Genomic DNA, 72,089 nt, shown 5'->3' on the forward strand with positions numbered 1-72,089 from the left:
TCTTCAGTTGGAGGGCATCTAGGTTGCTTCCAGGTTCTGGCTATTACAAACAATGCTTCTATGAACGGGATTGGACATGTGTCCTTGTTGTATGAATGTGCATTATGTGGGTATATACCCAAGAGAGGAATTGCTGGATCTTGAGGTAGACTGTTTCCCATTTTTCTGAGCAACCGTCATACTGATTTCCAGAGTGGTCTTACAAGTTCTCACTCCCACTAGCAATAGAGTAGTGTTCCTTTTTCTCCACCTCCTCTCCAGCATAGATTGTCCTTGATGTTTTTGATTTTAGCCATTCTGACAGGTGTGAGGTGGTATCTCAGAGTTGTTTTGAGTTTCATTTCTCTGATGGCCAAGGATTTTGAGCCCTTTCTTAAGTGTCTTTCAGCCATTTCAGATTCCTCTGTTGAGAATTTCTATTTAGTTCTGCACCCCACTTTTTAATTTAATTGTTTGGTGTGTTAGTGGCTAGCTTCTTGAGTTCATTGTATATTCATTGTTTCAATTTTGGTAATCAAAATATTATACAGTTTCATAACTTCATATATCAACATATGTGTCTTGAACAGTGATCAAATCTGAAGCAAATGTATAATTAGCAATGATTAAATATATAACTCCATACCATAAAATATAGTATATATAAAAATGAAAAATATGTACTCAGAAGTCTTCATTTTACCATGTTTTAATTATTTTAATAAGTCTACTTACTTTTTAATTGCTTCATATAAGTACTGTATTTACCTCATCTTCCCTTCTCTCTCCCATCATGATCTCCTGGGTACCTTCAGGTTTTGTCAATTCATAGCCTCTATTTCTTAACACACTTACACACACACACACACACACACACACCACACACACACACACACACATATATATAATATATATATATAAAATATATTAATATAAATATATATCATATTAAGACATAAACATATCACATATATATGACGTATAGGTGTGTGTGTGTGTGTGTGTGTGTGTGTGTGTGTGTGTGTGTATTTAAAAATAAGGGCTGCTGTGTCCCCTCAGAGTTGCTGATATTACATATGTGATTTCCGATTACCACTTAAAAATGCATAGCCTACTAGTGATATCATCTATGGATATGATCAATTGAGAAGATTAATTTTCCTCTCTCAGCAGTGACTAGTTTCTGTAGGTCTTCATATAGGGGTGGAGCCTTGCAAATATTTCCTTTATTCATGTTGGCACATCAAAGGTCATTAATAATAATGTATATCAAAACACAAAAAAGTTAAAAGTAAAAATTCCCCAACATATAATTCAATAATATTATGTTTAAAATATAAAATGGAATTTTTTCTGAAGCAAAAAGCAAAGTTGTTCAAGATAATCCCTTAAGCCTTTAAAGATGACCCACTTCTAATGGTCATCTATGAGTTTTTAATCACTATAGCCACAGAAGTCCCTAATCAATGTTATCCAATCTTGTGGTTCACTTATGAGTGGGTGTTGTTAAATTTTGGGTATACATCTCTCATTTGGTCTGGTTGTTACATGAAATTTCACACCACTAATTAAAATAATTGTCTGATCTCAAGCTATATCATAAAACTGTACTTCTAAGTGACAAGAATGGACAATATTCTAGTAGAGAATCTGGGTAGATAATACCTTAGTCAAAAGATGGAATCTACTTCTTGAGTTATGAACAAGGGGGAAACTTGTACCTCCCAACATAATGCACTGAAATGTAATGATTTGTATTGGTTTGTGATTTCTGGTACAAGGGTACAAGACCTGAGCATAATTTTAAGCAAATATTAGAAAAATCAAAGTTGGCAAGCAATTATTGCAGGCATATACATTTGGACAGACATGCATGCGTACCCCTTGGAACAAATTTTTCAAAATTATTCAACCTCAGATTTGGAGATACAGTTCAGCATTCAAGAACAAACACTGAACAATCCTGAGTGCCTATGGTTTGATGTCAGCACCTCCATCAGAGTGCTCTCAAAATCTAGCTCCAAGGGCTGCATGCCCTGTCCTGGCATCTGTGAATACACTCACAAAGAAACATAAACACAAAAATGGGCATACTCATATAAATAAAATAAGATATTATAAGGACTTTGGAGATGTCTCAGCAGTTAAGAGCCAATATTATTTTTGTGTAGGAAGATGGGTAAGTTTCTAGTACCTATGACTTTGTATTCATGCAGCCTTTGTGTCCATCTCTGTTACCTCTACAGGCACTGAAATCATTTAAACACACACACACACACACACACACACACACACACACACACACACACACACATTCACACACACACACACACACACACACACACACACACACACACACACAGAGAGAGAGAGAGAGAGAGAGAGAGAGAGAGAGAGAGAGAATTAAAACAGTAACAATCTTTAAAGTGTATGAATTTTTTGAAAAACAAGGACACACAGAATAGTATTTACAAATACTATTTTTAGAGTCTGTGAACTCTGAACTTGGCATCTACAGGCAGATTGAATGGGCCCTGAGGACCAAGTGACCCTAAATCTCATGAGATTGTTGGCCTGCTCCTGCTGCCAAGTGGAGCAGAGACAGATCTACTCCACACCTGAAGACCAAGCAACCAAGAGTCTGCTGACATCACTGTGCTTGTCTCACTCTCACCCACCTGGAGAGCAAGTGCCTAAAACCTGCCTTCACCCACCTTGAGACCCAAAGAGTACTGGAGCCAATTGCACCCACAAGAATATAATCTTGGACCCATACACACCAGGAAAGGTAGTTACACCACCTGCACCCACTGGAAGAAGAGATGGGAAGATGACAATATACAAACACACCCAACAAAAGGAAAACCAATATGATACCACCAGAGTCTAGGGACTCTTTACCAGCAAGACCTGAACATCCGAACACAGATGAAGCAGAAGAGAGCAATTTCATGCAGATGATAGAGACTCTAAGAGAGGAAAAGAGAAAATCCTTCAGAGAAATGTAAGAAAAGAAAAACCAAAAGATGCAAGAAATCAAGGAAATCCAAGGAAATACAATAAACAGCTGAAGTTTCCTTCAGTTCAGGATGTGAAAATTGAAATAGAGACAATTAAAAAAAAAACCACAAACTGAGGGAACGCTGGAAGTGGAAAAGCTGAGTAAACAATCAGGAACCACAGATGCAAGCATAACCAACAGAATACAAGAAATGGAAGACAGAATCTCAGATGCTAAAGATAAACTAGAGGAAATAATTTCATCAGCAAAGAAAATCTTAAGTTCAACAAATCCTTAACAAAAATATCCAGGAAAATCCATGAAAAGACTAAAACCAAGGGTAATAATTATAGAAGATGGTGAAGAAACACAACTCAAAAGTGCATAAAACATAAGCAAAATCATAGAAGAAAACTTTACCAACCTAAAGAAAGACATGCCAAAGAAAGTAGAAGAAGCCTACAGAACACTAAATAGAGTGGACTGCAAAAGAAAGTCTTATCTTCACTTAATAATTAATATAGCAAACATACAGAATAAAGAAAGAATATTAAGAGCAGCAAAGAAAAGAGGCAAACCTATCAGAATTACAACAGACTTCTCTATGGAAACCCTGAAAGTCAGAAGGACTTGGATAGATATTCTACCAACTCTAAGATGCCAGGCTAGACTACTATGCACAGCAAAGCTTTCAAGTACTATAAGTTGAGAAAACAAGATATTTCACAGTAAAAAACCAGATTTAAACAATATGTAACCACTAAATCCAGTCCAACAGAAAGTACTGGGAGGAAAACTCCAAACTAAGGAAATTAACTACACTTACAGAAACATAGGTAATAGATAATCCCATTTTACCAAAACCCAAAAGAAAAAGAAGGGTAAATTCACATACAATACCACTACCAACAACAAATCAAAAACAAACAAGAATAAGCACTCAATGATCCTTTATTTCCCTCAATATTAATGGTCTTAACTCTCCTATACAATGAAACAGGCTAACAGAGCAGATACAAAGATGGAATCCATCCTTCTGATGCATACAAAAAAACACACCTCAACTTCAAAGACAGACATTACCTCAGAGTAAAGGGTTGGGATAAAGTATTCAAATCAAATGGACCCAAGAAAAAAGCTGGGGTAGCTATACTAGTATATAACAAATTAGACTTCAAACTTAAAATCAATCAATATAGATGAAGAATGTCATTTCATATTCATTAAGGAAAAATCCGTCAGGAAGAAGTCTCAATTCCAAACATGTATGCCCCAAATAAAGGGCAAAAATGTTTGTAAAAGAAAAAATATTAAAACTCAAATCACAAATCACAAATAAGACCTCACACAGTTATAGTGGGAGACTTCAACACCCCACCCTCACCACTGGACAGGACCACCAGATAGAAACTTAACAAAGAGACAAATGAACTAACAGAAGTAATGATCCATTTGGGATTAACAGACATCTATAGAACATTCTATCCAAACAGAAAAGAATATACCTTCTTTTCATCATCACAGGAACCCTTCTCTAAAATCGAACACATACTCAGCAATATAGCAAAACTCAACAGGTAAAAAAAAAAATTGGAATAACCCCCTGTGTCTTATCAGACCACCATGCTTTAAAGTTAGAACTCAAAAACAACACAAATTGCAGAAAACCTACCAACTCATGGAAATTGATAAACACACAATTTCACCATTCCTGGGTCAAGGAAGATATAAAGAAAGAAGTTAATGGCTATCTTGAATTCAAAGAAAATGAAGGCACACCATACCCAAATTTATGGGTTATTTGAAAGCAATACTAAGAGGAAAGTTCATAGCTCTAAGTGCTCACATGAAGAAACTAGAGAATAGTCACAGCAGAGAGTTGACATCACAGCTGAAAGCTCTAAAACAAATGGAAGCAAATTGACCCCGGGGAGTAGATGGCAGGAAATAATTGAAGAGATGGCAGAAATAAATAAAGTGGAAACAAAGAAAACAATTCAAAGAATCAATGGAACAAGGAGTTGGTTCTTCAAGAAAATCAACAAGATAGACAAAACTATATCAAAACTTACCAAATAGCAGAGAGGGAACATGTAAATTAACAAAATCAGAAATGAAAAGGGAAACATAACAATGGACACTGAAGAAATTCAGAGAATCTTCAGGTCATACTTTGAAAACCTGTTCTCTACAAAATTGGAAAATTTAAAGGAAATGGACAATTTTCTGGACATATGTCACTTACCAAAATTGAATCAAGAACAGATAAGCAACTTAAACAGACCTATAACCTCTAAGGAAATAGAAGCAGACACAAAAGTCTCCCAACCAATAAAAGCCCAGGGCCAGATGGCTTCAGTGCACAATTCTACCAGAAATTTAAAAAAGAGCTAATACTAATACTCCTCAAATTGTTCAACACAATAGAAGCAGAAGGTTCATTGCCAAACTCCTTTTACACGGGTACAATTACCTTGGTAAACAAACCACACAAGACACAACTAAGAAAGAGAACTACAGACCAATATCCCTCAGGAACATTGGTGGAAAAACACTCAATAAAAAACTGGCAAATCTAATACAAGAACACATCAGTAAAATCATCCACCATGACAAATTGGTTTCATCCCTGGGATGCAGGGTGGGTCCAACATTCGAAAATCTATCAATGTAATCCACCATATAAACCAACCAAAGAAGAAAAGCCACATGATCATCTCACTAGATGCTGAAAAAGCCTTTGACAAAATCCAACATCTCTTCATGAAAAAGTTCTTGCAGAAGACAGGAATAACAGGAACATATCTAAACAAGATAAAAGAAATATACACCTAACCAACAGCCAACATCAAATTAAATGGTGAGAAACTATTCCTCTAAGATCAGGAAAAAGACAAGGCTGTTCACTCTTTCCATATCTCTTCAATACTGTCCTTGAAGTTCTAGCTAGAACAATGAGACAACAAAAGGAGATCAAGGGTATACAATTCTGAAAGGAAGAAGTCAAGCATTCACTGTTTACAGATTATTGATAGTCTATATATAAGCTAACTGAAAAACTCTACCAGGGAAATCCTACAGCTGATAAACACCTTTAGCAAAGTGGCAGGATACAAGATTAACTCAAAAAAATCAGTAGCCCTACTATATATGGGTGATAAATATGCTGAGAAAGAAATCAGAGAAACATCACCCTTTACAATTGCCACAAACAACATAAAATACCTTGGGGTAACGCTAACCAAAAAAGTGAAAGACCTTCCTCATAAGAATTTTGAGTCTTTAAAGTAAGAAATTATAGAAGATACTAGAAAATGGAAGCATCTCCCATGTTCTTGGATAGTTAGGATCAACATAGTAAAAATGACAATCTTGCCAAAAGCAATCTACAGATACAATGCAATCCCCATCAAAATAACAGCACAATTCTTCACAGACCTTGCAAAAACAATTCTCAACATTATATGGAAAAGCAAAAGATCCAGGATAGCCAAACCAATCCTGTACAATATTAGAACTTCCAGAGGAATCACCATCCCTGATTTCAAGCTCTATTATAGAGCTGTAGTCCTGAAAACAGCTTGATATTGGCACAAAAATAGACAGGTAGACCAATGGAATCGAGTTGAAAACCCTGATATTAACCCACACACTTATGAATGCCTGATTTTTGACAAAGAAGTCAAAGCTATACAATGGAATAAACACAGCATCTTCAACAAATGGTGTTGGCATAACTGGATGCTGGAATATAGAAGACTAAAAATAGATCCATGACTATCGCCATGCACAAAACTTAAGTCCAACTGGATCAAAGGCCTCAACATAAACCCAGCCACACTGAACTTATTAGAATAGAAAGTAGGAAATACCCTTGAAAGAATTGGTACAGTAGACTGCTTCCTGTACATAACACCAGTAGCACAGACACTGATATCAACCATTAAAAAATGGGACCTCCTGAAACTGAGAAGCTTCTATAAGGCAAAGGACACAGTCAACAAGACAAAAAGACAGCCCACAGATTGGGAAAAGACATTCACCAACCCCACATCCATGATAGGGCTGATCTCCAAAATTTGCAAATAACTCAAGAAGCTAGTCTCCAAAACACCAAATAATCCATTTAATAAATGATGTACAGAACTAAATAGACAATTCTCAATAGAGGAATCTAAAATGGTTGAAAATCACCTAAGAAAGTGTTCAACATCCTTAGCCATCAGCAAAATGCAAATCAAAATAACTCTGAGATACCATCTTACACCTGTCAGAATGGCTAAAATCAAAACACCAATTAGAGTTTCTGCTGGAGAGGATGTGGAGAAAGGGTAACACTCCTCCACTGCTTGTGGAAGTGCCAACTCTTACAGCCACTTTGGAAATTAGTATGATGATTCCTGAGGAAAATGGGAGTCTACCACAAGATCCAGCAATTCCAGTCTTAGGCATAAACCCAAAAGAAGCACATTCATGCAAGAAGGACATCTGGTTCAATGGTGTTCATCACAGTATTATTTGTAATAGCCAGAACCTGGAAACAACCTACATGCCCCTCAACTGGAGAATGGATACAGAAAATGTGTTACATTTACACAATGGAGTACTACTCGGGGGAAGAAACGATGGAATCATGAAATTTGCAGACAAATGGATGGAAATAGAAGAATCCATTCTGAGCGAGGTAACCCAGTCACAGAAAGACAAACATGGCATATACTCACTCATATGTGGGTTTTTAACATAGAGTAAAGGATTACCGGTTAAGGATTATTACAATCCACACTGCCAGAGAAGCTAGTAAACAAGGAGGAGTAGGGAAAAGGGACAATATCTCCTGAGCAAATGTGAGCGTGGGGTGAGGGAAGAGGGGACTAGGAGAATTAGAAGGGGAGAAGAGGAGGAGTGAGGAAGACCATCAAGGGGCAGGGAGGTTGAGTTGGGGGTAGAACAGAAGAGAGCAAGATAAGAGATACAATAATAGAAGGAGACATGATAAATTTAAAGAGAAGTCCGCCACTAGGGAAATGTCTGGAGACCTACAAAGATGACACCAACTAACAATCTAAGCAACAGAGGAGAGGCTACCTTAAGTGCTGTCTCCTGATCCTGAGATTGATGACTAATCCATATGCCATCATATAGCATTCATCCATTAGCTGGTGGAAGTAGAAGCAGACATTCACAGATAAACCTTGAACTGAACAGAAATCCAGTTGCAGAGAAGGAGGACAGAGAAACATAGGGGTCCATTCCAGGCTGGTGAAACACACAGAAATAGCTGACTTGAACAAGGGAGAGCTCTTGGTCCCCAGACTGTTAGCTGGGAAACCAGGATGGGACTGATTCAGACCCTTGAATGTGGGTGTCAGTGATGAGACCTTGGGAATCTATGGGGTCCCTTGTAGTGGATCAGTACTTATCACTAGCATAGGAATGGATTCTAGGAGCCTATCTCACATGGAGGGATATTCCCTGAGCCTAGACACAAGAGGGTTAGCCTAGGCCCTATTCCAAATTATATGACAGACTTTGAAGACCCCCTATAGCAGGCCTCAACCTCCTTCGGGAGCAGAAAGGGTATGGGATAGGTAGGGTATTAGTTGGGGGGCTAGGGGGGAGGGGAGTGGGAGGCATCTGGGATTAGCATGTAAAATAATCTTTCTAATTAAAATTAAAAACAATTGGAAAAAACAAATACTATTTTAATACAGTATCTGTAGACATTATAATTAACATTAAGAAGACATGATACTTAGAAGCAACATTTGGCTTTGAATATAAACCTTGTATTAAAACAGGAAGAACAAGAGAGTTGTGGTTGGGAGCTTTAATGAGTGAAAGAATGCTGCATAAAACCCAATTGTGAAAACTATCAGAAATGATAATTCTTTGAAATTACAACATTTCAAACTCTGAGTAAAATATATGGGAAAAATTGCTTCAATTTTAAGACTTTTCTGTAAATGGAATTACTTCAAAATACTTTAAACTCACACAGCATAAAAATACATATTGTTAATCCTTTAAATATGTATCTATATAAATGTCTTTTCCTTTTGAGTTCAAGGTGCTAATATTGCTAATTAACTTTGATTTCTGTAACTGTGGCAGAATAGCCTCCACAAAAATCTTTTAAATGAAGGATACTTTCATTTTAATGAAAGAGGTTTCTGTGAAAATTGCTTTCCATATTGTCTTTTGAGCTTGAAGTGAAGTAGTTTATCATAATAGACTTGAATATATAGGCTACTTACAACCTAGTGTCTTTGAAACAAAGAAGAAGAGGAAAAGAAACTAAAAGAACAACAGAATAACAAGAAGAAGGATACCACTATACCGATAAGATAATATTACAGTAAAGATCTAATTTTCATATTACTCTAAAATCCAGACCAAATATTATGAGTGTTCTAGTACCATTTAACACAAGTGGCCTTTAGCCTAATAATCCACTACAATGTCTGTAGTTTCACTTTAGACTTTCAACCTGGAAAAGACATTGGGGATTATATTACTAACCATACAGGCCTTTTACCACATTATTTTGTATGCCAAATTTAAAAATATAATTTGGGAAAATCTCAGAAGTATTGAGAAATTGGAGATTCTTGAGACAGACTAATTATAATTTTGTTAAGTGGTTATCACTGGCCATTGGGATTTTGGAGGAATAAAAGTAGGAATATTAGAAATATCTCCATAAATTTTATGTGTTAAAGGTCTGGTTCCAAAGCAATTTTAAGATTGATCCCTAAGGATATTTTGCCAGTAAGTAATTAAAGCATTAAAAGAATAACAATTAAGATACTTTACTTGGATATAGTCAAAAATAGGAGAGGAGATGGCACATAGTTAAAACTCATCCTCAGAAACATACCCTGAAGGATGTTGCTGTCTCCAGCACATTCCCTCAACTCTTGATCACAGGGATATGAGCATCTATGTTCAATTACATCATCTTCCCCATGGCTTCCCACCACAGGCCAAGAGATGATAAACTGAGACCATGAGGGAAAAATAAATCTTCTTGTAGTAAGCTGGTTTATAGTTCTATGCATTTTATAAGAGCAATGGATATCAGACCTTCATGATTTCCAAGTGAAAGACATCTAAACCTACAAAGATAAAGAGATGAAATAATTATATCATTACCAAATATATATAAAAGTCAATATATATTAATATATGTATATTATAGGTTTTAGGACACATTTTAAAGATTATTATAAAGAATGCATTGAGGTAATATATTCTTGTATTTCTGTTATCTGATATTCAGTATATTATCTCAGTAGACATTAAATTCATAAAAGTTCCTCAAAGTTCTATTTGACTTCATATTCATTTAGACAACCAAAATCTTTGGAGGTGTTCTTTTTACCCAAGACCTCTTGTTTTGGAATTCAGACATTGCTTGTGCCCTTGATAAAGATTCTTATATAAGTCAAGATTTAAAATGGTTGATAAGAGTGTATCAGATTCAAATGTAATCTTTAAGTTTACTATTTAATATAAATAATATATTATGTGCAGTTTTGGAAAGCTTTAGTAGGTGGAATGTAGAGAAAGGAAGTGAGTTTAGGGTCTCATCCCTGGAAGAGGTATCTATCACTCTGGTATCATAATTTTTCTTATTTGTATTATGGGTTTACTATGTTACTCGTGATATACCCAACCATCTCAAAAACACAGAACAAATCAGTTTTACACTGTGCAACACAACTGTCTTCAAAATGTACAAACATTTGTTTCTTTGTAATTAGTTTAAATTTAGGACTGCAACAGTGAAAATTTAAATTTTCAAGTAATTTTGTTTTATAACTCATTATATGAATTTAATTCAGATATTAAAATGTTTCTTTTTATTGCAAATTTATTTATTTATATTTAATATTCATAAGTGTTTTACCTACATGCATGTATTATAGTCTGTGTGATGTCTGGTACTCTTGGGGATAAGGACAGGTATCAGGTGCCCAGATGGAGTTATACCTGGTCATCAGCCATCAAGTGGTTCCTGGGTTTTGAACTTGGGCTCTCTGCAAAAGCAAAACCTTCTCTTAACACTGACTGATGTCTCCTAACCCAATTTTTATTTTAAAATATTTATTTGTTTTTATTGGGTGCATGGACATGCATGCTTGTATTAATATGCATCATGGGTCTGCTATGCCTATTAAGTTTTAAAGAGGATTTTGATCCCTTATATTCTGTAATGACCCAACCTATTAAGTATACTAAGAAAGAAACTTATTTCCTCTGAAGAGTAGTGTATACTCTTGAACACTACATTGTCTTCCCACACTTCCTTAGACTATTTCTTTTTTTTTTCTTTTTGGAGGGGGGCAGGGGGACTAATGAAGAAATAACTTTATTGTCATCAACTTCTTAGAAGAGAAAGCAAAGACAGGGTGGGTGACTTAAAACTCAGTAAGGTTACTTTGGGGAGAAGGAGATCTGTGGCTTAAGCTGTAGACATGTAAAAGGTGAGCTGTCACTCTATAAGAGCAAGGAGCAAAGAAAAACTTAAAAACACTATCTTCATTTTGCAAGCCAGCTCAGGAATGAGTCACCGATTGCTTTACAGGCACAATCCAAATAGGAAACCATAAAGTAAGGCAAGAAGTTCTTAAACTCAAACACAGTGTAGTACTACTATCCTGGGTTTATTGAAGGTCTCAGATGGTAGCATGAATATTAGATGGATCTGGCCTTAGACTATTTCTCATAGTGCATTTGCATATAAAATGGCAACTGATAATTGGGAGAAAAAATTCTGATGAACTTAAACATACGAAAGAACATAACCACATCACCACAAATTGCCTGTCTTTTTCAACCAACTCAATAGCTCTTTTGTTTTTCACAACACAAGCATAAAGAATGTAAACACAGATATGCATAGTCAAATGATAGCATGAATATTATTTGAGACCACTGATATTTGTATTGTTGAAAAATGCCAATATATTTGGATACAAGATTAAAAGATGTAAGGCTGATAATTTCTCAGTTTTAGAAACTAAACTAACAATACTCAATTATAATGATAAATTTAATATCAGAAATTTTAGTGATTTAAACATTAGTAAAAATGTTTATGGAAAGATGAAATAGTAGCAATGGGTTAAAAAATACTTATAAACTACTATCCTGAGCTAAGTATGTGTCACAAAGACAGCACAAATAGGGTAAAGATTTAATCTCTCATTGTTCTTATGCCTTCTTTATTCTGGGAGAGCAGAGAAAATACTATGAAAACATTGGAGGAAGACATAACTACTATACTATTTTCTCTCTTTCAACCAGAGAAAAAGTAAACACTTCATGGCACACATTTCTTAACATAGTGACCCTGTGGTAGTCTTCCATCAGAGGTTACTTGGGTAAAGAGAATGCCGTCTAGGTATTGTTTACAAGGAAACTTCATAATCTTTTGAGTACAGTCTATTTGTGTTTAAAAGTGACAGTCAAATATCCAGAATGGTTAGCAGAAAGAAATAAAAAGCCTATGTTTATATTTTTCCTTTACAAAGAGCAAAATAGCAATTCCATCTATGCCTCCCACCACAGTGCTCCTAGGTGCTCTAATGTCATCAGGATAAAGATCACAATTCTTGATTCAAACCCTGTTTTTTAAAATAAACAAAACAATAATAATTTAAGCTGTAAATAATAACTCAGTACTCTGGTTATAATAAAATTCCACATTTTGTATTTTCACTATTATTTTTGTTTCCTCAAGGCTAAATTGGAATAAAGACATACTTTTGCACTAAATTGTTCCAATCAAACCATCTGTACTTTCTAAATTAAGAACAACCTACTAAGAGAAAGAATCCATCACTATAGATTGCTCCTAATTACTTTAGATTCCCATTGGAATTGTTCTAGATATTACTATAATGCCTAATTTCTTGGATGCTTTATAGCTACTTTCTGCTGTCTTAGATGTAAACTGATGAGTACAAATGATAAGATTATACTTTGATTAGTTATTTAAACATAGTCATATGATTGGGTGATGTAAATATTCTGAAACTAAATTTCATATGATCATGTGAAGGGATTAATATATTATGCAAAATCATCCTCTTCATCTTCTTTCTCTTTCCCACACACCTTCTTTCTCAACACATTTCCACTATATATCAGACTTTACAATGTTGACAATGTAAGAACTCAGTGAATGAGGATCTTGTATTTAGATTTGTATAATTAGCAATGAGAAAATGAGCATCCTTCAAAAGTCATCTACATGGTCATTGCAATCCTTATCAACATTCAATAAATTATCCAGAGAAATTAAAAGAATATTGAAATATCCACAAAAGTAAAAGTTGCCCTAAAATCACCACCCCAAAATAAAAGATAAAATTAAACCTGGAAGTTTTGCATCCTAGATAGATTTCAAGTTTTACCACAGGTCTATAATAACAAAAGAAGCATGACACTGGTTTAAGCAGAAACATTAAACAATAGAATATAAGTGAGAGTTCAAATGAAAACCCACTCCCATACTCCACCTCTAATTTCTGACAGAGGCCAAGAATACAAGAATGAGAGAAAGACAGTGTCTTCAATAAATGTCTTGGGTTGACATGGATAGCCACTGTAGAAGAAGGAGAATATACCCCCATTTTTTACTCTACACAAAGCTAAACTCCAAATAGATCCCAAACTTCAACACAAGACCTCATACCCAGAGTTTGAATGGGGGGGGATGTATAGAATGTTCCTACAGGAAAAGGGTTTCTGATCAGGTTACTAATAGCACAGACATTTAGATCAATACTTGATAAATAGGACCTCATAAGATTGAAAAGTTTTATATAACAAATGAGACACTCAACTGAAGAGGCATCCTACAGAATGAGAAATTATATATATATATATATATATATATATATATATATATATCACAATATACAAGAAATTCAAATATCTAAATAACATTTGGTAAAAAAGAGAATGCTTATCTACTGATAAATGAAGTGCAAATTGTGATGCAATTATGGAAATCAGTGTGGATGTACCTCCAAACAAAAATCAACTATAGAAACATTGTCCCTGGAGAAGGGGAAAGGGTCACGATACCCTGAGCAAATTGAGAACATGGGAAGAGGGGAGAGGGAGCTACAAGAATGAGAAGGGAAGAAGAGGAAGGATGCAGAGGTCATGAGGGAGCAGAAAGGTTGAGTCAGGTGAAGAATAGAAGAAAGGGTATGTGATAGGTAGGGTTTTCATTGGGGGTGGTAGGGAAGGAAGGGAGGGAGAAGGGAACTGGGATTGTCATGTAAATCAATCTTGTTTCTAATTCAAATAAAAAAAAGATAAAAAAGAAATAGACCTTTGATAAGTTTTTGCTGTATCGCTTTTGATGATAAATATAAATGCCTCATACCATGGGGATACTTTCTCATGACTTCTCATTGTTACTCTGTTCCAAGTAGCCAATAAATATAAACAGCCTAGATTTCCATCAACTGATGAATGGATACTAAAATATGCTGGTGGTATAATTGCAGAATCCAACAATAATCAGCTTTTAAGAAAACCAAAATTCACAGGTAAACGTGTGAATCTGGAAGCTATCATTACTGATGAGGTAATTCAGACTCAGAAAAACAAACAATAATGAATTCATTAATTTTAATTTTAGATTTGAATCTATAAACGTGCATTTGTCATTAGTAATGCTTGCAGAGGTCTGACCATTACTAAGTGATAGGGGATTCTAGCAAGGGTAAAAGGAAATAAGATAGTGAAACAGAGATGATTAATGAGGGTGGGGATAGGAAGGCAGGGTACAAAAGGGAGAATGAGAAATGTAACTAACATTAAAGTGCTTTTGAAAAAATTTAAAGAAACTCAATACTGAAGAAATGTGTGTGTGTGTGTGTGTGTGTGTGTGTGTGTGTGTGTGTGTGTGTGTGAGTGTTTCTCAGTGGACTTACACTATCAATAGTGTGAAAGTGCTTTTTTTGGTGTTCTATTATTTATTTATTTAGATTAGAAACAGTCTTATTTTACACAGCAATCCTAGTTCTCTCTCCTATTCTCCCATGCCCCCCACTGAACTCCCATCCCACCCTCTATCTACTCCCTAAGGAAGTTGAGGCCTTCCATGAGGGTTCATTATAGTCTGTCATGATTTTGGTGAGGGCCTAGGCCTCCTCCATGTATCTGGGCTGAGAGAGTATCCCTCCATGGGGATTGGGCTCCCGAAGTCCATTTGTGCACTAGGGATAAATACTGGTTCCATGGTTAGAGGTCTCATATACAGGCCAGACCATGTTAGAAAGTGCTCTTGAATGTGTTCAGTTCCCAAAGGTCTCTCTGAATTCAATATATGAGGTACAGGATGAAAATGATAAACAAATTGGATATGGTAACATTAAGTACAGATTAGTTTCCCTTAAAACCAAATATAATAAGAAAGACTAAAATTAGAGCAAAAGTTACAGGGATACAGAGATCAGAAATAAATGCCAAATTATCATGAAAGAAGTTGTAAGGTATATAGGTAATTATTAATAGGAGCATAGATAAAAGAAAACATATATGAGAAGATGTCTTTCTAAACCAATTGCACTAAGAAAAAAGAACATATCAATTAAAAGATTTGGGTAAGTGCCTTTTCTTTTCATTGATAACTACAACAGTATAGGGAGCTTGAAAACTATGCAAATTTTAATTAGTTAAAGAATATGAATATTTGACACAGGCATGGAGACACACACCCCTAATGAACTGATGAATAGATTCAGGACTATCTGTTGATGTCTGGAGTTCAAGGTCAGTCTGCTGTGACAACATAAAATCTCTAGAGAAAAACATATTCTCAGGAACAAATAGCTCTACACACAAAGCTCATGACATGCCGAGGGATTGTTTCCTTATGAACATGAGGAACAGATTTGTAGCACTTCAGGATTCATTCAATACATAATCCATATGTACACCCAAAGGAATGTGTTTAAGAATTTATTCTACAAAAAATATGTCTGTGCAAGAGCAAAGAGATGTGTGAGAGACTGAGGAGGAACAAGTGTGCAGAACACTCAGTGTCACACCAAAGGACAAACATATAAAAATGTGAAAGAGCCATTTCACAGCCAAGATGTCACCAATACCTATAACGTAAATGATTTTATCAAATAAGGGTGAAGTGTAGTAAGAGAAAAGTGGAGAAAATATTCTGTGCTTAATTTTATTGAGATGAGAGACAAGAATAGAAGTAAGCCTCTGGCCATGAAAAATAAATGGGGTTTATATTTATATAAAATTACAAATGTGCTGAAATTAACTATGAAAAATAAATTAATTGAGTCAGAATAAAGCCTCATTCCTTTTTGAGGAATTTATTTAAAGATTATTTGACCTGTGTTCTCAGTCTCAAAAGTTTCTTTCTTGAATTTATCCCTGACATATCTATCACTGAAAATCTACCAGACATGGTCTCCATCAGGTCTGTGCATAGTATCATGTTAACTATATAGGATGAGAGCTAATGTATTCTGAGAAAGCAGAGATGGATAAAATGTGAGGTTACCATGAGCATAATTCTTATGTCATTTTAAAGGTGTAAAGCAGATTAGATAGAGGCCCATTATTTAGGAGTACTTGATGTACAACCATGAAAGTTAGCATTCAGATTCCAGCATCCACACAAAAAGGTAGGCATCTTACAGAGCTCTGTAACTCCAGGCCCCATTATTGGGGTCACTGGAGGATTGCAGGGGCTGCTAACTTCCAGCCTGTCCTAAAAAACTAGTTCCTAAGTTCAAAACAGTCTTGCATCAGAACAGATTTGTATGAAGAGTGATAAAAGGGGATACCTGGTGACTTTTTGTGACCTTTGTGCTTACACAAGGTATGCACATTCATACACATGTATGCATATAAAGACACATACATACAGGTATATACAAATATCTCAAAAAATTGAAAACTATGCATGGAAAACTTTAGAATTTGATTTCTATTGATATGTTAATATATCCTAACCAGAATTATGTGATGGATACTAAAAGTGGTTGCTCCAAAATGTCATGTGGTGGTACTACTTTTCTCTTCTGGTAGCATGTAGAGAAACATACAGCTTGTCGGTAGGCATGAAGCATCTACTTAACCATGAGCTTGATCTTTGTGTGTTTGAAGACATAAGTATACAATGGATTCAGCAACAGAGTTTTACCTGAAGATTGTGGGATAAACAATAGCCTTGACAATAGCCTGTAATTTTTACAGGATGTCTATGGCATTCCCTTTGCCAACAACTTCAAGCCAAACATAATCTCATCACAGAGAAGAAGTGGGCATAAATTTCAACCATGAGTCAAAAAGTGATTTGCAATTGAGGACAACTGGGAGGAAAATAAGTTTTCTTTGATGGAATGAAACTGAGTATTTCAACCACATTCTGAGACAAGCCACATTCCCAGGAATAGTTGTCTAAAACAAAATAGACCACAAGTTTTGTTCTAGTAAATTAAATTTATTGATTTGTGTGCATTTGTTTGTTTGTTTGTTTTGTTGTTGTTTCAAGAGCAAGAAAGTACATGTAGTTGGGGTAGATCAGAAAATAGGAGTTTGAGAAGTGAATGACTATAAAAATATTGTATCAAATTGCAAAATAATATTTAAAGAGTCATGCAATGTTATTTTCTCCCCAAATTCATAATGAAGGACCCAACAAAGAATTTTTCACCTACCAGTGATATTAAGGAAATTCATAATGGTTATACAAAATGATTATATAGAAAGAAGATCATTTTTAAAACAGGATATAAAACTATATTAACTATGCCTAGATGGTGATTCTTGGGTTACTCAAGAACAGAGAAGCAACAGAAATGATAAGAATAAAGAGGAGTAAAAGACAGAGGTGCTAGTCCTAGAAACTTTTTTATAGAATCTGCCATCTTTGAAAGCATTTGTATCTCAAGTATTGTATAAAGGGCTGTTCTGAACTCATTCTAGTACATCCCTAAGTTTTTCCTCTAGGATTATCTGCCTTTTTGTTACAAATAGAGCTCTGTTTATTCCTTGGGAGTCTCTTAACAAATTATCACACAATGCTACATCAAAAAAAACTTACTTTCACTAGTCTTTGGAAGACTAAAAATCCTAAGTCACACAGTCAGCAGGATGTCATTGTCACATGAGTGAGTGCTTCATGTGAAAAGAAAAGATTCTTTTCTCTTGCTTTTACCAGCTTTAGGGAGAACCAAATGATGATTGATACTGCATAGAGTGAAAGTAGATTGTTGCTCTCTCTTGTTCTCTCATAGCCTTCTCCCTAGATGTCTGTAACTGAGTTTGTAGAACAGATAATGTTAAGGCTAATCTTCTCAAATTGGTGGCATTTAAAATAATGGAAACAAACATAGGCACACACCTTTAAGGGGGATTCTATATTGGGTTGATGGAGTGTGGAGTACTCACATAAATGCAAGGGTAAACATTCCAGGGGAAGAAAGTGGCCTAAGACCAGGCATTTGTCTCTCCCCAGGTTCTGACAAGAGACACAGGTAAACATCCATCTCTTGCTGCTCCTACCATGACATCTCCTCCATGAAGGACAGTACCATGGAAGTGTGTGGTAAATAAACCAATCATCCTCTAAAGTTCATTTCAACAGATGTTTTGATATAGCAACAAGAGAAGTACTTCAGATGTATATTTAGAAGTGAATGGGGCAGTTATTGAATTTACTATGTGATGTAAGAGAGCTCAATAAATCTTTATTATACAGCAGAAATTTGCTTTTAAGCAGTAACCTCTAATAACAGAATAAATGTTTTTACTGATAAAATGATTTGAAATATCAGCATTTACAGGACTACCTTATAGGGGAAAAATGGACAAAGGGACTATGTATGCTGTTCAAAAAATATCATTTATGTCCATGTCCTCCATAACTGTTCCTTGTTAAGGTTAGACATATGTCCTCAGGCCACCCTCTTAATCAAATAACACAGGGAGCAGCCACATCAGAGAAGCCACAATGGCCTCATGAATAATTGTCTGACCTCATGGTTTGGAAGACTTTAAGCAGACTTGGAAGTTTGTAAGTAGTTTTTAGGTGTCAAAAAATGATTGTACTTTCACAGTACATTTTATCAGATCACAGAGGGTTGTTCCATTATCAATTGGATTTACAATTCCTCTGGGAAGCAAAAGGGAATGAAATTATTACCCTTACAATAGTATCAATTGAGAAGCAAAGCCTCTTTTTTAGCCCATGGCCACAAAGAGTATGCTTTCAAAGATAGGCTTAAAGATCACTAAGCCTATGGAAGATGAGTGATGGTTTAGGGTCTATGTACCACCTTAAAAACAGAATCCAAAGTGCAACAATAAAAATCTTGGCACAAATTGCTAGCTGTCAGGTTTAAGTCAGTACTCTTCCAACACCTGGACAGAGGCAGGGAGAGTATAATGCTCCACATTTTCAAAATGAGTGTTGCAGTTTAAAACTAAATTAAGAAAAATGCAAAAGATTAATATGAGAAAGAAGGAAATGTAGGAGGATTGCTGCAGTCTGGGACAGAATGAGTTAGTTTTGGCAGGGAGATTGTTCCAAAACCCTAGTGACAGTGACTGCTAACAAATGCTCTGACCTTCTTGTTGAAATAAAGGCTTGTTTCATTGGTGCATTTGAAGTGGGATCTGAAATTGTTCCAGTTGGCTAGATGTTTAACAAGCCTCTCTTTGGGAGTTCTACATCTGTCAGGTGAATCGTAACAAGGGTTCTACTTACATTAAGCAGGAAAAAAATTATGTCTAATGAGCTGCTAACACCAAGTGTCTGTGAAGTTCTCCAAAGTATGTTCAAATCAGACAGAAGTTAAAAGGTCAAGCTTTTGATGATCTGAGAATACTATTCACAGAGAGAAATGATCTTGAAAGTTTTATAAACAAAATCATTGTGAGAGAAATATTATCTGACAGTTAACAACAAACTATCATTCTCTATTATTAGTTTTGGTGAATCACAAGTACACTAGTCTGAGTACATTTGTCCTACTTTGCAAATAACAAGAAATATTTGGAAAGTCATTGCCCACAAATCCAACTGTGGGTACCCTGTAGAATTAAATAATAATGTATTTTAAAATATGACCATTGTTTTTTCTAGTTATTCTCCAGAAAGGATACAGCTTATAAAATGTCTATCATCTTCCTCCTTCTTTACAAACAAGGACATTGAAAACAAGGAAGTTATGTTATTGCAAGATCTCACAATGGAAATTAGACAAGATAGCTCAGTGAGGAAAAGCCACCAAGCATGAGTGCTTGAAATAGATCCCCAGAAACAACATGGTAGAAGCAAACAACTGAAGTTGTCCTCTGGTCAACACACACACACACACACACACACACACACACACACACACACACACACACACACACCAATTAAACAAAATTCAGAAGCACCAGACATGCATGAAAGTTTTCTGACATTGTCAGTGAAACCATGCAACCTTTGAGTTATTGATTAAATATAGAACATACATATGAAGTTAAGTGTTCAGAAGCAAAATAGGAACAGAGTAGATAATAAGCTTTTATGTGACAGTTCATTTCAAGCCACACCAAGACTAACATCTTGTTTTACCTTCTGTTTGTTGTAGGATGTGTGCTGTTTAGTTTCTCAATGCTAATTTTGAATTGGCTTAAAACTATTTGCTATTTATTGTGCAGAGTTGACCTAATCAAAATTGCCATTGTCAGACATTATAGAGAATTTTAAAACTTCACTTTATTATGTCTATTCCCCATTTCTGTGATCATCCCTTTTCATGGACTCTGGCTTCTTTCCCATGTATTCTTAGCTAATGTCGTATAATACATTTTCTCTTTTGTATTTTGGCTTTTAACCCACATAAAATGTTTACAGAAAATTGATAATCCCTGTTACTTTTATTCACTAAACATATACTTACAAGAAAATTAAGTCATACAATAGAGTTATCAGTACTTTCTGGGAGTGTTCATATTCCCATTACTTTAATTCAACCACTGAGATTTATTATCCATCTACTTATTTCTCCACAAGTGTGTGCATCTAAAATGTATTGGCTTTATTTCATGTCAAAATAAGTGTGTCTAAATGTATCATTACCTAGAGCTTAAAATTTATTTATAACTTCTATTTTGAGAAAAACAGAACTCCAAGAAAAATTAGAATTAGTTTTAGATTTTATTTTCTAGTTGTTGAGAAATTAAGAAGTTTGTAAAAATTCAAAACCATATCAAGATGCAAATCATCAAATTTACAAACCTCTCTTTCTCCTAGGCAGTATTTAGCAATTTCTACCACACTTAAAGACTGTTTCTGTCTCTTTGAAAAGAAGAGATCTGTAGAGCAGGCTCTGGCACTTCATGCTTCTTCAGAGGAGACAGCTTCTGCTCTTCCTGTTGAAGCATATTTTATAGTTTTTGCTATTGTTTCGTGGTTTACTCTTTTTTAGTTTTATTTCAGGTTGGATAATTCTTTGTATGTGTCTTTACTTTCACAGATTCTGTTCTCTGACATGTCTGTTCTGCTATTAGGCTACATGGGAAATTTAAAATTCCTCATAACACACTAATTTAGTTCTTTACATTTTCAGAAGGAAGAAAACCATAATGGCATACAAAGGGTAATACTGATATAAGAGTATTTGGGAAAGAAAGGGAGAGGGATATAAGAGAGAGAGTGGAGATAGAGAATAAGCATCACCCCAAATGGAACATGTTCTTGGTTAGATAATTTAAATAATAATTAAAAATTATAAATAAAGCATAAAATGTGCATTGTGTTTTTAAAATTTGTACTTATCTGCTGGCTTATTTAGCTTCTTAATAATATAAAATAATATTTATATAATATATTGATTGGAGTGAAAGCAAACAGTTGAATGGATGCCCTAGCTGCAAGTTTGAGCATTGTTATTCATCTTCTTAGGCCATATTGGAATTTCTCATTTGCCCAGTGGCTTGGATTGTTTCATGGACATCAGGAGTGTTTTGTAGTGGAAAGTCCCAAATCTGGTATCATCTGATGAACACATTCCTGCTCACACTATGCAGCCAGACAAGCATCAGCAAATCATCTTGTTGGTTTCATGCTTTGTGGCACCATGTGTGTTTCCCAACCCTCCAAGTCTGAATTCACAGATATTATGCCTTCCTCAAGTCTCCCCTAGCTCTTCAGTTTTGTGGTTTGTGGTTCTGATATTGACATCCTTGGCTTCTACAGTCCAGTAAAACTGGAGATTTTCTATCAATAGTTGCTAACAAGAGACTAAACTTTGGGCTTCATCTATGCTAAAGGCTAGAGAAACAGAGTAGAGCCAGTTCCAGAACTTTCTTTCAAATCAGAACCCATTTCACATTGTCATGCTTTTGTTTATGTGCTAGGTTCCCTAGATTGTTGCTCATAATCTATATATCTTCCTTATTCTATGTATGTAAATCACCTGTTGCATTGAATTGTTTGTCTAAGGTATTCAAAAGTTTTGTGATTCTTTTCCCTTAGCAACAAACAGGCATCTAAAAAATTAAAAATAATTAAATTAGAAACAAACCACAATAGAGCAAAAACAATTAAACAGAGAAAGAGACAAAGAAAAAAAGCTCAAGAAAGAAATATAGACACAGAAGCCATAATATATTAGTCAGGATTCTCTAGAGTCACAGATCTTATGGAATGAGTCTCTCTCTCTCTCTTTTTCCCTTTCTCCCTCCCTTTCTCCCTCTCTCTCTCCCCCTCTCTCTCTCTCTCTATATATATATATATATATTCTAGTATATATAATCTAGCATATATAATCCATTATATAATATATATGATATAAATATATGTATATACATTTACACACACACACACACACACACACACACACACACACACACACACACACACACACACGATTCTTGGAGTTTCCAATATTGAAATGACTCAAACATTCCCCAAAATACAGTTGATTTGTATTCTGAAACAATGTTCCTACAAGTAGGTAAAAATGTTGCATTCCAGCTACTTGGAAGGTTGATAACTTTTCCTCTAATATTTTAATTCCTCTGAGAATCAGGATGAGGCATTACATTTCCCTAAGACTCATGTTCATTTTCTTAAAAACTGGAAACAATGAAAGATGATGTTTAATTTCTTTTCATAATTATAATAAGTTACATTGTATTTGTTTCTTTAACTGTAATTGTGGATTTTTGACACCTAAAATTCAATTCAAATAGCCACCATATATAAAGTAATAACTAATTAAATGAATATAGGAAACATTGAATAATTTTCATAAGTTTGGCCCTTGATTTGATTGGAGTTTTAAAACTTTTTCTTAATTATGAATGTATTTTTAAAATATTTTTCTTTAACTGTTAGCGTGCAAAGTGATGGATTTCATGACATTTTTGTTGAAACATTTTGGTGGTTTGAATGAAAACAACTCCCATAAACACAGGCATTTGTACATTTTTCCAAATCAGTGGGGTATTTGGGGAGGTTTATTTCAATGTGCCTGTGTTGTAGAAAATGCATTACTGGGAGAGGGTTTTGAGAATTTAAAGCTTCACTTCATTGATACTTCTCTCTCTGCATTAGGAACGCATGAAGCATTAGTAACCAATCAAAAATGTACTACACACATGTGCCCAGATCTATTTGGTAGGTGAATTTTCTAACATTAAGGTTTGTTCTTCCAAAACTACCCTAACTTGTTTCAATTTAACATAAAACAATCTAATACACATACTATATAGTACTAGAATTGTTTTTCTCTGAATTGAGCAGTGTTATTTTGTGATGTAAATAATTACCCCAAACTAGTTAACTGAAAACAAAATAAATTTATTCATTTACATTTGAGGGACTATAGTCTATAATTTCTATCATTTTCCACACTTAAATTATAGATGTGATCAGGATGACCCAGAAGTGTCTGGGAGGGGACACGTGTATTGTCTTTTCATCATCTAGTAACCACTGATATTATTTGTCTTGTTGTCATATTATTGAATTCATTAAGGCATCTTCAAATATTTCTCTCCTCTACCTATATATCTTTGTTTTCTGTACATATGAAATCATGTATTTATACATGATAGTTTCATCCATTTTTACATGAAAATATTAGGATAGCATTTAGGGTTCATTTTTTAGGTTGTTGTGTCAAAATACCAGAAAAGGACAACTAACAGAAAGAAAGAATTGTTTTGGTTCCTGATTTTAATCTTTTATGGTGAGGAATACATAAAAATGTGTGGTGCAGTGACCATACCATATAATTGCACAAACCAGAGAGACTATGTATAGCCTTAAAAGATAGCACTTGGCTACCTACACCCTTAAGCTAGTTCTCCTTTTGGAAATACCCAGGCCTCAAAACTATCACCATTAAATGGAGAACCAAGTATCCAGAACATGTGGCTGTAGAGGAAGCCTATACTTACAATATAATATAATATAATATAATATAATATAATATAATATAATATAATACCAAATTCAAGATCCTTATACATTTCTCAATGCCGTTGTCATATAGTTTTTTGCTTATAGATACCATAAGTTGGAATTGATATCTTTAGGAGATATTATTCAGTCTGTGACAATAATTTGTAATTTATATGATTTCTTTCCAGGACTAGCTAAAAACACTTCAAAGGGCAAAACTTTTAAGTTTTCAGTATGTCTTGGCATTTAGTTTAGAATGTCATTTTCCTTGGTTATAACATGTATGTATGAATACACATTTTTTACAAGAAAGTCTTTTGCATTTGTAGCAATAATGTTAGTTGATATTTATAATCTGTATTTTGTGTTTCCAATTATCAATTAAGATTAATTCTCTATTTACTTGAGGCTTAATTTTCACCATTTCAAGTACTATATTCATTGATTTTGTTCCTTGTCTATAATTTGTAAGTACAAGTATAAAATTCGACTATATGCATAGGTCTGAACGGCTTTTCTTTTGTGCCTATGCTAAGTAATGTATCATTTCTCCAGAGAATAGTGTCATAGCATGCAATTACTAATGCCTTTAGTTTATTTATTTTTATATCAATGTAGTCATTTAGATATGTTTTGTTATATACCCAGACTGAGCACAAATGCTCCATGCTTTCCCTTTATTCTCCTCATGGCTCGGGTTGCTATATTCCTCACTACTTGCTAATTTGTTTTTTAATGGAGAAAGCAACTGCATCAAACATCTGATAAACAAAATGCTGTACTTATTTATAAATACAGTAAATAAAAGTGTAATATAAAATATTGACTAATACTATTACAAAGTGACATTTACTTTCCAATCCTTCTGACCTTGTTAAATAATATTCTGTCTACAAATTATAGACACATTAATGATTATTTGGAAAATTATATATTAATTATAATCCAACTATAATAGCTAGTCAGATTTGATTTGCTTGCTGACTTGTTCTTCTATAGTTTTGTTTGGGGTACATGTTGTGAAGTTTTATAACCCTATGTGACTGTACAGGACTATTTTGTACTTAAGAAATGTAATTGTTGTCATGCTGGTCAGTAACTAACCAGAATCAGACAATTTTCATATATGAATACTAAGAAACAGCAATGCGTGACCTTACTTTGTGGACATTCAGTGAGAAACAACAGCACATGAAGAGACCTATCACAAGCCACACTTATAAGTGGCAACTATCATCCTGCATAGTATTAAGAAATAAAACCCTATCTTTTAATCCAGATTTTCTGTGGGTGGTATTATATCAAGACAGCCCAAGTAAGAGAATACACTTTGTATTCAATACAAGAAGTTTAAATATGTAACTACACTTTTGTCCTTCATAAGAAAGCTTGGTAAACTTTTGACCTAATATAAATAAATAACAATTGTCAGCATAAATTTTATAACTTCAACTATTTATGAATTTATTCATTTATTAAGGCACATTGCACTGCTCACACTATGCTTCTGTCTTCAAATGGACAGCTAGCTATACATTTAAATATTATCTTCTTCCTTTTAAGGTTTCATCATTTAACTGAGAGTCTGGAATGAAAGCAAGTTTGTAACTCAATAAAATAGGAGTACAAGAATAAAAATATACAATAACTATAAATGAAACACCCTGCATTTCCTTCCTGTATAAGACTCACTCATGCAGCCTCTTTATTTCTAATTTTTGTCTGATTTTTGCCTTCACTACTCAGTTTTTTTTCTAACCTTCTGATAGTCAATTCATAATGTATTACTTGGCTGTTCTATAAATGAAAAAGACATTCTTGGATATGAAGAAGAAAACTAGTTTATTTCATTAAATGAAGAAAGTTTCATTTGGGGAAAAAGTAACTATGTTCTAAATATAATGTATTTAAAACTGTATAAAGAAGGGGCTTAAATGCTATATTGAATAAGAATGAGCATCCTTCTTTCTCTTCCAGATTTTAGGTGAAATATTATTTTTCACACTGAGACGTGTTCTGTCTATCAGTAATTTTGTCTAGAGTATAATCACAAAGGTATGTTGAATGTAGTAAAATGCTTCTCTGCATTTATAGAAAAAATGTTTCCAGGATTTTAGAGCACATTACATTTTTAGGAAAAAATAACTTACCCACATCTGTAAAAGTTTGCTTACTTTAGGCATTTTCCTAATGTTCTTTAGTCTGATGAAATATTTTCTACTCAAAAATCATAGCTTTCAATGTTTTCCCTCACTTCTTTAATAAAGTCTACTGTCACCTTCTCTACTGTGGTGTTATTGCATTGAAAACAGCAGTTCAGCACAGTAGTATCATTTACCTTTAAGTTGGACTGTCAGATTCAAGGAGTTTCAAATCATGAAATCTGATTTTGTAACTATATTTAAGTGTCAATCAGATGAAAAAGACATGGAAGTAGAACAATGTACTGAGTAAATGCCTCAGTGGGTGACATTTTCTTTATGAGCAAAATTTCTCTTCAGGCTCAAGAAAACTGAAATGATAACAAGGGAATTCTTAGGAATTTCCTTTTGTTGATAAGAGTATTAAGAGTCTAAGAGATGAGTTCTTTGATAAAACATAAATTATGATCCTGGATTATTAACTAGGTTTAATTTAGTTCTGCCAATTATACATCAAGGATAATAGAGGGTACCCTTAATTCTCTCAGGTCTTTTGCCATCTGACTACTGAGGTGGTGTATTTTATAGTGGTTGTATGTTACATTTTGATAAATAAAAATTGAAAAAAGTCTTTGTATTTCCATGAAAAGTAGAGTTTTAATATGGAAAATTAAAGGCTTAAGAAACTGCTGGCAAATAACAAGATAGAAGGAACAGAGGAGGGCCGCTAGCATTTCAGATGTAATGGAGTTCAGAAATCTCTGATATCTAAGGCCTCAGCCTCAACTACTTCACATTTCAATGGGTAAAATCTTGCCTCATGTAAAGCCCTGTAGCCTCCTCAGCAAAGTCAGAGTAAGCCACACATCCCAATCCTTTCATTCTGGAACAAGAGTTTTCCATCCAATATGCCAGTCATTTGGCTCAGGGATCTCTGAGTTTCCTGGCTTCTAGATCTTTTTAAAATCAGGTCAGAATAGAAGGAAGAGTTGAGATGTGTGTGAGATTCCAATAAGAAATTTATAAAAACAGAATCCCACAGAGACTTTTATCAATCTAATCCAAATACCCATTAGTTTTTTTCTTCTTCATCTATAAAATATAGATTAATTCCATTCGCTTTATTTTCAATACACTTATGAAAGTATGCTGAAGATAATATTGTTTTCATCACACATATTTTTATAATTATCCTATTTCCCCCTATTGCTTCTAAAAACAAGAATACTAAGAATATTTCCTGGAACACTCTTTGATCTCTTTATAAATCCTGATACTTTATAGAGAATGACACAAAACACAAATCACTACGTATCAGAGCATATGGCATTAATTTCAATCTCCTTGTTACTCATTGGTTTTATCAGTGTATTATTCATAGTGTTTGGTTGTTTTATAAATTAAATTATCTTGTGTATCCCATTGATTTCAGCGGTGAAGAAAAATCATACTAAGGTGATTTGCAGTTTGTCTCACACAGATTTGTGTGGGCACTACTGTGTATGGTAGTTTAGTATGTGAATAATAAACTTGAATTTTGTAGAAGTTTGAAATACTCAGTATCTGTCACTTTCACATAAGGGAAGGGAATTACTAGAGCTTTGCTTAGGGATTTATTTTAACTAAGCCTATGTGCATCAGTGAAGGGTCTCCATTTAAGTATAAGAAATATGATAAATGGAATATTTGGATCTAACTACAGTTTATGTCATACATCACACAATAAGATTTCTACATTTAAACCAGTATGGTATGCATAATATAAAATCTATTCAGCTTAAAGTGTTTAACAATACAAATTTGCATTTAATAAAACAGCAACTTCTGGATATAGCCTATTAGTGCCAATAAGTTGTGAAACATATTTTCCTCTAAATTTTACATCTTGATTCAGACATAGTAGAAAGTGGAACATGTCTATAATTCCAGCACATCAGATGTAGAGGTTGGAGAATCAATGATTCTATTTTCCTTGACATCATAGAGAATTTGAGGTCAGTTTGGATTGCATAAAACTCTGTCTTAAAAATATAATTAATTAATCAATAAAATTATCTGTATCTTGCTTTTTATCATTCTGCTGTGCCTTATTATAGTCCATGATATTGCTTTCTATCAATATGTCAAACTAATTCCAGTGTAAGGACTTTCTCCTACTGTCCCTCTGACTAAAGATTTTTTTCAACACAATGTTTTTAGAACTAGTTTCTTCTTTTTCTTCAGTGCTATTAGACACTTGCTCAAAGCTGTATGCTGTAGTGTGATGACTTTGTATCATTATTTCATAGTTTAAACTTTCCCAATACTATTTTTGTCTATAAGTACTTTAGATAATCACCATGGAGACAAGGATATTTTTATTTTATATATTTCAGTATGACCAATGGTTAGTATTTAATTAATTACTAATTCATGTTATGGGAAATTAAAATAAACAAACTATAGCAAACACTATTGATAAAATTAATGGTAAAATATTTACAAAGAGTAATATGATATAGACATGAATTATACTGATACTTTATCCTCATTTGTATTTGTTTAAGTTAGGTGAAAATAAAGTCCCTAGCTATTTTTTTCAGTCATCCAGAATTGTTATGTGATGATAAATTTTGTCTTTCCATGTGTATATCTCAAATATCACATTTGTTCAAGTATAGTTAAGAATAGTTAAAAATAGTCATACAAAAATCTTAAATGTGCTAATTCAAACAGTTCATGGTTTAAAAATCTAATTAATAAATTTATAATTTGTCTATTGTGTGTTGGAAAAACTAATACTTGTTTTGACATTAAAGGATTCTAGATAAATTTACTTTTCTCTTTTATAAGCTTACTTTCCTTGGCACTTCACTCAACCTTTAAGTGGATTGTGAAGGAAACTTATAGATAATTGTAACATGTGGCATGTTCTTGAGATTCCTAGTACTAGTCATCCTTTGCATTTTATTCAAGAAACTAGGACTTTTGGTATGTAAGTATGAGGACTTACAAGGAATCAGAGGAGTTTGCATCTTCACAAACAATTTAGCACATTTAGAGCAATGAAAGTAACAGTATCACTGACAAGTTCCTTGGAAACCTCAGATTTTCTGTACATGCTATTTCAAATATTAAGAGACAGTCTTCATTTATACCATATTCATAATACCTGTTTTCCAGTACTATGATTAAAAATGCCAGAAAAACTCAATTTATGAGAAAGAAATATGTTTTTTGCATAGAGATTCATTGTCTACAGTCAATGGGTCTGCTGTTTTTATGAGTGGGGCTATGTTTCAAAGGAGAGCTATTTGCTTCTTGAAAGGTTGGAAGCATATGGAGAGAAATAAAAGATGCCTGACCATGCACATTTCACTCCAAGGGCATGCTCCAGTGCCTACATTTTCCTTAATCTCCATCTCTTATAGTACTACTGCCTCCCATTAGTAACACAAGTAAGTGAAGAGTCCTTGAGTATTTGAATGACATTTAAGACATCAACCTGTGCCTGACAATACCGGTTCTCTATTAATTTCATACAATATGAAAAGAAAATTATTTATAAAACAGCATATTATTAATTCTTAGAGAACTAAAAATACATCAAAACTATAATTCTTCCAAGTACTTCAGTGAGCTATATCCTCTGCCATCTACAAGTATTTGGGAGATTATTGTTTGGAACAAATGTGAATTATAAGTGAAAAGCTAGAAACCCTAAATTAGAAAAAAAAGAGAGAATGGTTCTACTCAGCATGGAGTAAATGAAATTCAGGGCAATCATGGGGACACCCTAGGAAACAAGAAAAAAGCAAAGAAAGTATCACTAAGAGATGTAAGCTAAAACTCCATATCTACAGAGGAGGCTAAACTTGTGATACAAAGCATCAGTTCTTATTAATAAGCTTTGAGAAAAACCTTAAAGGATTTGTTATATAAATATGTGTGCGTGTGTATGTATCATATATATGTATAGAAATGTATGATATTTATGTTATATAATGCAAATGTAAAGTAACTAAAATGAAATTAATTTGCATGTTGATAAGCAAGATGTAAGTTTAACATTTTAGTAACCATTAGTAAGTACAGCATCCACCAAAGTACTGGGGTGGTGATCTTAGTGGTTTGGGACACCTGCCATTTCCAGAACACCCAGGTATCACCTCTTGTAGGCACCATGAAAATCTCAATTGCCTCTAACTCTTTCTCCAGGGTAATTGATGCCATGTTTTGTCCCCCACACTTACACATGTGATACATTCTCCTTGATTCTCTAACTCTCTTTTCCAATACCTATGTCATGATAAATCTTTCTACCACCTGATTGAGTTCTGCTTTCTGCCTTAGGGCCCCAAATAATATACAGAGACTTCTATTAGGTACAAAGGCTACTTGGCCAATGGCTAGGATTTCTCACCTGTTAGCTCAGTCTTAACTATCATAAATCTGTATATTTTATAAGACTTACCTTATTTAGGATGCCTTCTTTTGGCATCCCGGGATCACATGGTGACTCTGGAGGAAGAGAGAAGGGTCCACTCCCTTCTTGCCCTTGTTTATATATGAGTCTCCCTGCTATGTCACTTCCTGTGGATCACTACTTCTTTACTACATTTCCCAGAATCCTCCTTGACTCCTAGTCCCTCCTAACTTGCTGCTTCATTGGCCAAACAGTACTTAATTTATCATCCAATAAGACAGACACATACACAGAAGCACTTCCCCAATCACACATAAATAAGAATAAAATCAATCTTAAAATTTAACTGGGGAAAATCTAAAATGTACATAAATTTAGAAATTATGAAGACACAGAAATAATTTTAATAGTTATATCACTATATGTTTATGAGATATTTAAAAAGAAATGCATTACAAAGTTCTGCCCAATTAATTAGTTTGCCAATAATTGGTTAAAAGATGGAGCTAATTCAAATAACATGAAAATGAAAGATGAAATTAAGTATATGAGAAAAATTCAGTGACACATAAATTAATTTACCAAAAAATAATGCCAAAAAATGTCAATATAGATGAAATATTTGTTACTTATTCCTATCTGACCTTGACTCATGGTAATTTAGCAAATAAAATATGCTTAGTGAAAATTCCATGCATTGTGGTGTGTTTGGTAGAGTTTAGTTATTTTTCTCTAAACTTTCAGTTACAGACTAAGATATTTTTTACCTCCAAAACAACAGAAATGCAGAAAAGATGGCTGAGCAGGTAGGAACACCTGGTGTTGTTTCAGTAGTATCTCCAAAACCATGAGACCTGATGTCCTCTTTGTGTATGCCAGCATACACATGGCATATATTTACACACAGAGACATGCACACAGTCACACACACACAAGGAAATATTAAACTGTAGGATAACAAGAAAGCTTTTATTACATCCTTGATCAGATTTAGTAGCAGAGAGACTTTTACCTCTGAAAAATGATACAATTTTCAAAGTGCAGCATTATCTAAACTTATTTTCCATAAATAGCCTACATTGTGTAAAAATATAAATATGAAACAAGCATCATTCAATAACTTACAGCATATATGCAACAGAGAAATTCATTGCTGTAGTTGCAAGTATAATATACATATAATATGAAATACTTTTTTCTTCAAGGATTATTAATAAATAAAGAGATGAAAAAATCCTCTTGGCTATTTCAAACCATTTTTTAGAATACTGACAATTGTAAGCTGAATGGATAGAAAATGTTTTCCAATACTTTACAGAAATCATCTAATACATTTGAGCTTAGAAACAGGTAAAGAAATCATACTAAAATTATTTCAAAATACTAATTTTAATGTAAAAATCTTCTTTATTGTATTATAATTTAAAATTTAATTAAAACATCACCCTATAAAATTACATGTGCACACATTTTAATTATTGTGTCAACGATTTTTTTATATTCTCACATAGGCTGTTGCACATTTAGAGACAATAAGGGTCACTGAATAAAAAAAGAAATGAAAACACAATTTTTTTTCACATGAAGGCTACTATTTGAGAAGATTTGTATGGTCCATTGGTTGCTGTCTTCCTAAATCCACTGTGTCAGAGTTGGAATTCTTAATCTTCTGCTGTAAACAAGACTCAAGATGCTGGTCTCATGAGACTTAGTAATATACCTATAAATAGCATTTCTTTAAGTCTTTCTTCATGATTCCATAGTACCTGACAGTCTATTGGAATACACCTTTGTTTAAATAATAGCCATCATAGTAACACAGCAAAAAGTTTAACATCTGTGTGTTTGGGTGTGAAGTTTCAAAGGTATCTGATGTGATTTCCTTCTTAAAGATGGGAGCTCAAAACAAGGCCTATGTCCTGTTTACGAAAGTAACATTTGGAGTAAAGCAGAGTAAAGAGAGTTCAGTTAGAACATTTCAGAATTAGGACATGTGGAGGAAGAATGAAAGAAGAGGAGGGTTGGAGAGGATTAGGGAGTGCACATGGAGACAGAGAGGGTCAGAGAGGGATAGGGAAGAAAAGACTGGAGGTAGGGAGGGGTCATGAGAAAGGAAGGGTGAGTAAGGGAGGAGGCACTAAAGAGTCCATTTGAGAATCAGAGTCTGATGGGGATGTCCTTCTATATGTATGTTTCTCTTATTGGTTGATTGAGTAAAACTTTGATTGGCCAGCAGATGGGCAGGTAGTATAGATGGGGCTACTAGAGGATGAGAATCTGGAGGAGAGGAAAGCAGACAGAGAGAAGCAACCAGAGAGACACTGAGCTACCAGGAAGATAGGATGTGCTGGGCATTCGCTGGTAAGATATGGCCATGTAGAAATACACAGATTGATAGTTATGGTTTAATAATTAAGAAAGAGCTAGCTAGTAAGAAGCCTAAGACATCAGCCAAATAATTTATAATTAATATAATTGTTCATGTGTTTATTTCGGGCTAATCAGCTGTTGGAACAGGTGGGACAGAAACTCTATCTACAAGAGAAATAAAGATTTTCTTATGTTAGTGCTCCAGTGAGTAGGGGGAATCTCCAGCAAGTGTCATCAAGAGCAGGCCCACAGAATGAGGGACTATTAGACTGCAAGCCTTGAACACTGACTCCATGGGAGGGGGCAACCGGAAAAAAAAAGCCAATCTCTACTAGAATTCTCATGCAATTGAAGGTTGAACAAAATAGCTCAGCATGACTGTATCTGACTCTGTTCATAAGAAAGCCATAGCATTTACTTAAAGAAAAAGAGCTATGCTACTTTATTTATATATTGAGTTTCTGGAATACTTTACGAGATCAAGTAAAAGTGTAATCAGTAGAAGGAGTATTACCCATATAAACTTTGAAGCATTTTAATCACTTTCCAGAGGCAACAATGAAGGCTTAAAAACATCAAGTGGTTAACTTACCTCTACAGTAACAAAGGGGATTAGTGTTCTTCCTATATTCAAGAGATGGCTCAACAATTACAATAAAAAAAATAAACCCCTACTGCAGAGGAAAGGGATACATGGATGAGGTAAACTTGATAGATTTGTAACTGTGTCACCAAAACTGAACAACTAAATTGTCATCATAATGGATGGAGATATGGCCCCCCAGTTAGAACTTCTTGCTTCTATTTCAGAGCACCAGTGTTTAACTGAAATTAAATTCAGTGCTCCTACTCACTATCACTCCAGCACCAGTGCATCCCTTGCTGTTGTCTATCCTCCATAGTATATACATGTATGTGTGTTTTCTCACACAACACACATGCAGAAACATGTATAAAAATGAAATATTACCTTTACAAGTTAGTTGGAATCCAGTTCACATCCCATTTATAAATGCACATTTATATCACCAAAAGTATATATTCTTAAATGAAACTTACATTTGTAACAGGTCTGTAGATTCACTGGATATCTCCAAACTGAAAATAACAGCAGCTATTAGGTAAATTATTAATAGTTTTCATTAAAAGGGATTTTTCTTGGCTTGAGGTAAATATTCACTACAGACTTCTAGATAAAACCTCATCAGAGTTTTTATAATTTTTGTTGCATAATGATCCAGTTTTCATATTTTATTTACATGCTGCTTCTACCAGTTAAAAAAACTGACCATCATTTGAGCTTACTTATAAGTCTGTATAGTAAGACAGGGGCCCTTTCAAGTCCTGATTCCCTTTGCATAAGCTCTACTGCTCAACATATTTCAGAATTCTTCACCAGACATATTTCTTTACTTTTTCTAATCATTATAAAACTTCTAGAACACATTTAATGAATATTAATGAACCAAAGGAGGGATATTTTAAGTTATTATCCATTTAATTATCTATGAGAAGCCAATGAGTCTCATGCAATAAATATTACCCATTTTATTTTAAAGTTAAATGTGTAAAAGTACAAGTTTAAAAGCAAGCATAATAATTTAAAGAATGGAAAGCATGTATTTTTCTTTATGAAGAGTTACTTTATGATCACAGAGTTATAATTAAATTAAATATTCAACAATCTTCATTCCATCCAAAGGCAGGTTAAAATATTTACAAGGCTTCCTGAATATGTGTTTCATTTACTTCAGACTTCTGCTTTTTGGATTGTTACTGTCTCTGAAGGCAGAATCTTAAAGAATGGAAATTGCTGCCAGTTTAAAAAAAAAGAGTTTACACAGCTTTGACCTAACATGATGGACTGAAGGGATGGCGATGAAAACTGTAATCTTAATAAATCTCCCACAGCTAGAGGTTTAAAACTCATACTGTTTCAAATTAGTGAGGACAGCAATATTTATTTGCTGCTGAATTCCAGTCAGCATGGCATTTCAGCAGGAAGCACTTTATAAGACTTAAACTTATGAGTAGCAAAGTTGAAAACTCATGTTGAGGTAGAGGAACAGAAATTAAGCACAGTCAGTGACACATTTTAAATAAAAAAGCAACAAAGCAAACCTTATCATTTCCATTTCTTCATCTTTCCTCACTACCCCTGGCTTTTCATAGAAAATTAGTGTGAAACCCTAGCTTTGACAATGAGGTTTATACATATCCCAAGATCTTTCTAATGTATCATCTCATTGGAATTCCTTAAGACTAGTTATAAAAATGTTATTGTGCACTGAGGAAGAAGGAGATAAAGTAGAATTACCAGTTGTTCAATATCTTATGTTCATGTTAGTATTGATAAGATGTTATCAGATAAATTTATTAGAAGACTTGGACCAGGTTAGAAATTCAATTTGGCATAGCTCAGAGAGTCTACCACAAGTTTTCACAGCCATGGAAACTCTGTAATAAGAAGGGAAATGTCGGAAACGTAAGGGAGGATAGAAACTATTAAGAAAGTGTCATTCAGTAGACTCTTCTACTTTCACCTACATTTGCTCATTTATTTCCTTGGGAAACAGAAAACCATCTCTAGGATTCCTGCACTCTCAATGGACTCTTGTTTCAGACACTTATACGTCATTTTTTTCCACATAAAGATCCCCTAGAATCATACTTCCAGTGTTTTTCCAACTAGACTCAAGTCTGTTTGACATCGGATAATCCTATGGATTTTCACAGGATGCCTATGCATACAGCCTTCACATTTATATATCCATCTTCATCTTTCTCTTCAATTCTAGATTTATATTGCACTACAAATCTGCTATGTATCTCAAACTTAACCTGTCAACACTGAACTCTGTTTTCTCTAGCAAAACATGATTGACCCAATGCCATAAATATCATTGTCATTCACTGAGTGCATTAGTGAACTTTCCCAAGTAACAAATACCTGACATAAATCTACTTATCATAAGAAAAAAGTTTATTTTGCCCTAGAGCTTTGGCAATCTCATTCAAGAGATGACAAAAGAATGTATTATAGAAACAAACATGGTATATACTCACTCATATGGATTTTAGACATAGAGCAAAGGATTATCTGCCTACAATCCACACTGCCAGAGAAGCTAGGAAACAAGGAGGGCCCTAAGGAGACATACATGGTTCCCCAGAGAAGAGGACAGGGACACGTTCTCCTGAGCTAATTGGGAGCATGGGAGAGGGAGTTAGAAGAAAAGAGAAGGAGAGGAGTCAAGAGGAGGACATGATGGAGCAGGAAGTTTGATCAGGGGAATAATAGAGGAGAGCAAGAAAAGAGATACCATAATAGAAGGAGTCATTATAGATTTAAAGAGAAATCAGGCAATAGGGAAATGTCCAGATCTGCAAGGATGATCCCAACTAAAAATGAAGCAATAGTGGAAAGGCTACCTTAAATGCCCTCTCTTAATAATGAGATTGATGACTACCTTATATGCCATCCTGGAACCAGTGGCTGATGGAAGCAGAAGCAGATACCAAAAGCTAAACACTGAGCAGAACTCCTGGAATCTAGTTGCAGAGGGAAGAGTGATGAGCAAAGGGGTCAAGATCAGGCTGGAGAAACCCACAGAAACAGATGGCCTAAAGAAGGGGTAGCTCATGGACCACAGACTGATAGATGGGAAACAGCATAGGACTGATACAGATCCCCCACAACATGGGATGCCTGGGAAAGCTATGTGGCCCCTGATAGTGGATCAGTATTTATCCCATGTATAAGAGTGGACTTTGGGAGCCCATTCCACATCGGGGAATACTTTCTCAGCGTAGATATATGAGGCATGGTCTAGTCCCTGCTCCAAATGATATGACAGATTTGAATATCCCCCCATGGAAGGAGTTACCCTCCCTGAGGAGCAGAAAGGATATGGGATGGGGCTCAGTCAGGGACATGGGAGGATGGGAGGAAGAGGGAACTGGGATTGATATGTAAAACAAGCTTGTTTCTAATTTTAATAAATAATAAAAAGAATGTCTTTTAGCCCCCTGATGATGGCAGCACATCTTGGGAAGGCATCTAACATAACAAAGTCATTCACTTAGTGGCTACTATTTGAAAGAAAACAGAAGGAATATGCCCCCATTCCTTTCGATAGCATATTGCCACTGCTGGAAAGATACCAACCAGAACCCAACTGTTAAAATGTCTACTGCTCAATGAGCTGACCAAGTAGGATGAAAATGTTTCCAAAAGTAGGCAAAAGAGTCATAGACAGCCCCTGCTCCAAGTGTTAGGAGTCACACAAGAACACAAAGCTACACAACCACAACATATATGCAGAGAACCTATGAAAGACTCATGCAGGCTCCCTGCTTGCTCTTTCAGTCTCTCTGAGGCCCTATGAGCCATGTGGAGATGTGTCTCGTATTATTGAAACTTGATATACTATGTTTGGTTGATACAGCTGTGAGGCCTACTATTTTCTGAAGGGCAACTGAGGAGGAATGGATCTTGGAGATAGGGGAAGTAGTGAGGAATGCATGGGAAGAGAGGAGACGGGAAACTCTGGTATATCAGAGAGGAAATTTTAAAAAATGTCTACTGCTTCCTAATGTCTACAATATAGAGAATATATTTTTCAACTCCTGGGTCTTTAGTAAGCATTTCAAATATAATTATAGAACCATGTTTCTTAGGCCCATTTAAAATTGACATTCCTTTTTTTTTTCTTTTTCATTCCCAGCCCTTCTGCCTTCCTACCTTCTTTTCTGTCAGCATTCAATTGGAAACATTTTTAAACAGAAGGAAAGAAAGGAAAAATTCCCATTCTAATAGAAATTACATTTCAAAGGACACATATAAATGAATAAAATACATATAACTGTGAGAATGAATTAACATATTCCAAAAAATTAGAAAGGAAGTACAAATATCCTGAGTCAGAAATGTGCTTGACAAGTTGAAAATTTCCAAATGAATAAGTGGAGAGTTTGTTGGAAATGACACAAATGATATATATTATAGATGAGGCCAGGATCTGTGTATTTTACTAGACTTATTCAAAATAAAAGGTTTGTGTAGAAGAATGCCTTAATAGGATATACATTTGAGAAGGTTGGCTCTACAAACTATGTGGGTAATCCCATTTTGTTAGATCAAAGAACATAAAAAAAATAAAAAATAAACTTAAAGAATATTAGGAAGATGAAGAAAAGTGAAAGAATAGGAAAAATGGAGACTTTATATTAAACATTTGCACAAAGTTTTTTATGAGTTAATGTGATTAATTTCTGCTCTAGAAAACATAAATCAAAGCCCAAATGTCCAGGCCGTGCACATAATTATACCTGTCAATCAGACTGAAACATTATTTTAGTCTAGCATATGCTTGAATAACTAGTTTGTTCTATTTTAAGAAAGACAAGACCTTTGGATATATTGACCAGAAAGAAAGAAATGAGGAAAGTAAAGTGCCTTCTACAGTATTTAAAATGCATAGGAAGATCTTATCTCAAAATGGCATCTATAATATAAATTAGTATAATTCATCTATTATTTAAAATATTGAATGCTGTATTGTATTTGGTGAGATAGTACATTGGTAGAAGATCTGATTTGAAGGGCACCAGTACCATGAAGAGAAATTCATTATGGATTTATTGAAGTGAGGGCTTCTGAAGTATTTTAATACGAGTAAGGAGAATCTCAAAAATAGAATATTCTCAGCAGACCGACGCAGGAACTAGGTGAGTGAGCCTCTGTCCTTACCCAACTCCCGCGCAAAACATCACTCACCCCGACCATCCCAGGCCTGCGCCCGCCTGCTTGGGGTAGACACGCACAGACAAGGAGGAGCTCCCTGAAACTGGAAACACCCCACTCTTCCATCTCCTTCTGCCAACCAATCCACAACGAGTGAGGAGACTACCAGGAGAGGCAAGACCATCCAGAGTTGTGGACATTGAATTCCTAGCCCCCACACACCACTGGGTCACAAGAGAAGATAGAGAGACCCCACCTGCACCCACTAAAAGAAGATATGGGAAGAAGACAGAATAAGATTTCACTCAACAACAGAAAGTCCAATATGACACCACCAGAATCTAGGGACTCCACTCCAGCAAGATCTGAAAAGCTCAACACAGTGCATAAAGATGAGACGGACCTCAAAAATTATCTCAGCAAGATGATAGAGTCCTTTAAAGAGGAAACAAGAAAATCCCTTAAAGAAATAGAAGAAAAAGCAAACAAAAAATTACACGAAATGGAGGAAAAGACAAACCAAAAAATTCAAGAAATAAATCTCTTAAAGAATCTAAAGAAACCCAAGAAAAAACATCCCAACAAGTGAAGGAAGTTCTTGAAACAATTCAAAGCATGAAAGCTGAAATAGACACAAAAAAGAAAACACAGAATGAGGAAATGGAAAGGCTGGATAAATGATCAGGAACTAAAGATGTGAGTATAACCAATAGAATTCAAGAGATGGAAGAGAGAATCTCAGCTATTGAAGACTCACTAGAGGATATACATTCATCAACCAAAGAAAACTTCAAGTCCAACAAATCCTTAACACAAAATATCCAGGAAATATGGGACACCATTAAAAGACCAAACCTAAGAATAATAGGTGTAGAAGAAAGTGAAGAAACACTACTGAAAGGTACAGAAAACATATTCAATAAAATCATAGAAGAAAACTTCCCGAACTTACGTAAGGATATGCCTATGAAAGTACAAGAAGCTTACAGGACACAAAACAGACTGGACCACAAAAAGAAGTCCCCCCAACACATAATAACCAAAACACCAAATCTACGGAATAAAGAGAAAATATTAAGAGCAGCAAAGGCAAAAGGCCAAGTAACATATAAAGTCAAACCAATCAGAATCAGAAAACTCTGAAAGCCAGAAGATCTTGGAGAGATACAATACAAGCACTAAGGGAGCATGGATGTCAACCCAGACTACTGTACCCAGCAAAACTTTCAATCACTATAGATGGAGAAAACAAGATATTCCATGACAAAAACAGATTTAAACAATAATTATCCACAAATCCAGCACTACAGAAGGTTCTGGAAGGAAAACTCCCACACAACGATCATAACTACACTCAAAAAACACTGGCAATAGATGATCTAATTTGACCAAACACAAAAAGAAACAGGAGGGTGAAATCCACACACAATGACACCACCAACAATAAATCCAAAACAAAAAAGAACCAATGAACAATGGACATTAATATCCCTAAATGTCAATGATCTTAACTTACCCATAAAAAGATATAGGCTAACAGAATGGATATGAAGACAGTATCCATCCTTCTGCTGTTTACAAGAAACACACCTCAATTTCAAAGACAGACAATACCTCAGAGTAAAAGGATGGGAAAAAAATTTCCAATCAAATGGGCTCAAGAAACAAGCTGGTGTAGCAATCCTAATACCTAACAAATTAGACTTCAAACTAAAATCTATCAAAAGAGATGAAGAAGGGCATTTCATACTCATCACAGGAAAAGTCCATCAAGGTGAAGTCTCAATCCTGAACATCTATGTCCCAAATACGAAAGCACCCACATTTGTAAAAGAAACATTACTAAGGCTCAAACCACACATAAAACCACACACACATATAGTAGGAGACTTCAACACCCCCCTTACACCACTAGACAGGACCACCAGACAGAAACTTAACAAAGAAACAAAGGATCTGACAGAAGTTATGACCCAACTGGTGTTAATGGATATCTATAGAACATTCCATCCAAACAAAAAGAATATACCTTCTTCTCAGCGCCACATGGAACCTACTCAAAAATTGACCACATAGTTGGCAGCAAAGCAAACCTCCACAGTTACAAAAAAAATTGAAATAATCCCCTGTATCTTAACAGATCACCATGCATTAAAGCTAGAATTCAACAGCAATACGAATTGCAGAAAATCTACATTCACATGGAAAAAGAATAAGACCCAATTGCACCATTCCTGGGTTGAGAAAGAAATAAAAAAAGAAATTAAAGACTTCCTAGAATTTAATGAGAATGTATACACAATATACCCAAACTTATGGGACACTCTGAAAGCAGTGCTAAGAGGGAAGTTCATAGCACTAAGTGCCCACATGAAGAAACTGGAGAAAAGTCACATTAGAGAATTGACAGAACAACTGAAAGCTTTAGAGCAAAAAGAAGCAAACACACCAAGGAGGAGTAGATGCCAGGAAATAATCAACCTGAGAGCTGAAATCAACAAAGTAGAAACTAGGAAAACAGTACAAAGAATCAATGAAACAAAGAGTTGGTTCTTTGAGAAGATCAACAAGATAGACAAACCTCTAGCCAAACTAACCAAAAGGCAGAGAGAGAGCATGCTAATTAACAAAATCAGAAATGAAAAGGGGGATATAACAATGGACACTGAGGAAATCCAGAGAATCTTAAGGTCATACTTTGAAAACCTGTACTACACAAAATTGGAAAATCTAAAGGAAATAGACAGCTTTCTGAATAAATATCACTTACCAAAATTAAACCACGATCAGATAAACAGTTTAAATCGACCTATAACCCCTTATGAAATAGAAGCAGTCTTCAAAAGCCTCCCAACCAAAAAAAAAAAAAGGTTAGGGCTTCACTGCAGAATGCTACCAGAAATTCAAATAAGAGCTAATTCAGGTACTCCTCAAACTGTTCCTCACAATAGAAGCAGATGGGATATTGCCAAACTCTTTCTACGAGGCTACAATCACTTTGATACCCAAGCCACACAAAGATATGACTAAGAAAGAGAACTAGAGACCGATATCCCTCATGAACATCTATGCTAAAATACTCAATAAAATATTGGCAAACCAAATTCAAGAACATATCAGAAAAATCATCCACCATGATCAAGTAGGCTTCATCCCAGGGATGCAAGGATGGTTCAACATACGAAAATCCATCAATGTAATCCACCACATAAAGAAACTGAAAAAGAAAAATGACACTATCATCTCACTAGAGGCTGAAAAAGCCTTTGACAAAATCCAACATCCCTTCATGATAAAGGTCTTGGAGAGAACAGGAATAACAGGAACATATCCAAACATGACAAACACAATATACATCAAACCAATAGCCAACATTAAAGTAAATGGAGAGAAACTCAAAGCATTTCCTCTAAAATCAGGAACAAGACAAGGCTGTCCACTCTCTCCATATCTCTTCAATATTGTACTTGAAGTTCTGGCTAGAGCAATAAGACAAGAAAAGGGGATCAAAGGATACAAATGGGAAAGGATGAAGTCAAACTTTCACTATTTGCAGATGACATGATAGTCTACATTAGATACCCGAAAAACTCTACCACAGAACTCCTGCAGCTGATAAACACCTTCAGCAAGGTAGCAGGATACAAAATTAACTAAAAAAATCAGTAGCCCTACTATATACACATGATAAATCCAATGAGAAAGAAATCAGGGAAACATCACCTTTCATAATATCCACAAGCAACATAAAATATCTTGGGGTAACACTAACCAAAAAAGTGAAACACCTGTATAATAAGAACTTTGAGAATTTAAAGAAAGAAATTAAAGAAGATTCCAGAAAATGGAAAGATCTCCCATGCTCTTGGATAGGTAGAATTAACATAGTTAAATGGCAATCCTGCCAAAAGCAATCTACAGATTCAATGAAATCCCCATCAAAATCCCAACACAGTTTTTCACAGATATTGAAAGAACAATACTCAACTTTATATGGAAAAATAAAAAACCCAGGATAGCCAAAACAACTCTTTACAATAAAGGATCTTCTGGAGGCATCACCATCCCCGACTTCAAGCTCTACTATAGAGCCATAGTTCTGAAAACAGCTTGGTATTGGCACAAAAATAGACAGACCAATGGAATCGAATTGAAAACCCTGATATTGACCCACGCACCTACGAATACCTTATTTTTGACAAAGGTGCTAAATCTATACAATGGAAAAAAGATAGCATCTTCAACAAATGGTGCTGGTACTATTGGATTCGGACATGCAGAAAATTGCAGATAGATCCATACCTGTCACCATGCACAAAAGTTAAGTGCAAATGGATCAAAGATCTAAGCATAAATCCAGCCACACTGATCTTCTAGAAGAGAAAGTGGGAAATAACCTTGAACAAATTGGCATAAGAGACCGCTTCCTGAACATTACGCCAGTAGCACAGACATTGAGGTCTGCAATTAATAAATGGGACCTCCTGAAACTGAGAAGCTTCTGCAAGGCAAAGGAAACAGTCAGTAGGACAAAACGACCACCCACAGAATGGGAAAAGATCTTCACTGATCCCACATCTGACAGAGGACTGATTTCCAAAATATATAAGGAGCTCAAGAAGCTAGCCACCAAAACACCAAACAATGAAATTAAAAAGTGGGGTGCCGAACTAAATAGAGAATTCTCAACAGAGGAATCTGAAATGGCTGAAAGACACTTAGGAAAGTGTTCAAAATCCTTGGCCATCAGAGAAATGCAACTCAAAACAACTCTGAGATAACACCTCACAGCTGTCAGAATGGCTAAAATCAAAAATACCAATGGCAATCTTTGCTGGAGAGGACATGGAGGAAAAGGAACACTCCTCCATTGCTGGTGGGAGTGTGAACCTGTAAGACCACTCTGGAAATGGGTATGGCGGTTGCTCAGAAAAATGGGAATCAGTCTACCTCAAGATCCAGCCATTCCTCTCTTGGGTATATACCCAAACAATGCATGTTCATACAACAAGGACATATGTTCAACCATGTTCATAGCAGCATTGTTTGTAATAGCCAGAACCTGGAAGCAACCTAGATGCCCCTCAACTGAAGAATGGATTGAGAAAATGTGGTACATTTATACAATGGAGTACTACTCAGCAGAAAAAAGCAATGGAATCTTGAAATTCACAGGCAAATGGATGGAACTAGAAGAAACCATCCTGAGTGAGGTAACCCAGTCACAAAAAGACAAACATGGTATGTACTCACTCATATATGAATTTTAGACATAGAGCAAAGGATTACCAGCCTATAATCCTCTTCACCAAAGAAACTAGGAAACATGAAGGACTCTAAGGGATAAATGGTCCCCAGGAATGGAAGTGGCAGGAACTCCTGAACTAATTGGGAGCATGAGGGTAGGGGGGAGGGAACTGCTACAATAAGAGCAAGAAAAGAGGAGTAGAGGAGAAGAAATGTAGGGGCAGAAATCTTGAGTTGTGGAAGAATAGAGGCGAGAGAGCAGTATGAGAGATACCATATCAGAGGGAGCCACTATAGGTCCAAGAAGAGATCTGGAACCAGGGAGATCTCCAGAAACCTATGAGGATGACATGATCCGACAATCCAGGCATAGGTGGAGAGGATAACCTAAAAGCCCTTCCCCTAAAATGAGATTGATGACTTCTGTTTATGCCATCCTAGAGCCCTCATCCAGTGGCTGATGGAAGCAGAGACAGACATCCACAGATACACACTGAGCTGAAATCGAGAATTTAGTTGAAGAGAGGGAAGAATAAAGAGCGAAGGGGTCTGTACCAGGTTGGAGAAACCCACAGGAACAGTTGGCCTGAACAAGGGAGAGCACATCAACCACAGATTCTGTCGGGGAGGCCAGTACAATACTGATCCAGATCCCTGAACATGGATGGTAATAAGGAGGCCTCTGCACTCCAGGGAGCCTCTGGTGGTGGATTAGTATTTTTCCCTGGTGCAAGAAGAGAATTTGATTGGCCATCCCATGTGAAGGGTTACACTCTAGCCCTGGACACATGGGGAAGGGCCCAGGATAGCACAGGAAGATTTGGTGGACTTTGCCGAGCCTCCTTTGAGGGCCCTACCCTGCCTGGGGAGTGGTGGGTGGATGGAGTGGGGGGTGGGCTGGGGGTGGGGGAGGAGGGATGGGGGTGAGGGGAGGGAGAGGGAGAAGGGACTTACATGTGAAACAAGCTTGTTCCCTAACTGGAACTAATATATATATATATATATATATATATATATATATATATATATATATATATATAATTAAATAAATAATAGAATATTCTCAGAAGGGCCTTAAATTAGAATTACAAATTTTACTATGAATAGAGATTATGGAAAAGGAGAGGAGAGGACAGGAGGGCGGGGGAGGGAGGGGAGGGGAGGACAGGGGAGGGGAGGCGAAGAGAGGAGAGGAGAGGGAAACTGTTTACCTTGACTTATGACCATAGAGTTGCCTTGTGGTGGTGTCAAGATGAGTTTTCCCACTATGACAATTCTACTACCATTATTATTCTGACTACAACATTCTTTGCTTTTAGTGAGAGCTGTAATGTGTCATTGTGTGTTCATGCTGATGCCATAACATCTTGTGTGGAATCTTCTGGTGATGTCTGCCTTCTTGGTTAGTACAATATCTCTCACTGAACAGCAAAATCTCATCATTTTAGCTAGGCCGGCCCTCCTGCAAACTCCTGAAATTTATCTCCATATGCCCCCAAGGCTAGTGCTACAGGCACAAGAATTGATGACCAGCTCCAGACTGAGCCATACCCCTTTAGTGTCCCTCCACACTAATGAGGCAGAAGCAAAAAGATAACTGTGAGTTTTAGGCCACCCTACTCTCTCTATATATATATAACCTGTTGTACAGAAAGACCCAGGATAATTAAGGATATGCATGAGACCCTGTTTCAATAAATTTGTAAGAAAAAAAACAAAGGAAAACATTTATATTTCCCCAAACTGTACCCAGTGGCTATAAATATTTGTTGATATAGATAGCAATTTTCAAAATGAGAGTTTTGTTCTAATTTGAAGGGATTTCCTCTTTTGCTAATACTGTATATATTTTCTTCACTATCCAAAATTGTAAAAATCAAACCTTTCTCTCTAAATATGTGTATTGGGTTAACTTAATACTTCAAGTATAGACATAAAATTGTAAATGAATTGTTGAAGAGGAAATAATAAATTAGATATTCTTTGTGGTCCTATGCTTCAATGTTTGTCATTTAAATGTAACAGGTCAGAAGAGCACTTCATTGTAATTGTTTAAAACAATCAAATCTAAGACATAACTATTATAAAATACAACACTATAGTCATACTGTATTTCTGTGATCTCAGGGTTTTTTTCCCTTGCTCCATACATTCTGCCCTTCCTAACAAGGTTGAATCTATTGTGAAAAAATAGTCAAATCTCCACTTTCGTCTCAGCATTGCTCAGGTCTACATGGCAGGCATCATCCTGCACTTTCACACTAACCTTGTAAAGTCAGGGCTAACCAAAATTTTCATAAGTCAAAACACTACAGAAGATTCCCTCTGGTCACTAGAGCTTTGCAAGATTAGGCATGCAGTACAGTGGCTACTATCTCATTGAATAAAGAAAGAATAGTTCCCATACCATAGAGAACAACAATTGAAAAACTTGTGAATGACTGTACAGCAAGGATTTGTGTCTGAATATGCAATATTTATATCCATCAACTATCATACAGTCACTTCAGGGAGAGTTATTTTGCATGATTCTAGACAACTAAAATTACCCCTTCTGTCAGATCTCTTCTCATGTAAAATTTGGGTTCAGTCACTCCAGTCTTCCTTGAATTATTCTCACATACCACATTTGTTTAAACTTCAAACTTCTTAGAAGTGCTTCAGGACTGGGGATACAATGCTTGAAAGCTAAATCCTGCACATCATTTGGTTTTGTAAATAAGTTTTTGTTGTAAAAAGGCAACATCCTTTTCTGTGGGTATCCCCACAATGGTATTAATATCTTTGCTCATATTGCCCTTCCATTCTCTCTTCAATTGGACTCCTGGAGCTCCACCCAGTGCTTAGCTGTGGATCTTTCCATCTGCCTCCATCAGTTGCTAGATGAAAGTTCTATGATGATAACACAGGCACTCATCAATCTGACTACAAGCAAGGCAAGTTCAGGGACCCTCTTCACTAATGCCTTGGGGATTACTGGGAACCTCTTTAGTGCCAGGTTTCTGGCTAGTCCTACAATGACTCCCTCAATCATGACATCTCTCTCCTTGCTTTTCCTGTCTATTCCACACTTGGACTATCTGGCTCCACCAGGCCTTCTGCCCTTCCCCCTTCCCCTACAACCTCCTGCCCTGCCCCCAGAAAGAGCTTATCTGAGCTAGAGGGAGCTCAATGACTCTGTACTGACAGCAGGGCAACTGTCATAGGAGGAAACTAGACATTCTGAATGAGGGTGAAAGTTGTGTGGCTTGGTCAGTCTGTGGGGCCACCGGCAGTGGAACCAGGATTTATGTAGAGTGCTTGAGATGGGATTTCAGGAACCCACTCTCTTTGGAGGGATACATTGCTCAGCCTAGATATGGGGGGGTTATTTGTTCTGCCTCAAAGTTATGTGCTAAACTTTGATGACTCCCTAGGGGAAGCTTTACCTTCTCTGAGGAGTGGTTGGGTGGGGTGGGAAGCTGGGGGGAACACGAACAGGAAAAGAAGGGGAACTGGGAATGAATCTTTTTTGTTCAAGATTGTTGAACAAAAAAGATTGTTTTAAAAAATAAAGATAAAATAAAAGCAACATCCATTCACTTTTGTAACTTGGATGACTAATTTGGTGTTTTAATATTATATCTGAATACATAACTGAGTGATCATGATAGACTGTCTGGCCTGCAAAGCATAAACTGTGTAATACCTGGCCTTTCATAGAAAATGCCAAATGTGGAATAGCGTGTTCTTTTGCCTGGAATTATTTTTAATTCTTTGTATGTAGTTTTCTCTTACTTTTGGCCTTTTCCCTGTGAAATGCATAGTGCTATAGAGATTTTTTTACGACTCTGTCCCATAACAAATATTGCCATTACAAGTCAAAACTTTTGCTTTTTCATTTATTTATTTATTTATTTATTTATTTATTTTAGAGGCACTCATATTTACATATCCATCCCCCGCATTCCCTTACCCTCCCATCCTCCCATGTTACCCCCAACCACCAACCCCCAACCCATCCCTAAACTCCTCCCCAGAGACAGTGAGGCCCTCCACAGGGGATTTTCAAAGTCCATCATATCATTTAGGGAAGGGCCTAGGCCCTCCTTGCTATTTCTGGGCTGCAAGAGTATATCCCTTCATAGGGAATGGGCTCCCAAAGTCCATTTGTGCTCTAGGGCTAAAGACTGGCTCCACCATTAGATGTCCCATAGAATATCTTGGCCTCCTAGCTGGCACCCACATTTAGAGGGCTTGGTTTGGTCCAATGTTGTTTCCCCAGCTTTATGACTAGGGACTCCATGTTCTCACTAGGTAAGGTCAACTGTTTCTGCGGGTTTCTCCAGCACTGCCTTGGCTCCTTTGCTCATCTCTCTTCCCTCTCTTCAATTGGATTCCAGGAGTATGGTTCAGTGCTTACCTGTGGATGACTGTTTCTGCTTTGAACAGCTATTGGGTGAAGGCTCTAGGAATGGTAACCAAGGTAGACATCAATCTCATTATGGGGGAAGGACATCAAAGGCATCCTCTCCATCACTGCCTAGATTCTTAGTTGGGGTCATCCCTGTGGATCCACTAACATTTCTCCTGTGCCAGAACTCTCTCCAAACCTGCATTGTCTCACTCTATTGAGGCATCTCCTTTCTTGCTCTCCTCTATTCCTCCCCTGGGGGAAAAAACAAGTTAGAACTCTTGTAGGAATGCTTTTTTAATGACTTTTAAACATATGTGTTTCCACCTTTTTTTGAGATATAACTCTATTGGACAAATCTTGACATAAATTTAAGAAAAAAAAATAACCTCGAATAGAAAGTATCCTGCTTTAACCTAAGATATTAAAGATCATTTTAAAAATGAAAAGGAAATGAGAAATAAATATTTAATGGAATAAGTTTATAAAATAAGAAAAGCTACATAGTAAGTTTAACTTTTTCTATATATGTCCAGAAGCTGGTACTATAATGACAGCGGAAATATAAAGACAAGTTAAAATATTTTATCAAAGTCCATTTTAAAGAGTCAATTAATTCTTCAAGAACTGAGTCTAGATTCAGTGTTTCTTCAGTATAATTGAAGGTGAAGCCCTGTTGATATAGAGAATAAATCAGTAACTCAACATCTGACCTAGCTTCCTTAAATACAATGACATTGACAATATGTTGAAGTAATAGAAAAATCATTTTGGCCATCTCACAGACTATGAACTACATGAATTTGAGTCATTTAATTGTTATAGTGGCAAAATCACTGGGTTAAAATCATTGGCTCAAAATAAAATTGTCACAATCAGAAAATGACGCATAAATTTAAGTTTATACTTCATTCCAAGGATACATTTATCCTCAGAGTATAGAATTACTCATATAACAACACATTCATCCTTCATTCCAATAACTGTAACAGGACCACACAACAGAGTCAAAGGTGAGGTTTCTATCCTTCGAAGTTTAAAACTGAAACACAGGCAGTCTATTTACAGTTTGACATGATATTCATGGTTCTGTGTGTTTTCCTGGAAAAAAAAGCAGCCTTGAGTGAATTATTAAACAGTAGATAAATTATTAAATAGCTTGTAAGGTTGGTATAAAATGTGTATGCCTGAGCTGTGAGATAAGCTATAAGTAGGTGTCTTGCCATTTTATATCTTTTCTCAGTATGTAGTTAATGCTGGGCATGTATTTTGGATTCTACAAACATGATGGGTGGCAGGAAGCTATTTGTAAATGTTCATAGCTAAAGAAGATGTAAGATTCTTCTTGTTCTTGTGATAAATACTAGACTGTATATGTCATATTTTACTACATAATTATCAAACTCTGAGAAGCAAGAGGAGATTGAAACAGGGTCGGGATAAATACAAACTGACATTTTATGCAGGTTTCATCACCAGGAGACTCAATTCTTGAAACTTTTCTTTAAAAGATTTATCCCTTTCTTTGAAGATATAGGAAAGGGAATAGGAACTCTGTCTCTTATGACTTGATTAGAGTGCAGTAACTTTTTGTTTGTTATTTTGTTTTGTTGACACATTCTTGCAAACTTTTAGTCCATCAACAGTTTCATACTCATATATATGTCTCGAATTTAAGATTCTTCAGCCATTTCTGTGCAGGTGGATGAATTTTGGCTGTAAAACCTCCTAAATGGATATGCAATAATTTATGATAAACAACATTTAATGAACCCTCTGAGCTATATTAATGACTGTTCTGGCAAGACATGCTCACTGATGCAATGCTGACAGCAATCACATAGGAATAACCAACCACCTTCTGGTTGATTTTGAGGCCCTCTCCACAAGATGAAACTCAGATCTGGTACCATTATCTATGCAAGAACCTATAGTTAGGCAGAAGATCATAGACTGTAGGAGAGAACCTACTCCTATTATTTTGCTACACTGAAGCGATAATATACTCCTTGAGATCTATTTTACTGATTGTTTAAGGAATCCCTTAATACTCATAAGAGAAGCTTCTGTTTGTATTAGGTGGCAATTAACAAAGAGACCAACAGCTGGTCAAAGAACAATGAATAAGAGACTGAGAAGTGGGGGTCTGGAGAGACTGCTCCAAGGTTAAGAGCACTGACTGCTAACTGTTCTTCCAAAGGTCCTGAGTTCATTTCCCAGCAAACAGATGGCGACTCATAACTATCTGGTTCCTTCTTTTGGCGATTATGCATACATGCAGACAGAACCCTGTATGCATAAAAAAAGTTGAGGGTGGAAGAGGGGAGAAAGAAGAGAGAGAGGAGGAGGAGAGAGGAGAGAGGAGAAGAGGAGGAGAGGAGAGGAGAGGAGAGAGAGGAGAGAGAGAGAGAGAGAGAGACCCTCAGCTCAGACTCAGTTCTAACTTGGGCAGCTTTTCAGACCTTATTGTCCCAACTACATTCTATGACATCATAAAACCACACAGAACCAGAATGGAGATGACATAGACACTGCTGTCATTCAGTAAGGCCCCAACTGATCCCTGGAAGCTCAGAATGTTACTTATTGAGGAATATGAACATTTCCATTTTAAATATATTAAAGAACTTGACAGTGATATTCTGTTATATTGTGGCGGTTCACTGTTTCCCTAGGAAAGATGCCTAGAAAATAAGTTTCCTATATGTCCCTAAAACTTCGGATTCTGTTAAGGTTAAATGTCTATTCATAAAAATGAATATTTCCACAAGTGAATAAAATAATGTTTCAGTAGAACTGGATAATGGGGCTGTCCCTGACTTTGTGTATTCCTTAAAATTTACAACTTAAAACTTAAAAGCAGTGGTTTACCCAGAGAAATTGACAAAATAGTATCTTGATTCTATTGAAAATCAGTGTATGTTTCCAGTTAGAAGTGAATTTAATGAAAGAAGTAAGAAAATGTAGAAGTAATAATAAGTTAGAATTTTGTAGTCTAAGTTTGAGTGTTCATGGACATAATCAGTTCACTGGAGTTGGCTGCTAGAAAATATGAATGAATTGTGACTAAAAAGTTAAAACATAGTGTAACCATATGTTTACATGAATGAACAAATTAGGGACACCCATATTTTTCCCTTTGTTTTTGTACATATATTATCACATATTATAATTATTAATTAATTCCTATGGCTTTCTACTTACTAATCAGATTTTAACATGTTTGATTTATGAGCATAAATTACACTTGAATCATAATTACTTTTATAACTTTAATAAATCATTAGAGGTTATTTGAGAGGATTGTGATTTAGTTAGGAGAAAAAATGAATATGCCCAAACATGACAATTGTTTTTGGAAAAGAGATTAATTACAATTTAGAGCAATAGACTTGAGTCATCTTAAGTAGAAGAGAATATAATAGTTGAGGTACTTTTTAAACTTTAGTCAAGAATGAAGTGTTTGAGTTAACAAAGGAATAGTTTGTACGTTGTAATTTGTAATTGTACTTTGCCCAAATAAGATGTCTCTTTGTATTTATCCACTTATTCTATAGATAAGTTAACAATTACACTTGCCAAAACATGTTTTGGTGATACTAAGTTATGCCAATGAGGGGCTTCTAAGCATTGTAGGAGAGATTATGGTTCTGTGGTTGAAATGGATGGAAAATGTGAGATAGATGTGATTTTCAGGCTAGCTCATGCGAACCTCCTCACCCAGCGTTGGAAGAAACTGAGACCTGTTGCATATAATTCCTGAGTTTTGAGGCAACCCTGCAAGCTCCTGCTAATTGTCTAATTCATTAGATCAGAAACTGGGGCCAAACGCCACCTTGTCTGAGTCACTTGCACTTGTTTATGTGACTTTACACATCATGCAGCAAGTTTCCTAGCCTTTGCTGCTCTGGGATTTTATACTATGTAAAACTTTAATGCACTCTATTTGCATTTTGAATAATGATTTTGCTTTCATGTTTGCACTTTGAATAACAGGATTGGATGATAGAAAAATAGTTATGCAATTAGAAGTCTTTTAGAAAATCTCTAACAAATATTCAGACAAATAACTGAAAAATGTGAATGTAGATTTATTAATGCAGAAACAAATTTACCTTATTCCCAATAAATAATCTGTGGATAAGGAGTGGATGATAATCAGTAAACAAATTAGTGAATATGAGCAAACAGCTATGTTCTTTAAAATATTTTATAATTAAAAGTTTGCATACATTTAGAAAATGCCTGTTGATCATATCTATCCATTGATATGGCCTCCCTACTCTTTCTGCTGATTCCTATGTGTACCTTTACTGGCTCCATGTCCCCATTTTATTCATTTTCTGTTATTAGTACCTATGAGTCCAGTTAGTATTATACATTGAAACACAGACAAAGGACCAACACTTAGGGTATGTACAACTCACCATTGGCCAATTTTCGAAAATAAAGTACACTACTTCCGACTTATCAATTCCCTAGGATTTCTCTAATAGGATGAGACCTCAGAGAACCCAAAAACATCCATGTTGGAATTTTATTTGGCTTTATCTTGTGTAGGTTTTTTTTCATAGGTAACATTAGTTGCTCTGTTGATATGTGCAACAGTCATGTCTTGTCTAGGAATCAGTTCTCAGCTCTTGACTCTATTGTCAAGTCCTAACATTCCTTCTTCCCCACTACTAAATAAAATGCCCTAATCATAGAGTGGTGGGAAGTTAAATACAGATGGTATCTCCACAGCTGATTTATTCATACTCAGCATTGTGACTAGTTAGAAACTACTCTGGTCAAAGTTAAAAGCAACACAGATCTACAGATATCAAGACAAATATTTTAAGTACACTTAGACATCATGGTATTTTAGAAAAACAACAATGGATATCCTCATATGGCCAAATATTATCCCAGCTTGTGTATTTTCATGTGTTTGACTATGTTTACAGTACAAAACATGAAATCACTTCTATGGAACAGGACTCAAATTCAATCAGAAAGTAGTTGATTTTCACCCAAATCATCATGCCACTATTGAATTTGTGGGCATGCCTTACCAACAGGCCAATACTGTAGCCTACATGATCAGCATTCAGTAAGACTACAAATGAATTTTATCCCTCAACAACTTGCATGCCATCTCTAGCACCTATAAGCTAGCTAGTAGGAAAAGCATTACCTGGTCAGCTGTAGGTTGATCCATCTGTGTTCTGTACTACAGGTGAGTAGTGTCATCAAAAATAGGGTCTTACCATCTAGTTATGGCAGAAAACCAAGGACAATGGAAACAGCTTAAATTGGGTTTGGTTTCTTCTGGGGCATGCATAACCTACAACTTTTTTTGCTTTCTTATTTTTAAAAAATTATAATTTCACATGTCTATCCCTTTTCCCTCTCCCCACCAAACTCCCACCAGCCCTCTCCCCCTCCTCCTTCCACTCCCCATTGAGTGTAGGGCCCTCCATGAAGGCTCCCCAAATTCCACAATGTCTTGATGGACCAGGCCTAGGCCCTCCCCCATGTGTCCAGGCCTAGAAAGCATCCCTTCACTTGGGATGGGTTCTGAAAGTCCCTTCTATAACAGGGAAAAATACTGATCTACTACCAGAGACACCATAGGATGCCAAGGCCTCCTCATTGTCATCCACTTTCAGGGGTCTGGATGAGTACTGTGATGGCCTCCCAGACAGCAGAGTGGGGGCCATGTGCTCCCCCTGTTCAGGTCAGCTGTTTCTGTGGGATTCACCAGCTTGGTCATGACCCACTTGTTCTTCATTTCTCCCTCTCTGCAACTGGGTTCCAGATTTCAGTTCAGTGTATAGCTGTGGGTGTCTGCCTCTGCTTCCATCAGCCACTGGATGAGGTCAATAGGATGGCATATAAAGTAGTCATCAGTCTCTTTATAGGGGAAGGACATTTAGGGGAGCCTCTCCACCATTGCCTAGATTGTCAGTTCATGTCATCATTGTAGATATCTGGAAATCTCCCTAGTGCCAGATCTCTCCTCAGACCTATAATGGCTCCCTTTGTTATGCTATCTCTCATCCTGCTCTCCTCTATTGTTCCCCCAACTCAAACTTTCTGTTTCTCCATTTCCTCCTCTCCCCTCCTCTTCTCCTTATCTCATTCTGGCAGCTCCTTGTCACCTACGCTCATGCTCCCAATTAGCTCATGAGATGCTGCCCCTTCCCATTCTCTGGGCTCCATGCATTTTTCTCTTAGAGTCATTCTTGTTTCCTAATTCCTTTGGTGAAGAGGATTATAGGCTGGTAATCCTTTGCTCTATGTCTAAAATTTATATATGAATGAGTACATAGCATGTTTGTCTTTTTGTGACTGGCTTACCTCTCTCAGGATTGTTTCTTCTAGTTCCATCCATTTGTCTGCGAATTTCAAGATTCTGTTGCTTTTTTTTTTTCTGCTGAGTAGTACTCCATTTCGTAAATGTACCACATATTCTGTCTCCATTCTTCAGTTGAGGGGCATCTAGGTTGCTTCTATGTTCTAGCTATTATGAATAACACTACTATGAACATGGTTGAACATATATCATTGTTGTATGAATGTACATTATTTGGGTATATGCCCAAGAGAGGAATTGCTGAATATTGAGGTAGACTGATTCCCATTTTTCTGACCAAAATCCACACTGATTCCCAGAGTGATCTTAAAAGTCTGCACTCCCCCCAGCAATGGAAGAGTGTTCCTTTTTCTCCACATCCTCTCCAGCATAGATTGTCATTGGTGTTTTTTTTTATTTTAGCCATTCTGACTGGTGTAAGATGGTATCTAAGAATTGTTTTGCAAGGCAATTTTCTGATGGCTAAGGATTTTGAGCACTTTCTTAAATGTCTTTCAGCCATTTTAGATTCTTCTGTTGAGAATTCTCTATTTAGTTCTGTGCCCCAATTCTTAATTTCATTGGTTGGTGTTTTGGTGGCTCACTTCTTGAGTTCATTGTATATTTTGGAAATCAGCCCTCTGTCAGATGTGGGGTTGGGGAAGATCTTTTCCCATTCTGTGGGCTGCCATTTTGCCTTACTGACTGTGTCCTTTGCCTTACCAAAGCTTTTCAGTTTCAGGAAGACCCACATATTAATTGTAGATCTCAATGTCTGTGCTACTGGTGTTATATTCAGGAAGCAGTCTTCTGTACCAATACATTCAAGGTATCTCCCACTTTCTCTTCTAGAAGGTTTAGTGTGGCTGGATTTATGTTGAGATCTTTGATCCATTTGGACTTAAGTTTTGTGCATGGTGACAGATATGGATCTATCAGCAGTCCTCTGCATGTTGTGCCAGCACCATTTGTTGAAGATGCTATTATTTTTCCATTGTATAGATTTGGCATCTTTTTGAAAATCAGGTCTTCATAAGTGGGGGGGGGTTAATATCAGGATTTTCATTTTGATTCCATTGGTCTATCTGTCTATTTTTGTGCTAATATCAAGCTGTTTTCATGGCTATTGCTCTATAATAGAGCTTGAAGTCAAGGATGTTATGCTTCCAGAATTTCCTTTATTTTACAGGGTTGTTTTGGCTCTCATGGGTTTTGTTTTTGTTTTTGTTTTTCCGTATAAAGTTGAATATAGTTCTTTCAATGTCTCTGAAGAACTGTGTTGGGATTTTGATGAGGATTTTGTTGAATCTATAGATTCATTTTGGCAAGATTGCCATTTTAATTTATTGATTCTACCTATCTAAGAGCATGGGAAATCTTTCCACTTTCTGGTAGCTTCACTAATTTCTTTCTATGCAGACTCAACGTTCTTGCTGTACAGGTCTTTCACTTTTTTGGTTAGTGTTACCCAAAGATATTTTATGTTGCTTGTGGATATTGTGAAGGGTGATGTTTCTCTGATTTCTTTCTCATTCTCTTTATCATCTGTATATAGTAGGGCTACTGATTTTTTTTTAGTTAATTTTGATTCCTGCTACTTTGCTGAAGGTGTTTATCAGCTGTAGGAGTTCTCTAGTAGAGTTTTTTGGGTCACTTATATAATTTAGACTATCATATCATCTGCAAATATTGAAAGTTTGGCTTATTCCTTTCCAATTTGTATCCGATTGATCTCTTTTAGTTGTCTTATTGCTCTAGGTAGGATTTCAAGTACAATATTGAAGTCATATGGAAAGAGTGGATAGCCTTGTCTTGTTCCTGATTTTAGAGGAATTGCTTTGAGTTTCTCTCCATTTAGTTTGATGTTGCCTGTTGGTTTGCTATACATTGCTTTTATCATATTTAGATATGTTCCTGTTATTCCTGTTCTCTCCAAGATCTTTTTCATTAAGGAATGTTGGATTTTGTCAAAGGCTTTTTCAGCATCTAGTGACATGATCATGTGGTTTTTCTTTTTCAGTTTGTTTATGTGGTGGATTACATTGATGGATTTTTGTATTTTGAATGATCCTTGCATACCTGGGATGAAATCTACTTGATCATGGTGGATTATTTTTCTGATGTGTTCTTGGATTCCATTCGCCAATATTTTGTTGAGTATTTTTGCATAGATATTCTTGAGGGATATTGGTCTGTAGTTAACTTTTTTAGTTGTATCTCTGTGTGGCTTGGGTATCAAAGTAATTTTAACCTTGTAAAAAGAGTTTGTCAATGTCCCTCCTGCTTCTATTGTGTGGAACAATTTGAGGAGTACTAGTATTAGCTCTTGTTTGAATTTCTGGTAGAATTCTACAGAAAGCCATCTGGCCCTGGACTTTTTTTGGTTGGAAGGCTTTTGATGACTGCTTCTATTTCATTAGGGGATATAGGTCGATTTACATTGCTTATATGTTCTTGGTTCAATTTTGGTAAGTTATATCTATCCAGAGAATTGTTCATTTTCTTTAGATTTTCAAATTTTGTAGAGTACAGTTTTTCAAATTATGACCTGATTGTTTTCTGGATTTACTCTGTTTCTGTTGTTATATCCCCCTTTTCATTTCTGATTTTTGTTAATTAGCATGCTTTCTCTCTTCCTTTTGGTTAGTTTGGATAGAGGTTTGTCTATCTTGTTGATCTTCTCAAAGAACCAACTCTTTGTTTCAGTGATCCTTTGTAATGTGTTCCTAGTTTCTACTTTATTAATTTCAGCCCTCAGTTTGATTATTTCCTGGTATCTACTCCTCCTTGGTGTGTTTGTTTCTTTTTGCTCTAAAGCTTTCTGTTGTTCTGTCAATTCTCTAGTGTGAATATTCTCAAGTTTCTTTAAGTGGGCACTTAGTGCTATGAACTTTCCTCTTAGCACTGCTTTCAGAGTGTCCCATATGTTTAGGTATGTTGTGTCTACATTCTCATTAAATTCTAGGAAGTCTTTAATTTCACGTTTTATTTCTTCGCCAACCCAGGAATGGTGTAATTGGATGTTATTCAATTTCCATGAGTTTGTCGGTATTCTGAAATTTGTATTGCTGTTGAATTCTAATCTTAAAGCATGGTTGTCTGATAAGATACAGGGGGTTATTTCAATTTTTTTGTATTGGTGGAGGTTTGTTGTGTTGTCAAGTATTTGGTCAATTTTAGAGAAGGTTCCATATGGTGCTGAGAAGTAGTTATATTCTTTTGTGTTCAGATGGAATGCTCTATAGATGACTGTCAATCCCAATTGGGTTATAACTTCTGTTAGATTCTTTGTTTATTTGTTAATAAAGAGAATCAGGTGTGATTCTGATAGGTCTGCCTTTATATGTTATTTGACCTTTTCCTTTGTTGCTCTTAATTTTTTCTCTTTATTCTGTAAGTTTGGTGTTTTGATTATTATGTGTCGAGTGGAGTCCTTTTTCTCCTATAATTCTGTTGAATATGTTTTCTGTACCTTTGAGTTGTATTTCTTCACCTTCTTCTGTATCTATTTTTCTTAGATTCAGCCTTTTCACAGTGCCCCATATTTCCTGGATATTTTGTGTTAGATTTTCTTTGGTTGATGACTGTATATCCTCTAGCAAGTCTTCAACAACTGAGATTCTCTCTTCCATCTCTTGTATTCTATTGGTTATACTCACATCCTTAGATCCTGATTGTTTATCCACCATTTGTAATTTCAACATCCTCTCATTCTGTGTTTTCTTTACTGTTTCTATTTCAGCTTTCATGTCATGAACTGTTTCCAGTGCTTCCTTCAGTGTTTTGTCTTTTCTTTAGATTCTTTGAGAGAATTACTTATTTCTTGAATTTTTTGGTTGTTTTTTCTTATATTCCTTTAAGCAATTTTTTTGTTTCCTTTTTAAGGGTCTCGAATGTCTACATGAATTATATTTTTAGGTCTGTCTCTTCTTCTTCCTCTGTGTTGTGCTTTTTAGATCTTGCTGGTATGGAGTTCCTAGATTCTGGTGGTATCATATGGGTCTTTCTGTTGAGCGTGTTATGATTCTGCCTTCTTCCTATCTCTTCTTCAGTGGGTAGAGGTGGGGTCTCTTTATCTGCTCTTGTCACCTGGTGGTGTGTATGAGGGCCAAGACTTCAATGTCTGCATATATGTATGGTCTTGCCTCTCATGATAGTCTCCTCATTCAGGAGAGGTTGGGGCATCAGAGGGAGAAGGAAGAGTGATGTATTTCCAGACTCAGGGAGGTTCTTCCTGTCTGGGCTGGTTCACTCTCTGCAGCTGCCGGCCTAGGGAGATCCTGAGCTGATGGGCACCTTGGCCAGGAGTAGGGCTCAGGAGAAGTCAGGGAGTTGGAAGGGGAAGGAAGAGTGAGGTATTTCCAGACTCATGGAGGTCCTTCCTGTCTGGGTGGGTCCAGTCTATGCAGGCAATTCACTCTCTGCAGCCACAGGCCCAGAGAGATTCTGGGGTTATGGGGACCTTGGGCAGTAGTAGGGCTCAGGATAGGTCAGGGTGGCCGAGGAGGAAGGAAGAGGACCAATAACTCTTATAAAGATATGCTGTATTTGGCTGTGATGCTTCCATTTAATAACCCATAGTTTCTGGGAGCATCTCTACATACATCCACCCATGCAGGAACTTCTGGTAAAATTTCCTTTTTCTGCTTTTATTTATTATTTTTCTTTATATTTGAGAAAATAATACATGTATATTTATATTTGAAAATCTTATCTATGTATTCAACAAAATATGATCTTATATATCTCCATTTACTCCTCCTACTTCCTTCATATTTTCTCAACATGACCCCTCAATATCATTTCATTTTTTTGAAAGACCACAGAGTCTGCCTAGCATTGTTCACATGTGCATATCTGTGTGGCCATCCACTAGTAGACCTACAAGTGCCCATGTCCCCAATAACAAATTATCTCCCCCAACCTTCTCCAATTATCCAATGCCAATATCTCCTTAGAATAGAGTGGAACCAGGAGACTATCTGTCCATCTATTCCAGGATATTTATTTGTTAATCTTATATACGTCTTTTGAATGTAACTGCAGTTGCTAAAGTCATGATTGCATGAGTCTTGCCATCTGCAAAAGACAGCAGTATACAGTACCCATACCCATCCTTCAGCTCTTACATTATTTTTATCTCCCATTCTCAGATGTTTCCTACAGTGGTGATGGTGAGTTAATATAGATGTCTCATTTAGGACTGTGTTCTGCGTCTCTTGTTCTCAACATTTTAACTATGCATCTCTCCATTACTGCTACCTCATGCAGAATTAAGCATCTTCAATCAAGTTTAAAAGTAGTCCACATCTTTGAGTATAAGTATACATATGTAGAGGACAACAAATAGTGTGAACATTTAGCAAAGTAACATAACAGGTTCTATCATGGGACCCAGGATTTCTTCAGACATATTTGCCAGGATTACAGAACCAGGCATGGAATTCTGCTTCTGTTTATAGCCCCTCTAAACACTACTACTTTCCAGGCCTATGTTGAGCCACTCACCCATATGATAATGGGTTTCCAGGATTCTTTTTCTTGTTTCGTTAGTTTTGTGTAATCCATTCCCTTCTCCCTCCTCAATCTTCTATCCACATTTAAACCTTTAACCTGTGTATATCCCACCTTTCTTTTCATGTAACGTGCTTTATATTCATCCTTCTAGTTGATTTGTTTACTTTGAAAAATTCTAGTTTCCCTACAGGTTTTCATGAAGTCTTCATTTTGTTGAGACTTCAACCAAGCCCTTATTTTCCATTGCCCTCACCCATCCATGACTAAGCTTTTTCCCTTCCAGAATCTTGCCTTGCCATTTTTGTTTAACATGATTTTATTATCTCTTTTTCATTAAGACATCAAGCCTCAGTGGCTGTTTTCTGATATCCCGGATTCAACATATAATTCAAATTAAACACATAAAACCAAACCCTAGATGCTAAAATCAACACATGAAAAAGAATATAACATAGTTATCTTTATGAGTCTATGTGATCTCATTCAATCATATTTTACCTTTTTGTTCCCTCTATTTATCTGAACACATCATTATTATATTTTCCTTTTACTTTAGTAATAACTCATTGTGTTTGTATGCACATTCCTTATCCATTCAATGGATGAATAACTTAAGTAAATTCATTTCCTAGCTGTTGGTAATTAAATTTAGGAGTAGTATAAAAGTGTCATATAGTACTTCTAAGTTGAGTGTTTTAATAAAACTGTAGATTGATTTCCCAAATGGGCTGCATCAGTTTATCCTACCATTAAAAATGTATGAAAATGATTTGAGGAAAAAAGGATTGAAAAACAGAATGCAATAATTAGTTCACCTATAATTTTAAATGGAGTTTAGAGTTTGCTAGGTAAATGAGTTATGAATCACTGTTTCTCTGCTGTGCATAAGGGAAGATGAATAATGTGTCTTAAAAGTACCCAAATTGCATATTGTTTGTGATTTTCCATATAAGTAAGATAAATACTTACTTAAGAAACATTCATTCTTCAGAAATTAGAATTTCAGCTACACAGTCTATGTATCTATGCATCATCCCCCATGTAATTATTTATCTATCTATCTATCTATCTATCTATCTATCTATCTATCTATCTATCATCCAGCTAGCTAGCTTGCTAGCTATACCAATCAATTGATCAACTGATCAATCAATCTCTGTATCTAACCACATGCATACATAAGCATGCACTATATATTGGTGACCAATTTGATACATGTTACAAAGTACTTTTCATTGTTTTATTATATAATCCATGATAGAATAACTCAGTTTACTTTATTAATCAGAACATATCATCCTTCATTGAAGAGATGAAATTAAATTTTAGGATCTGATAAGATGAACAATTGAATAAAATATATAAAAGTAAATCACACCTACAGTGTCTGGCATGAAACTTCAATCCAACTGAAACATGCAGAATGGAAATCTTTGTCTCATTTAATCATGCTCTATTTTCCATGATTCTGCCATTATAAATAAAAAGAGCAAAAAGGGCCTTTTATTGGACCTAGTTATTAGATATTTTCCTGTACTCCAAATAAAATTATTTTATCTTTACTAGTTATAAATGGCAAGGTAGTATGTTTCCTAATTAAAACAAATTGAACCTACTCTATAAATTGGAGCATCTGTTCACAAGTTATAATTATTACAGACTTAGAAGGGAACAATCCACTTCATTTTCCCTGACCTTTCTTATAAGCCAAGCTCTTTATATTCTGTGAGATGCTGACATTACAGAGAAAAATTCAGAAATAGTATACCTAGCACATAGGCTTCAAGCTTAAGTTATCATTTCAGAGGATCTGAAATCAGTGTCTTCGCCAAAGAACCACTTACTGTTATGTAGCATAATCAATGCCAAGTTAGCCAAGACATTTGTTTCATTTTTCTCATTATGAAAGATCTCATAGTGGACTATAATATATTCCTAGTTCCTAAATATGAGATTTTTAATTTTTGCCATATTTAATATGATTGAAGTCACCTAGAAACATAATTTTCAGATTTTAGGGTTCCTTCACAATACAACCTAGTTGTATTCCTTCTGATAATCCATTTGTCATGACATTTGAAGCTGGACATCACCTTTTCATTCCCAAAGTGTCACAAAATAATGTTCACAGTAGAAATTTTTCCAAATAAACATACCAGGAAGTATTGAAAATACTTGTATCTTGGGATTGTTATTTACCAGAACATAGTCTTTTAAAATTAACCAGTTTACTGATAATGCAATAAATAAAAATAGTTAAATGCTGTAGATAATCACTTTTGTGGTAATAATTCCACAGGAAATCTATAAAACGGACTGATATCAGTGATGCTTATGGGTAATCTCATTCCTCTATACTTTTGTGGGAATTTCCTTGTATACGTACTTAACAATCAAATTCTAATATCAATATTAAAATTTCATTATCATCAAGTTATTCCATATGAAACAGCTAAATGAATCCATTGAGATGATAGAAGAAAACAAATTCGAGAATACTCCTCCAAATACCAAACTAACAAACATGCCTTTTGCTATTCCATGACATTCTGACGTCCTCTGCTCCATTAAGAAAGTATCTGTTCCATAGTAAGACATGCTATTCATCCATTCTTTTGATGGCTCTGTCTACTTATAAACATCAAGTTTATATATGAGGCATTTTGTCATAGCAAAAAGAAAAGTAACACACAGTCTCTTACACTTCTAATTGCCTAACTAGTTTTCTCAATATCTAACAAGGAAGTTAATTACTAGCTTCCTCCTGGAATAATCTCTAGGACCTAATTTCATATTTTTCTCATTCTCTGTCCAAATTTTAATAATAGCTAAGCTCTGGCCTTCTCCTCACCCTACATTTTATTTTACAGAATACTCTCACATATTACATAGTGAATTTTAAAGTCCAAAATCTGCACATGTGCTGATCTTGGACTTCAAGACCATATCCTGATGCCTTCTTGAGATCACAAGGTGACATTCAATGATATGTGAAACCAAAAAAAAAATTCTGAAAATACCATTCTCTGATAAAGATGAATTTCATTTAATTGGAATTCACCCATTAGAATATTCTGACATCTTCCTTCAAGTTATTTATAATTTTGAGTTATATATTTGATCATATATTTTTCCTTTCCTCCTCAGCTCTGTACCTAAAAGACTCATACTGTTCCTTATCCACCACTGTTTTCAAACTTCAACCAGAAAACCTGGGCTGTGATAGTCAGCTGTTAGTGTTTGTTCAAATATGTAAAATAGTTAAAGTAAAAAGAGAATAATCAGTGATGAATATCCATTAAAAGTACACAGGGTATGTGTATTAGTGGAAATATTTAAAGTTCAAAAAGAGGAATCTATTTTATAGAGAAGGAGTAAGAATGCCCAGCAGGACAGTGAAAACACCATAATAAAACAGAAACAAAAAACTTTTTCTATAAAGACAGTAATGTAAACATCAAAACAATGGAGGATATGGTGATTGTAAACCAGGAAATGTATAAAGATGGCATGGTAGAAAGCAACAGTCTTATAAGTAGACATCAATCTAAAATCGAAGCTAATACAAACATCATTCTATTAGTAGATGTATAGGAAGAGAGATGAAACAGCTGGATTAGGGCAGTTGCAGATCTTGCTTTAACATGGGATACACAACTCCTTAGGAGGTGAGTGGGATGGTCAAAGACAGAGCACATGGCTGCCAGTTGTTAGAGCTTTCATTTAAACTGTTTATCAGCTGTGAATACTGATTTCCCTTCTATTCATTTGAGACTTTATAAACCATGAGACAGAATTATTTCAATTATATTTCAGTATAATGCCTGACATTTTTTGACAACCAACCTTGTTTTAGAAACTGTTTTGAATTGTTTGTCTCTAATTATTTAAAGCCTCCTTAATAGCTTCTTGAAGAACAAAGTGATATATTCCACTGTTGCATGTATCTAAAGAAAGGAATAACAGGTGTGGACATTCTCTGATAAGACCACATGGAAATACTAGGATTAACAGAAATGGATTAATAATTAAAAAAGAGATAGCTAATAAGAAGCCTGAGCCATATGCCAAACCATTTCTAATTAATATAAGTCTCAGTGTGTTTAGCTGGGATTAAAAGGCTGCAGTGTCTGGCAGAACAGAAATTCCAACTACAAAAGGAGCCCCTCAATGTGAGGCATGCTAACCTGACAAAAGCTTAAAAGGGGATTCTAAACACAGAAGAACAAAGTCAAGCACAAGTTCTTGGAAGCAGCATTTTCTCAGGTGGGTTCTGTTTGCTAAAGGCAAGCATAGGCTTAAAACAGAGGCTTCCTGACTCAGCATTAGCAGCAAAAACACAGGGCTCTTTTAAGAGACAAAAAATACACAATGAAGCCCTGTTTCAAAAAACCAAAAAATAAAAATAAAGAAATAGAGTAAAAAATTTAAGGATGGAAAATACACAGAGAGTCTGGATACTGTATGTTATTGTGTTACCTTTGAATTGTTTGATTACTGATGAAGAAGCAACACCTGCTAATAGACACTTGATCATAAATGCTGCAGTGTTAATCCAACTTATATACTTTAAAAATGCCTTGATTTCAAAGTTTAAATCTAAGGACGTGTAACTTTGGAAAAGAGATTCTGGCTTTGTTTCTGTGGAAAATGAAAAGCAGTGGATTACTTCCAGACTAATATGGTTTGATCAAGCAAGACCAACTGAAGCAGTGGCCCAGGTGATACAACATCCCAAATGGTTAATGATCACTGGCAATCTCCTTTAAAAAGGGAGAGTAAAACATAGAAATGAATACTTTGTATTTGTGTGGATTTTGATTTATTGACACAAATTTAATGTCAATTTGGTTATAGGTATATTTTTATTCTTCCTTAAATACTGTGTTTATACAGTTTATTTAAAATGTAATATATAATTAAATAAAGGTTATATATACTCACCTATAATAGACAAAGTTATAGTTAGGTTAGTTATGTTTTCTACATATACGGAGATATATTTGAAATGGAGAGATATTCTTCAAACCTTTCAAAGACCTACATATGTGCAATTTAAAATGTTTTATTAGGGTTTTTCATGATAATAAGACAAACTGCACCTGGCAACACCAATTATGTCAGAGAGGATGTTGGGCATTGAAGAAACTTGTTAAGGAGTTTGTTTTTAATGTGGCAGGGCTAGCCATTTGGGCAAGAAATTGTTCTTGCCTGAAATATTATATATATATATATATATATATATATATATATATATTATATATATATATATGATTAAAACTGTGGTAAATTAGTATTTTTATTAATATAAATACCTTTCAAAATCAACATATGTTCAAAATATCAAAGGTTATTAAGTGAGTGTCATTGAGTTCAAAGATAGCTCAGTTAATGCAAAACAAGAAAGGTCTTTCAAAACCTCAAAACATTGCCATTTACACAGCAGCAATAAAATACATGAAAATTAATGTGATTTTCAGTAAAATTATGTTTAATGGCATATGTGACACAAGGCACAAAAGAAGTAGTGATATATATATATATATATATATATATATATATATATATACATATATATATTACAATTCCTAAGATATATATATCTTAGGAATTGTAATTTAAAATCTGTTTCACAAGAAGGTATAAAAATATCTACAAAGGAAACAGTAATATGTATTTCTTATAAAATATGAATTAGAATTAAATACTTATTCATAGTTTATATAATTAGCATGTTCTCACACATATCTTGTACTTAGAACTTGACCTAAATTTGACTTTACCCATCCCCATTGAACTTGCAGTCATATTCTCTGTGTTTTCTGGGAAATTCTGTCAGTTACATTGGTTTATACCAATGAAAGCTTCTGCCCCTCTCTCTAAAATCTTAGATATTTTCTATAATTAAAACATCTCTGTATTTTAGTTAAAATAAACTGCTATTCAAATGAGTTCTATAATATATTCAACTTTAATGACATTCATTTTGAATTAAAGACAATAGTAATAGTACTATGCCAATTCAAAGGATTTTGAAATGCAAGATAAGTTGGAACTTACTGTGGAAGATCTATACCTGAGGCCCTTCACTGTGGGTGTCAAACAGTATCCCCATTTGCATAATGCTGGTAGATTCTGTTATTAGACATGAATCCAACTATTCTTTAGCATACAGATTCACATCTCATCATTAAATTGCATGTTTTCTTTACATAATCACATGTTTGATAATTGACAAGATATATAACATTCAATTTTCAAAGGATATGCAATGATATCAGTAAAGGGTAGGAGACCATGGCAAATCTTTACCTGTGGTCACCACTTGACAGAATATTAAACAATATTTTTTTTATAAAAAGTATGTGGGAGCTTGTTTGGAGGTTCTAGCTGGGGAGCTCAGCTACTCGTATACTCTTGATGGAAGACTAGACCTCAGTGATAGCTCAGTGGTTAAGAGCATTGGTTGCTCTTCCACAGGACCTTGGTTCAACTCCCAGCACCCACATGGAAGCTCACAACAGTATGTACTTTGTTCAGGGGATGTGAATCTTCCTATGGTAAAACAGTAATGCACATAAAATTAAATAAATAAATGAACCAGAGAAATTACAAACAAAGATATGTGGGTAGGACTACGGATCCAGCCTATGTCTTGGAGTACCTCCACCTTGATATTACAGGAAAGTGATTTTTTAAAGACCAACTTATTGATTACATACAATATCTATGTTGTATATATAATAAATATTATTGAAAGCCTACAAGATGATCTTTTTAACAGATGAATAAAAATATGATTCCAATTAAGGCAGACAAAAATAGGTTTTGCTTGTGCTCCCTAGAGGTCCTCATGTATTATTTCCAGACAGAGAATTCCATGACTCCATTCCTTCGACAAATGAAAATCTACTCACTGCTCTGGTGGTATTGCATTTCTCGAATTTCATGTAAAGGTCAACCTGGAATATGCGGTCTTTGATCACTCAGCAACTTGCCTTGTTTCATCAGGTTAATGAATGAAACAAATTGAAGTTGTTAGATTTTTTGTTTAAATTATAAATAAAGAAGAAGCGGAGGAGGCACAGGATGAGACATGAGACTATTAGACATATTTAGAGACATATTAACCAGTTTATTATAGGCCCGGCAGAGTAGGGAGACTAAAGGAGAAGAGAAACATGGTTAATGGCTGACCACCATGGCCGGTCACCAGAGAGAAAGAGGGAGTGCGTGTAGGTGGGAGAAGAGGAGAGGAGAGGAGAGGAGAGGAGAGGAGAGGAGAGGAGAGGAGAGGAGAGGAGAGGAGAGGAGGGAGAGAGGAAGGAGGGAGGGAGAGATAGAGATAGAGAGTAAATGGGAATGGGTGGTGGGCAGGGGTCTGTCTTTTAAAGGGGCCCTCCACACCTGTGTGCAGAATTAGTTCCCATGGAACCCTGAGCTGACCAGAGTACTGCCTGTTCTGCCAGGTAACAGTGGCAGGTCAGCATAATGCCTGTAACTTTCAGAAGTTGCAAAATATTTAAATTATCTATATGGAATTATTTAATTACAAAAAGGCATATCGCACTACATTTCTCATGCAGCTCTAAGAAGAAGGCAATACACTAAGGGTACATATGTATATAATTTGAAATTTAGCAACTGATAAGTATGTTTCAAATCAAGGTACTAAATTTGATCAAGAATGCTGAATATGTATCCCAGGATTAACCATGGCCAGAAACCCTACTTTGGAACAAGATACATTGCATATACCAATGCAATAAACCATTGCATTCCCTAGAGATAAGAATGGCTTCTAATTAAGTACATAATTAAAGTAATGCAAAAGGATACTTGTGGGTAAATACCTAGATGTTTTTTAATTAATGAATCCAAAAGTATGAAATTTATCACCAATTATGTTTAAAACAGTAAAACAACCAGGACATTTAAACAAAACATTTGATTCTTTCATTATTCTTAATCCAAAATTCGAAACATTTGGATAATTTTAAAAAGTGTATTCTTTCATAAATATTCACTCTATGAGTAAAATTATTTGTAAAATTTTAAATGTCATGTTTTTTTCCCACCATAGTGATCCCTGATATGTATTCCATTACTGCTAATTCTATTAAAATTATAAATTCACTTGCAGTTAAAAATGTCTTTATTTATTAAGGAGCAATAATGATCTGCAAAAGAGACAGCAAAGCTATTATTTTATATTATTAAATTTATAAATGAAAACCCACTGATTTAAAGATGGATGGATTAAGTCCTTTTAATGCAAACTAAAAATCAATTACCTTTATTTACAGATATATACAAATTATTGTAAATATTTACCTTTATTTACAGATATATATAAATTATTGTAACTACTTACATAATTATATGCTTCATATAATTGTAATACATATATGGATGGTTGTACAATTCTTTGAAGTAGCTGGGTGCTTTTCTCTGCTATTGGTATTTTCACTTTACAAAAGGCAATATTGAGAAACAGTCATAAAATTAATAATCTGCAGTATTGGACCACTGCCAGATATTTTGATTCTGTTACAGGTTCTACCAACTAAAGCCTAAAGCTCTCCTGACATGGACTTTTTAACCTCACCTAATGAATTGAAGGGGCCATGTGTTTAGATTCTAAGGGCAGTAAGAATCTCATTAGAAAACTCTGTATGAGAGAAAGGCTTCTGGATAGTTCTCATACTGATTATAAACAAAGCATGCAAAACCAAATTTAACCTATCACAAACAAAATAGTGTACAAAGGAATGAAGAATAGACAAAGGCAAGAGAGGAAGACTTGTAGAGGGTTTTGAGGATAAAGTTAAAAACTGCCAGGAATTTCAAGGTCCATGGAATCATGCTCTTGGGGCTGCAAAGACCAGGTTTCTGTTGTTAAGACCAAAGTATATTTAAATTAAAATAATCATTAATATTTGAGAGAGAAGAGAAAGTCTGGTTTCTCTTTCTGTCATTCATTCTTTCTTTCTATTTCTTTTTTGCAGTTTTATAAAGGCATTAATTGTGGGTAAGTAAACACAATCATGCAGCAGATATACAGAGAAAATATCTCTCTGCAAAGCAGAGAGGGGAGACGTGGGAAGCCAACAAATCCTAGGAGATTTGATTTTAGTTGGCACATTTTCTGCTCATAAATCTTTACTCTTTCAGTATCTTTCTCCAGAGGCTGGATAAATTACTGGTATATAAAATAGGACCAAGTGGGTATAGTTGTAATAACTAATTTGTATATTCTTTGATCTTCCTTCCAAAGAGGTTGGAGATATTTAAAAGGACACAAACCAATGCTTTGGGGTTGAGCCAATGTCTGAAAGATACCAGACATTAAATGTACAAATTAAGAGTGCCTTAAGGATACATTCAAATGACATAGTCAGAGATTCCATGTTCTATTATTCCCATTATTATTCATTGATGGAATAAAAATAAAGAGCAGGAGAAGAGGAGAGGAAATGGAGGAGCAGAAATATTAGTTGGGGGAAGAATAGAGGAGAGCAGGATGAGAGATACCATATTAGAGGGAGCCATTTTAGGTCCAAGGAGAGATCTGGCACTAGGGAGATTTCCAGAGACCTACAGGGATGACAGGAACAGAACTGACAATCCAGGCAATGGTGGGGTAGGTGGGGTGTGGGTGAGGAGAGGGAAAGGGAGAGGGAGAAGGGATTGACATGTGAAACAAGCTTGTTCCTAATTTGAACTAATAAAAAAAAAAGAAGGAAAATACTTCTAAATGAAACAAACTTTACTATTGTGTAATGCACCACATTAGATAGACAGCTATTGGGTGATATTATCTGAAGTTGTGTTACATTTGTTTATGCTTTGGAGCATTTATTTAATGATGCAAAGATGTAATGCATTCATTTATGTTGCATTTATTTAACGATGTGAAACTGTGGTTCTTTGCCTGTGTAAAACACCTGATTGGACTAATAAAGAGCTTAATGGGCAATTGCAAAACAGAAGAAAGAATAGGTGGGCCTGGCAAGTGGAGAGAATAAATAGGAGAGCAATCTAGGTAGAGAGATGGAGGGGCAAGAAAAGAAAGGACCAGCCACCCAGCTATACTTCCAGACATGAAGTAAGAAGAAAAGATATACAGATGTAGAGAAATGTAAAAGCTTAGAGGCAAAATACAGACAAGATAATTTCATTTCTGAAAAGCTGGTTAGAAATAAGCCAAGCTAAGGCTGGGAATTCATAAGAAGAAATAAGTCTCTATGTGTGTATTTGTTTGGGAGTTGCATGCCAGCCCCCTCCCAAAGTCGAAAGTGTAAAGTGTAAAAACAACTACCTAAATACAGCAGGAAAGGCATCAAGAATTTTCATCTGTTGATGGAACAATTTTAGGATTAAATACAGTTAAATACCTGAAAAAACACCTTAAATGTAGTTCCATCCTGCTTCCAATAGTGGTGTTTCTTCTCAACATAAGTTTTCTTGTCCATACCACTTGAATAAAAATTTCCTTTGAAGAAATAAATAAATAAATGATGTAAGTTTTCAAAGTAAAATCAAAGGCAGTGCAAGTTTTAAGTTTATGTAGGGAGAAGCATTTTAATTATAAATCGACTTTCTAAATTTATATTTAGAACAGTAAAGAAAGGTTTTAAAGTGTATTGACCATTATAGTGCATTTGGTGTGGGACTTGAAAGAACTTGTTCTTTCATTTACACAACACAAAATGCAAAGCAGAGATAAGAAAACTGATTATTTGAATGGAAAAATAAATTTAAACCCATAATCCAAAATTCACAACACAATGTCTTCTGCCTTTAGAGACATGTACTTAACTCTTCATCATCCCACATACATTTCTTCTTTCTCTATCCCATAAGAGTAATACAGTGAAGGGAAATCATACACTTCTTTGCTTCCTCTGAAATAAAATCTGTGAACATTCCTTGTCTACTTTAAATAAATCAGGTTATATTGCTTTAAGGCATTAATGGAAGGCAGACAAAACTTTGAAAGCAAATCATGGTCTTACAAATCACATTCTTAAATTACATGAATGTTCACATTTTACATTTAATCAAGATTACTTCATCTAGATTACGTCAAATAACAGAATCAGAGAATGATGTCCACAAAATTATTGATTTATAAAAGAACTTCAGATCACAAACACAGTAGTTATAAGCCAAAAAACCAAGTTTTATTCTCTATTTCCAACATCAATGCAAAAGCTATTGTTATGTCCTATGTTTACAGTTTTTGTTTGTTTTATTACATTCTGAGATGATAAATTACATGGTGGCCAGACAAATCAATGGGTCTGAGGATAGCAGAATGCTATAATTGGCACAGGCTGGAGAAATAGAAAGCCAGTTTCTTATCTCATACCACAATGAATGGGGGAATCATTAAAGATTAAATAGATTAAAAGTCTATGTGTAAAGGGCAAAAGACTATTCAACAGGAGAAAATTCATTGGTAACACTTTGTCATAAAGA

The 72,089-nt window shown here is 35.3% G+C and overlaps 1 long non-coding RNA gene across 1 annotated transcript; it reads right to left on the reverse strand.

Annotated features, from left to right (window-relative positions):
- Positions 1–990: 990 nt before the first annotated feature.
- LOC118239022 lies at positions 991–31,102 on the reverse strand. The gene is made up of 3 exons (XR_004770371.1): positions 31,044–31,102; positions 9,861–10,098; positions 991–2,228 (listed from the first exon to the last, which is right to left on the reverse strand). It is a non-coding gene; the product is annotated as an uncharacterized LOC118239022 (long non-coding RNA).
- Positions 31,103–72,089: the final 40,987 nt, after the last annotated feature.

Source organism: Cricetulus griseus, chromosome 5 (genome assembly GCF_003668045.3).
Source record: "Cricetulus griseus strain 17A/GY chromosome 5, alternate assembly CriGri-PICRH-1.0, whole genome shotgun sequence".
NCBI classification, from domain to species: domain Eukaryota; kingdom Metazoa; phylum Chordata; class Mammalia; order Rodentia; family Cricetidae; genus Cricetulus; species Cricetulus griseus.